This window comes from Bidens hawaiensis, unplaced genomic scaffold, assembly GCF_021521415.1.
Source record: "Bidens hawaiensis isolate Kalapana, Puna unplaced genomic scaffold, B.hawaiensis_p1.1 tig00048346_1, whole genome shotgun sequence".
NCBI classification, from domain to species: Eukaryota; Viridiplantae; Streptophyta; class Magnoliopsida; order Asterales; family Asteraceae; genus Bidens; species Bidens hawaiensis.
Window position 1 is genome coordinate 2,166 of NW_027498661.1, and position 72,089 is coordinate 74,254.

At 38.6% G+C, this 72,089-nt stretch overlaps 4 protein-coding genes and 1 pseudogene across 6 annotated transcripts; 3 read left to right on the plus strand and 2 right to left on the minus strand.

Annotated features, from left to right (window-relative positions):
- Window positions 1-2,535: 2,535 nt before the first annotated feature.
- LOC143597474 (alcohol-forming fatty acyl-CoA reductase-like) lies at window positions 2,536-6,032 on the minus strand (annotated as a pseudogene). The gene is made up of 10 exons (XR_013146916.1): window positions 5,900-6,032; window positions 5,717-5,820; window positions 4,695-4,897; window positions 4,403-4,500; window positions 4,077-4,272; window positions 3,583-3,744; window positions 3,411-3,492; window positions 3,051-3,320; window positions 2,804-2,931; window positions 2,536-2,688 (listed from the first exon to the last, which is right to left on the minus strand). The product of XR_013146916.1 is annotated as an alcohol-forming fatty acyl-CoA reductase-like (transcript).
- A 19,376-nt stretch (window positions 6,033-25,408) lies between these two features.
- Window positions 25,409-26,600, plus strand: LOC143597477 (fatty acyl-CoA reductase 3-like; the record flags this gene model as incomplete). Its single annotated transcript, XM_077075973.1, has 4 exons — window positions 25,409-25,498; window positions 25,587-25,856; window positions 26,140-26,267; window positions 26,352-26,600. Coding segments are annotated over 4 exons (642 nt in total), but the record flags the coding sequence as incomplete, so codon positions are not given.
- Window positions 26,601-34,724: 8,124 nt separating this feature from the next.
- LOC143597476 (fatty acyl-CoA reductase 3-like) lies at window positions 34,725-38,341 on the plus strand. The gene is made up of 10 exons (XM_077075972.1): window positions 34,725-34,857; window positions 34,937-35,040; window positions 35,862-36,064; window positions 36,259-36,356; window positions 36,487-36,682; window positions 37,016-37,177; window positions 37,268-37,349; window positions 37,440-37,709; window positions 37,829-37,956; window positions 38,072-38,341. The coding sequence occupies exons 1-10, from the start codon at window positions 34,779-34,781 to the stop codon at window positions 38,223-38,225; spliced, it is 1,476 nt and encodes a 491-aa protein (XP_076932087.1). The 5' UTR covers window positions 34,725-34,778; the 3' UTR covers window positions 38,226-38,341.
- Window positions 38,342-39,832: 1,491 nt separating this feature from the next.
- On the plus strand, window positions 39,833-42,030 carry LOC143597471 (alcohol-forming fatty acyl-CoA reductase-like). Its single transcript, XM_077075968.1, has 8 exons — window positions 39,833-39,940; window positions 40,017-40,054; window positions 40,167-40,267; window positions 40,751-40,937; window positions 41,045-41,126; window positions 41,223-41,492; window positions 41,604-41,731; window positions 41,858-42,030. Exons 1-8 carry the CDS (start codon window positions 39,833-39,835, stop codon window positions 42,012-42,014), a joined length of 1,071 nt encoding a protein of 356 aa, XP_076932083.1. The 3' UTR covers window positions 42,015-42,030.
- A 2,926-nt stretch (window positions 42,031-44,956) lies between these two features.
- Window positions 44,957-59,682, minus strand: LOC143597475 (5-formyltetrahydrofolate cyclo-ligase, mitochondrial-like). 2 transcript variants are annotated; one of them, XM_077075971.1, is made up of 7 exons: window positions 59,505-59,682; window positions 47,070-47,210; window positions 46,811-46,963; window positions 46,671-46,712; window positions 46,549-46,594; window positions 45,234-45,304; window positions 44,957-45,126 (listed from the first exon to the last, which is right to left on the minus strand). In XM_077075971.1, exons 1-7 carry the CDS (start codon window positions 59,617-59,619, stop codon window positions 44,990-44,992), a joined length of 705 nt encoding a protein of 234 aa, XP_076932086.1. In that variant the 5' UTR covers window positions 59,620-59,682; the 3' UTR covers window positions 44,957-44,989. The 2 variants fall into 2 exon arrangements, with proteins under 2 accessions (XP_076932086.1, XP_076932085.1); XM_077075970.1 differs by having other exon boundaries at window positions 46,811-46,975.
- Window positions 59,683-72,089: the final 12,407 nt, after the last annotated feature.

Here is a 72,089-nt window from a genome sequence, read left to right on the forward strand (position 1 = left end):
ACATTAGCCTTTCACGGATGATATATGATTTCACAATCATATTCCTTATCAATACCAACAATGTCTTTTTCTCATATTTAGGTTCTTTTATTCAAGAAAATACTTCAAACTAATTTGTGATATGTGTTTATTGTGCACTTAGTTACGCAGAGATAATGTCTCTAAATATTTAATGTGAACACAATTACTGCCTGTTCGAAACCATGAGTTAGAGAATTCACTTTATAAACTTTAACTATCATGAAACATAGGCTCACATTTCCCTGTTACAATGAGTACACAACCCAATCCTTGGTATGAGGCATCCGAACAAATCACCAAGTCTTTTCGGTATCAGGATGACCAATACAGGTGTTTGGGTAAGCCTATTCTTAACTTTTTGAACGCTTCGCGCAGCGGCGCACACACACACATATATATATATATGCACAGTCCACCCCCCCCCCCCCATCGAACTTAATTTACTTCTTTCCAAAGTAAATTAGTCAAAGGAAAAGCTATATTCGATAAGTCCTAAATGAACCTTTGATAATAACCCACCGGTCCTAAGAAACTATATATCTCTATTGGCATCCTTGGAGCTTTTCAATCCCTCACTACTTCAGCTTCGGTGGGAGCCACCATGTTTTTGTTTTGGTTGTTAACCCGTCCAATAAACATAACTTCAAGTAGACAAAAGGCATACTTGGAGAACTTAGCATACAAGATATCCTTTGATAACGTTTCCAACACTTCCCTAAGCTGAAACACATGATTTTTCTATCCTTGAGTAAATCGGTATGTCGTCGATGAACACAATGATCGATATATTTAGCACCGGTCTAGTTTCCCAATTTATCAATCTATAAACGTTTGTAGAGGCATTAACAAGTCCAAATGGTATCACAAGAGACATGTAATGTCCGTTATAGCGTGCGAAACGTCATCTTCGATACATATATGCTTCTCTAACCTTTAACTATCGGTAACTGGACATTAAGTCTATTATGAAAAACCATCTTACTTCATGCAACTGGTCAATCAGATCATTGATCCATGAAAACGGATGCTTGTTCTTTGTTCAACTATCTAGGCAATGCACATTAACATATTGTCATCCTTTTCTTAACAAACAACACTAGACGACCACATGGAGAACTGCTCAGACCAATGAAACCCTTATCTAGGAGGTCCTGTAGTTAGGTTATTAACTCTTTCATTTCTAATAGAATTAGGCGATATGATGCTTTCATGATGGCTGAGCTCCAAATAAAGTATCAATATAAAATTTAATCTCCTGATTTGACGGACTCCAGTAAGATCCTTAAGAAATACCTTTGATAAGTCTATTGCCACGAGAATAGCATGTATCCCTTGCATCTCTACTTTCGTGTGGGAAAACATATGCCAGATAGCACCGCACCCTCATTTACTTTCTTGCCTTGATCATGGAGATGATCACATACCCACCATAAATGGTTACCGAATTACCATCACGTGTCTTAAGATGACATCATCTTCTTTCAACATACTATTTGAGCCTCAAACTCGGCTAACCAATCGATACCCAAGATCCTCCTAACGTTAAAACATTCAACGTAACAGGAAACATAAGTCCTTCTAATTCCATTAGACATTCTCTTATCGTTTCTACTACTTTCATAGACTTACCACTTTTGTACATCTTTCAATTAATGACCAAATAGCCCTCCTGGTTTTATTCACTTTATTTTCAACTAAATCAAAGTTTTGATTACTTACACTTCATGCACACAACTTTATAATGTTTACAAAATAACTTAAAACTTACGCTTCAATAATTTTTATATAATTTACATAAAATTTAACAACTAGTATAAATACATGCATGTGTTTATACTACTATTTGAAAAGTTAAAGATTTTTATATTTTTTTTCTTGGTATTTTTATTAAATCAAATTTATGAATTTTTTATGTTGCATTTACGATCTCAGTCCTTCTCTTTTATACATTTAACATTTTGGACCACCTAAACCTTGAAATGTTTGATTGGTGATAGATATAAATGTTTTTCTACTTTAAACTTGCTAAAGTTTTTCACTGTCACACGATAACACAATATAATTATGTACTAAATTAATAAGTGCAGAAAACACTATTTTATCTTGGTCTTCAAACCATCTGAGTTGTTTCAAAATCATTTTCTTTATAACAAATCGCTTGTAAATGATGTGTAGCTTTTATATAATACTCCGCTTGTGTATACTATTTTATCTTGGTCTTCAAACCATCTGAATTGTATTCATTAGTTTTTAGTTGATCATGTTAATAGATTTAATAATTAACTGACATTTTCTAGTTAACATTTGTTCACGTTTAATTAAAAGGATAACATATAATACACTATTTGTTATACACGGTAGAAATTGCATACAATAGCATGTTCTTCACGATATCTTAATGTTACAGTTCACCCGCGGTTACAACAATAAAGAAAAGCATAATTTATGACATTCATTCAAAATAAAAAATATGGTGACAAAATACGACATCCCTTGTTTTCGTGAGGTCTGCAATCATTTAAATACATGTTTAACAACACCAGGAAAGTGTGTATGCTCGAAATAAACGTCCCATTTAATTGTCTTAGGATCAAAATAGAACATATCGGCTTCAATTTCGTTTCTCTTACTAGTTGACGAAGTTTTTCCGTATTCATATCATCGTACCTAACAAAAGAAAGAAAGAAATGCTCAAAACTTATCAGGGAAATTAATTAAGTAAACATTATTCATTAATTATTGTAAAAAATAAAAGTGATTGTATGATTAAGAATTAACTTACAAGCTTTTTGAGAACAAATAAGGTTTGTATAACTCCACCAGCCGCAACACAAAATTGGTCTTTCTTTTAAGATTTGTATAAGTTCCATTGAGAGCATGACATAATGTTGCATTCACAGCTTGCAAACCCTGAAAACATGCAGTCCATACATTTATATATAAAAATTCATCAATACATGATGAACAACAGCACTTAGTTGTAAAATTACTGATGGTCCTAAAGTCAATGTATGAGCATGTGGATTAACCTGTAATGGAATCAGATAACGAAGAGAAAAGTATCTTTGAAAGCTAGCCATGGAGTTCAACACCTTAACATTGCTAACTATAACTGCTTTGCCTTCTTTGTTGATCATGGGATGCTTTGAAAAATAATTATACCCACTTTGTTGAATTGATTTGTATTTTAGTGGATTAGACACAGACGATCCAACATGATATATTATTTCACATGATGCTTGATTTGCATGCGCTGCCATTGTCGCGATCATAGCATTCGCCACCATGTCCGCTGGTATCTGTCAAATTATTTTTTACACATTCATAGTTAGTAATTTCAATCACGAAAATAAGTTAAGTAGCTAAGATGATGTATAAATTGAACCCACCGTGTCAATTACGGATTCAGGATCCCCGAGGAAGCATGATAATTGGCCCTTGCCATAACCAAGTGCTAAGCTATCAATTGTTCTGTATTTTTCGAATACATATGAAAATATTACTTTAATCAAATAAATTAACCTTTTTATTTAAAAGGAAATAGAATGAGGAATTATTTACCTTATGCCTTCGATCCAACCGGGGAAGGGTTCTTTGTAGGTGCTGGTGATGATCGTTGGTCGAAGAATGACTAACGGCATGTTTCCTTTCAAGTGTCCGAGCATCATTTCTCCTAATGCCTTTGTAAAAACATATGTATTTGGCCAACCAAATTTATTTGCTCTATACAAAGGGATGAAATCAAGTTGTAATTAAAAAAACTGATACCTTTAATAAAGACTATTAATTAGTTATAGGATACCTATAGACACAAAAAATATATACTTAGTTTGATATTAAAAAAGTTACTCAATAGATTTCAAGATAATCGGTCTAAGTTACCACTAACATGGTGGAAAATATCGATCCATATGTATAGGGTGATTTAGAGAGAAAAATAAAGTTTATCAGCTTATAAGTTTAAAGTGTAAGTGGTGAGTCAAACCTGAAAAGAATTTCTTGCTATGTTTTTTGAGGGGATAGATGGGAAAAAAAAAAAGCAAAACTCTATTTACCTTTCAATACCAAGATCTTTCATGGCCAATGTAATCGATTTATCAGTAGCGGTTTCATCATAACTAAGTTCTTTTAATCTTTCTTCAATGATCCTCTTCTCTGTATTAATATCAAGCCCGTGCACACCATTAAGCGCCTCTCCCAAATGATATGGAGTTTCTAGTATTAGCCCAGGTTTCTCACCGGATACATAAGCTGAACAAACACAATTTTAAATTCGATCATCATGGTTATATGTGTGTAAAATTCATATAGTTAATGCATGTATACGATAGAACCATATTTTAAATAACTCAAAATAACGAGTCTATATATGCATACTAACCAGTGGATACGTGAAGAAGCAACTTTATTTTACATTTGGCAGCAAAATTTAAAACATTTTTGGCTCCAAACGTATTCAAAGCTAATGCAACGTCGTATCTACAATAAATCAAATGAAAAGAATCAAAATCATTCTAGTTAACTCTTCTCAAATCTATATAAATGGTTCTTAAAATAATAAAATTTGGTTAGCACACAACACAAATAAAGTTCTCAAAATAAGTATTTATTGTAAGTTAACTATTAATTAATCAGTAATTTATATTTAACTTGAAAATATATAGTAGTTGTACCTTTCATCAAAGTTGGTGGTGGCAGCTACATTGACAACAACATCAATATCTGCCCACATCTCTTTAATCAAGCCAGGGTCTTTTATTCCCAAATTTTCATAGGTGATGTCTCCGGCGACCGGAGTTACCTTTTCCGACAAGAAAGACTGCAGGTTTGTACCATACTTCTCTTTCAAGATATTGAATAAATCCTTTGCCACGGCCTATAAACAATTTGAAACATTATATTTAGTTGTTTCTCTTAGGATTTTAGTGAAATTTATTATTATTTTTTTGAACATCTAAATTTTGCATTCTAAAAGAAATAGTGAACCTTTCACCTCCTATTTTACATCCTCACCACCTTACCAACCAAGGTAAAAAAATACTTTTAAGTTTTGTTTCTATTTTCATTAATATATCTATCTATACATAAGTTGAAGTGCCAATTCTTAGAACTGTTGCTATGAAAAAGTAGGCCGGTGAGATGCGGCTTGGCAGGTGGCTAAGCCCCACGGTGACGAAAACCACCCCTGAGATGCTCGGAGTGGGACGACACCTTCTCTCAAGTTGTTTGACTACGACTAAACCATGCCCTAAAACTCTTTAAGATCGAGGTAGGTGTGTGCATGCATGCGTACGACTTTAAAAGTAGATTGAAATATAGAAATGATTTCATGATCCCGACGTAAGTGAGACATTACAATGAAGCCATTCGATCATCTTGTATTCAGTGGCAGACTGAGAATTTATTTTCATGGGGGCTAGTAAACCAAAATTTTATGGAAGACGATCAAGACTTTTGGGTATGTTACACTAAAAAGGAAAAATTAAGGAGGGCAACTGTCCCAATGTGGTACACCTTGTACTTGTATTGAATGTGCAACAATATTCTTAGCCATAAGAAAAAATCGTGACACAAATCTCAACACAACGAAGTCTGGTTCGCGCTAAAAAAATGAAAACACAACTTACCTCCTTACGTATTAAAATAACAAATATATACTTAACACCAATCGATATATATGGATATAAATATATACCTCCTTATTAAAACGTTGCAAAGCGGATTTGGCATCAGTAGCCCTCACAAGAAGATATAACTTATTCACATTGGGTTGAACTCTTAGTATCTTCTCCACAAATACTACACAAACAACATGACGTTTGTGAAAAACGTTATACATACATATATAGTTATTTAGAGAGCGAAAGAGAAGAAATACTTTTAGCAAGAAAACCAGTGGCACCGGTGATTAAAATGGTTTTGTTATCAAGAAAACCAAGAATGCTATCCATCTCCATTGGTTGCAAATATAGCAAGAACAAGAACACAAAGACTTTGTAGATATCGAGAGGGAGTTGTAGGGAAATTGGTGAGGAAGAAGATAGGACGCAAGTGATATATAAGGATAGGTTAAGGTGTGAAAGGAAGCTAGAGGGAGTACACGTTGGCAAGTGGCCGGTGGTGAGTTATGAAGGAGTACACCCAATTAATGTTTTGCCACTTGGTTTGGTAAAAACAGTCAGGATTTTCGGTGTTACGTAAACTTATAAGACAAAAAAGAAAATTGTATCAATGGTGAAACCACATCATTATAAGTTAAGTAAATCTGTTTATGTGTTAATTACCTAACGTTTCTTAATCATGCTATGTGATCATTTGAATTTAGAATTTTGGATTAATAATATATACTTTAGACAAAAATATAGAAAAGTCATTGTACGTGACATATACTATATAAAAGTTGATATGTTAATTGCTATAGAAAAAATAAAACCATATAATTGAAAAGAGTTTGATCGATTTGGCATATAATTTATGTATGAAAAATTCAGGACATTAAAGTGCGTACGTAGGGTTTTCAATTTTTTATCCCTCTAGATGTTATATATACATAGATCACATGAAATAAGCAACACATGGGTCTTGATTTGGCTATAATTGGTTGGCAAAATCAGGCACATGAAGCCGATTGTGTTTGTTGAAGAAAACAATAATTGGTTGGTTTGTTGAAGAAAAGTGATTAAAGTACATTAGTGGCATGTGTTGACAACGAATCGGGTTCAATAAATACTAATGAGGTTGCTTTTTTTATTGAAAAATTTTTAAATATAGGAAAAATGAAAGGGAAGAAATGATTTATAGGAGAGAGAATTTTTTTTTGTGATTTTAGGTGTTCCGCCATTTGAAATGGCGGAACCCACACTAGTTGTAGAGCGTGCCAGAAATTGTCTGGTGATCTCGAGGTTTTTCTGGTGTTCCGCCATTTTAAATGTGGAAAATAAGTGACTTCCGCCATTTGAAATGGCGGAACACCACTTTTACCCCTTTATAGTCTGCCCATACATTTATTGCACTTTCTCCATTTTAAATGGCGGAAGTGAATAGTAATATTCTGACACATATCTGACAAGGTGTTTGACCACACTGTTCACTTATGTCATTTCAAATGGCATAAGTGAACAGTACTTTATATTATTATTTTCTTTTATAGTTATTTAAAAAAAATTATTTGAAAAATATATTTTAAACTTTAATATATTTTAAATTAGTATTAAAATTTATAAATATATTTTTCAAAAAAAAAATTGAAGAAAAAAATACTGTAGAAGAAAATAATAATATAAAGTAATGTTCACTTCCGCCATTTGAAATGGCATGAGTGATTAATATTGGTCAAAAAGAAGAGAAAGTCTTGTAAATTGTCATAATTGTCAGTATTATTCACTTCCATCATTTGAAATGACATAAGTGAATAGTGTGGTCAAACGCCACGTCAGACGCGTGTCATAATATTACTATTCACTTCCGCCATTTGAAATGGCGGAAGTGCATAAATGGGTAAAATTGGTGTTCCGCCATTTCAAATGACGGAACACGTGGAAAATAAGTGACTTCCGCCATTTGAAATGGCGGAACACCAGAAAAACCTCTAGCTCACCAGACAAATCCTGACACGCTCTGCAACCAGTGTGGGTTCGGCCATTTCAAATGGCGGAACACCTAAAACACAAAAAAAAAATCTCTCTCCTATAAACCATTTCATCTCTTTCATTTTTCCCATTTCTAAAAATTTTTCCTTTTTTATTGGCTGTCAAATCTGGGTTGATCGGATAGGGCAAGTTACGCCCCGGCCTGGTACCCTAACAATATACAAATTTTACTTGTATGCTAGATTTTATTTCCTTTATGGTGATGTAGATTAGTTAATATGGATTCATATATACGAAATGTCTAGATATCGGCTTGGGATATTTTACTTGACGAACCACACCCGGGTTCCATAGATGGCATTGATGTTGAATCTAGTACCCAAATTAGCGAATTGTGAGTCTTAGAATCTAGCAGGACGCTTATCCAGACAAGTAACAATGAATATCAGATAAGAAACTTCAGACCTAGACTAGGTGGGACGAAGCAAATAACTAATAGTAAACATGATTGGTGAATGGTAGTTGAATAGCATTCAATGTCCCTTCTAAATTAAGGACTATTCCTTTTATATGAGAGTAGGGAAAGGAGCACTAAATACATTACATGATGGTGTAGGGACGAACATGTTAATTTCGTCAATAATGACAAGCGACGCCCCTCTAGATCTTGCCCATTAAAAGTTTGTGATCTAGCATTCGATGGCTGGGCGGTTGACTTCTTGGCCTGGCTGTGCTGGTCTTGTGTCTCCTCTCCGGATTAACTCCAAAATCTATAAGTGTACCTTAGTAGCTAAGTTGATTTATCCAACTTTCCAATCAGTGACACATACATGATTTTTTTCCCAACTGGGTCCTCTTTTTTTCGATGTAGATTTCTCAAACACCAATGTTAGAATTTTTGGAGCGGTCATTGTTCAGATCAGGCTAGGGCTAGTATTGTTTAAAGAATACGAGGACTCAAACTTTCTTTCAAACTATGCCTGAGATTTACTTAAGTTGTGTGTTACTTGGATACCAGATTTCTATGACTGTCTTTAAAACAAATACTTTTAAACCAAATAAAGCCTTAAGTTTAATTAGAATTTAACAAATCACAAAAATAAATTGCTTTTAAACCAATAAAACACTAAGTTTTAACAAAAATTTAAATAACACAAAAATAATATGAAAACAACTTTTAGAAAGACTCCAACATGTGATCATTGGATTTGAAAGCAAAGCATTCACCACTATATTAGAGATAAGTTAATTACAATGAGTTTTACCTAAAAATTTTATGGGGTTCTTGAATAAATTATACTAGCATTTCTAATATATTTGTAAAAAAGATTGGGGTTCCGAAACTCCAATACAAGTTAGGTGGGTCCGCCCTTGCTTCCGGTGTGATGGCCAGACTTGTACGTAAATATAATAAGAAATAATTAACACCTGATTTGTTTTAACGATCAACTAACAGAGAATTGTCTAGGTACTCCGTATAGGGTGACTAAATGGCAAAAGACACCAACAGTTGGCTCGACCCAGCCGTACAGAGCCTTAATCGCCTCCAAGTTATTTCCAGTTATGGGGAAAAACCCACCTTTAGCTAAGCAAACTCAAATGAACTTTGAATTTATGATCACTATTACTTGTTTTCCGTTTCAATATTAGCGATCGAAATTGTAAAGGGCTTTGGGATCGAGATGCCCAAATTGTGACCTGAATTATTTGTTACCAAAGTCGTTTTCCTGGGTAATAGCCAGGTCTAGCTTAATAATAACAAGGAATTAATTTGACAGCAATATATAATAACTATAACCGATTTATTTTGCATGTGACATAAATTTTACCAGGATACCAGATATTTCGAAAAGAAATAAAAACTTGATGATATGATCCCAACAATAAATAACTACACCATGCCGTTTTGGACACCTGGGGGTCCTTTTTCCGGTTCTTCGGAATTGCATTGATGACATTCAACGTGTTCTAACTACACCATGCTAAATTTTTGCAGTCATTTGCACACCCCTTCCGAAACATTCTTCCACAGCGCGTATTCCATTTAACAAATACATGCACTTCGGGTTCCATGTCGTTGTTACGAATATTTCAGATTCGACCACCTTTCGTTATGATAATAAACAAGAAGTTATGGTTATGAATGACATGACAGATCAGCATACCTTAAATCCTTAATAAAGATCCAATGTTTGGCAACTTGCAGATGGCCCCTAGCTTCTTCATCACATGCATGATCATTTACTTAAGTCGATACATATGCTTGGTAGGCCATCTTTCATTATCCACACACTTTAATTTTTATAGTCTATTTATCTTTTTTTTTTAGATAAAACATAAATATATATGCCTATTGAAGAAACACTAATCGACCCCGGGCATGCGGAACCATGCGGAACCAGCTGGCGTACTGCGCGTAAGGTCTTCATCTCTGAGCATGGTGGGTCCTGCGGAACCAGTTGGTCCTTGCGCAGACGTCCCTCTTCAAGGTGAGTCATGCGGGTCCAACTGTGCTCTGCTGGGACCTACCTCTTCAAGTCCCCCCAGTCCAATGTTCTTCTCATGAATTGTTAATAAGTGAGGTGAACTTTGGACTTAAGCAAGGGGTTTTGAAAAGGATTTAGTTTTAAGGTTGTCCGTGGGGATTCTTCCCGCGGTTTCCCTAATGTCACGTGCAGAAATTCCCGACTTTTCTGCTTGATCTTTGGGTATGATGCGGGTAGGTGTGTAACATCCTCGCAAGTCAGTAGCGTTGAGTTTCACTTGTAGATTCTCCACGAGGTTTTGGTAGTTTTAAACATAGTGATCAATTATGTTAAAGAACCAATTCCATCCTGGAGCTTCAAACAATCTAGTTCTCAACGTTCCCGCTATGCGGGGATGTTATTTCCTTTTCCGCAAGCATGGCCCAAAAGATCCTTCTTGGTTTCAATTCCCTGCGAGTGCTAAGTATGTGAAGGGTTTCGCCTTGACACTGTACCCGCACTCGTCTTATAGTTATCTTACTTCCAAGGTATTCTTGGCGTCCATTCCCTGCGGGTGCTAAGTATGTGAAGGGTTTTGCCTTGACACTGTACTCGCACTTGTCTTATAGTTACTTGGTTGCCAAGGTAAGGGGTATTTTCCCGCTTACTTTTGAATCTTTTTGAAATTCGAAGAGTTGGTGAAAAGATAAGAACAGTCCAAACTGTTGAAACGTCGTCCGACGGTTTCTTCTGACAGCGTAAGGACGTGAAGGAAGTTATGGCGACGTGACAGTATATGGTCATTCCAGGCGCTTTTTCAGGCGCGTGGGCGCGATTTTTTGGGCGCGTGGCCGCGAAATTAATGGCACGCGTCCTTTCAACAGCTGTTGCCAGCTTGCTCTTTGCCACGTGTCATAGTTTCATTGCACCTGCGATTTCTCTCTCTTCCGCATTAAATTCATCGCGTTAATTGCGATGAGTATATAAAGGGCGAGAGGGTGCACCTTAGTCCACACTTTCACTTCTCTCTTCATCTTCTTAAAACGATTTCCGGCGAATACTCACTATTCCGTCGAGCATTCTTCTGAAATCGTTGGTTCTGTACATCCAAAACATGTCTTCTACCCGTGATTTTGAGGCTACTGCCGAAGAGGCTGAGTTGTTCGTCGAGAACCCGACGTCGACGTCCGAAAAGGACGACAAGAGCACTGCCGGCGAGTTCCAGTGCGCTCTTCCTACTGACCTCTACCAGTACATCGTCCGGAAGTTCATACTCGAGCCTTTCGAGCCTGAGTTTCCGGAGCCTCATCAGACGGTGTACGATGCCCCCAAGGGCAAGATAGGGGTGTACGCTGCATTCTTCGTCTATGGGAATCTGAGGTTCCCATTGACGAAGTTTGTGTACCGTGTTCTAGAGAGACACGGTGTACACTTGACGGAGGTACACCCAATGGCGATCGCGAAGATCCGCCATTTCGAGTGGGTGTGCCTCGGTGTGGGTGTAGAGCCCCATGTGGACCGCCTGATGACCTTCTACTCTTGGAGGTGCATCCAAGGGTGGTACACCCTGGTCAACCGGATCAAGGGTCTGAAGATTTGCGCCACCGAGCGCAGTCTTCGGTCTTGGAAGCGGGAGTTCTTCTACATCTCTACCCGTGTCATCCCTATTGCGATGACATTCAAAAACGGGAGAGCACTCCCCAACCTTCACGCCTCCAACTACCAGGAGGCGGAATGGTTCTCCAAGATTTCCCGGATCCAGACTCCGGTTTACCGGTTTGCGGAGTCCGGGATGGTGATGCTCGGGATGAGCCGGGTATGGAAGGATGCCGGCTCTGAGACTCCGCAAGTGCCGATCGTCCTCGAATACGGTTTGAACTCTGTCCCTTACAGTATGCTTTATTTTATTTGCTAGGTTAGGGTTTTTGTTCTAACCATCTCTTTATTTTCAGAGGGAAACGACTTGCAGTCTCTCCTGCAGCCGCGGGAGGCTGGTGGTCCCGCTCGGATGGGTACTCGCGCTCTTGACGAGAACGAGTTGCCCATCCTTGAGCAAACGGCGGATCGGTTCGTGGAGGTCTACTCGCCAGGCCACGAGATCCTGAGCGCCAGGCGGCCAGGTAAAGAACTTTTTAACCCTCGCCCTGTCAATGCTGAAACCTCTGCGGGAATTCCTCTAATTTTATCGTCTTCTGAGGAATCCGCAGATGGTCCTTTCTTGGCGAGGAAGAAGAAGGCCGCCGGCGGGAAGGGTAAGGCGAAGGTTGCCTCCACTGCCGATCCGGTGCATCGGTCTGACTCAGAGACCGAAAGTGAAGAGGTGGCGGGGAACCCTGGTGGTGAGACCACTGTTCCGGAGGTTAAGACGGCTGTCACCTCCGAGCAGCCCCGGTCGACGACGGTGACCGGCGTGAAGAGGCCGGCTCCATCGGGTTCGTCCCCGCCCGTTCGCACCTTCAGGCTCAAAAAGACCCGTAAGTGTTCATTACTTTAACTTCTTATCTTTCCGCTATTATACTTATTTATCTTGTCTTCGTGCAGGCGTGGATGCTACGACATTCCAAAGTGAAGCGGGAGGGATCAGCTCTTGACCCATAAAGGTAGGTTTGGTCAACCTACCCGAGGCGATGACCCAGGCGGCTATGCCTGCTTGCAGTACTGGTTCAGTTGCTCATCCCGTTGAGCCAACTGTCCCATCTGTAACCTTATCCCCGCCGGCTGTCAGTGCCATTTTCACCGAATCCATCACTGAGCCGGCGGTGATATCTCTTGCGGGTTCTTCCGCAGCCGCGGCGACAGTTGTGAGTTCACCTTGCGGTGAGTTCACCTCCGTTGGTTTCCGCCGCGGCAGCCTCCACCACGTCTCCGGCGCCTGCGACTACGGCCGGTCCTTCAGGTACGTTTGGGACTGGGGCGTCTAGCCAATCCTTGCCTCCTTCCCGTCTCCTTGACCTTTTGGATGGATATCCCTTAGGTTCAGGTGACGGGTTTGGTGGCTATCGGCCTGTTGTCGACCCTACAGGTGCGTAGGGTTATTTTGGCCTATATCCCTTTCATCCTTTCTTTCTCTAACCGTTTTTTGTTTTATTGCAGTTCGTGATTCCAACGAGGTGTACGCTCCTCGGTGGAAGATCCGCCGGGGAACGACCCTCCGTACTGCTGAGGACTGCGTGGAATGGGCGCGTCACGCCGCCCCAAGCGGTGCGCTGGGGGAGGCCATGGCCAGCTACCAGGAAGGTAGGCTGTCCAATGAGCTCAGAATCCTTCTCGCCCGGATGCAGCCGCGCGTCGAGCTACTTTGTCGTGAAAACGACAAGTTAAAGACGGCGCGTAGCCTTGCAGTGGCTCAGGCGCGGGCCATCCGGGAGGAGAATGTGAAGCTTGCAGCCGTTGCTGCGGAAAGGAGAAGGCCTTCAAGGCCCTTGAGGTTGACGTTCAGGCTCGTCTGGAGGCCCGTTCCAAGGCTGCCCAAGCTGTTAACGAACAGCTTCGGCTGGCCAAGAAAACTGCCAGGAACGCAACCGAGAGGGCCACCAAGGCTGAAGCTGCTGCTGAGCCTCTACGCATCGAAAATGAGGAACTTAAAGCCAAATTAGAGAGGCTCCAGCAGGCTCATGATGCCTTGGCCATGGAAGATGCCAAGAAGCTCCAAGAGATCTTGGACCAGAGGGGGGTGCTTGACCACACAGTGCGTAAGCTAAAGGGCGTCGAAGAGGCTGCAGCCAAAGATGTGTTGCTTGCCAACCTCACAAAGAACGAAGCCGAACGCGCCCGTAATGAAGCTCAAGCTGCCCTCCAGGAGGCTCTGGTTGCCAAGGAATGGCTTCTTCGAGAAGCGTTGTCGCAGGTATGCGCAGCTTCCTAATTCTAACTTTACGCCTTTCCTTACTCTTGAGTTTGACAAACTTTTGTTTTGTAGGTTGTGCATCGGGTGTTCATGAACACATCATATGACGATGCGATGAGCGCAGCTCTCAACGCTTCTCATGAGGAGGGGGAAAAGGCTGGCTTCCTGCTTGGTCTAGGGTTTGTTGAACAAGGCATCCCGCCTTCCAACTTCCCTCTTTACAATGTGGATACTGAAGCTGCGTATGACCAAGCAGTGAATCAGTATGCTGCCTTCCCGCATCCGGTGGTGGAGAAGGTGAACGAGATTGCTGCTGCTGATGATGGGCTAGCTATCCTTAAAGCTTTCCTTGAACCGCCACACTCTACTGAGGGTGCGGGTCCAAGTGGAAGTGGTCCTGAAGCTTGATCCTTAAGATCCTTTTCCACCATTAGAGTAGATTTTTATTTTTGTATAGCTTCTTTTGTATGCGGGTATGTACCCAGCAATCTTTGTAATATTTGAATTTCGATGGAATAAAGATTATTTGCTAATGCCTTGCCTTGTTTATTTCACGCATATTTTGATTTAACTTAGCAATTTCTTTAGTACTTAGATAAGTTAACTTTTCAACGTGGCAGATAATAAGTTAAAGTTTTGCGTCCTCTTTCGTGATTGTGCGGATAAGACCGTCAATTGCACTTAGTAGGATGGCTAAACTTTACCTATATCTGACCTGCGTGGAAGTTTTCCTCATCTTTTCCTTTGAAATTTTCTAAGTGTTTTAAATAAGTTAACCTTTCGACGCGCGGTTGCCAATAGGTCAATGTTCAGTTTCCTTTATCATGATTGTGCGGGTAAGACCGTCACTTTCATTTATTGGGATGACCAAACTTCACCTATGGCTGACCTGCGTGAAGGTTTTCCTTAGAAATTTTTACCGTTTTGTGTTTATGCGGGTTTTGCCGCCTTCCACACGCAACGACTTACTTCTTCCCATATTTATGCGGTGAATACCGGCATATCAGCGTGGGAAGTTCATAAGTATAAAGGTAAGGCTATCAACACAATGTGAAAGGAGAATCATTTCCATTAGAAGTGGCTCTAGGCCTTTTCTTTACAAATTTGGAATTGATCTACATGTAACATTTGCGTAATTGAGCTCCGTTCCATGTTCTTGGGATAGGAGTGCCATCGAGCCTTTCAAGCCGATATGCGCCTTTTCCCAAAACTTCTTTGATAATGTATGGTCCTTCCCAGACCGGTGCCAGTTTTCCTGGGCGCTCTTGGTTTGAAGCCTCGTTGTTACGCAATATGTAGTCTCCTACGTTGAAGTTGCAGAGTTTTACCCGCGTGTTGTAGTACTTTTGCATTTGTCGCTTGTAGTTTTCTTCACGCGCTGCGGCTAAGTCTCTGCGTTCCTCGGTTAGCATAAGGTCTAACCGTCTTTCCGCATCATTGTCATCTGGCTGAATCAAGACCCTTGGTGAGGACAAACCAATTTCGACTGGGACCATGGCTTCAGTGCCATAAGTGAGGCTGAACGGGGTTTCTCCCATACTGGCATTTTTCAGCGTTCTGTTTGCCCAAAGGACGTGTGGAACTTCGTCTACCCAACCGGATCTGTGTTCCAGGAGTCTTTTCTTTATGCCTTCGACGATGCTTTTGTTCGCTCTTTCCACCTCACCGTTACCTTGCGGGTGTGCCACTGAGGTAAAGGTGTGGGTGATTTGAAGTTCTTTCAGCCACTGTTGTAGCTTCTTGTCAGCAAAGTTGGTGCCGTTATCGCTCACCAGATTCTGTGGAAGTCCAAAACGACAAATAATAAATTCCCAAATAAATTTTTTGATATGTTTTGCGGTTGTTTGGGCTAAGGGTTTAGCTTCTATCCACTTGGTGAAGTAGTCGATGGCGACCACTAGATACTGAACGTTCCCTGCTGCTGTGGGAAATGGGCCTCACATCGATGGCCCACTTCTGAAATGGCCATGAAGAGGTGACTGGAACAAGTTCATTCTTCGGGCGATGTGGGTTGGGTGCGTAGAGTTGGCAAGACCTACACTTTCTGATGTATGCCAGTGCATCCGTATGCATCCCCGGCCAAAAGTATCCCGCGTTGTTTAGCTTAGCTACAACTGCGCGTGGACCTGCGTGTATCCCACAGATGCCTTCGTGTACTTCCCTTAGGAGGTAGTCGGCATCTTGGTCATCGACGCATCTGAGGAGTGGACCAAGAAAGTTACGTCTGTAAAGGATGTCATCGATGAGTTGATAGTTCAGTGCTTTACAGCGTAGTTTTCTTGCCTGCGTTTTCGACTCTGGTAGTATACCCGCTGCAAGGTAATTTATTATTGGTGTCATCCACGGTCTGTACCGGTTTGGATGACACAAATTTCCTTGTGCGGGACTGATGGTGCTTCAAGGAGTTCAATGCGGATGTCCTTTCCCAAATGGGTGAAGGCTAATGACGCAAGCTTGCTTAACGCATCCGCAAATTTGTTTTCGCTACGCTTGACGTGTATGACTTTACAATCATTAAAATCGCGCATAAGGGTTTTTGCTTGTGCGAGGTATAGGGCCATTGTGTCGTTCACGGCCGTGTACGTTCCGTTTATCTGATTGGCCACTAACATGGAATCTACGTGGGCTTCCAAGTTTTTCACTCCCATTTTACGCGCAATTCTCAGCCCTGCCAAGAATGCTTCGTACTCGGCTTCGTTATTCGTACTTGGAAAGTCCAGTCGAATAGCGTAAGTGTATTCTTGGCCTGCTGGGTTGGTTAACTTCAACCCTGCGCCTAAACCCTCGTTGCTGGCTGCTCCATCAGTGTAGAGTCGCCAGACATCATTGATGTCCTGTGCTGGGGAGGGTTGAGCCTCCTCCTGGCACTCTTTCTCCCGTGAAGCGGGGACTTCTGCAATAAAGTCGGCTAGGACCTGGCCTTTCATAGCTGGTATTGGCTTGTACTTTATCGCATATTCCCCCAACTCAATTGCCCATTTGGCTAGACGTCCCGATAATTCGGGTTTGCCTAGAACGTTTGCGAGTTTGAAGTTGGTGAGAATGGTGATTGGGTGACCCTGGAAATATCGTCTCAGCCTGCGTGAAGCTTGTACAAGTGCTAAGACTAATTTTTCCAGGGTGGAGTACCGGGTTTCTACGTCTGTCAGGACACGGCTAACATAGTAGATTGGCATCTGGATGCCTTTCCGCTCTGCTAGCAGGACTGCTCCGGTTGCTCTATCTGTGGCGGAAAGGTATAGGATTAATTCCTCCCCTACTTCTGGTGCTGTGAGCGTTGGGAGTTCAATCAAGCGTGACCGAATCTCCTGAAAAGCTGCTTCCGCTTCTGGTGTCCAGCGGAAGTGCGTTTTTCTTCAAACAGTTCCTTAATGTTGACACGAAAGGAAACGACTTGTCCGCATGGTTTGCCAAAAAGCGGTTAAGTGCAACTAGTCGTCCATTCAGTGTCTGAGCTTGCTTGATGGTAGTAGGTGATTCCATTTTGATAATGGCCTCAACCTTTTCAGGGTCCGCTCTGAAGCCATCTTTAGTGACGATGACCCCTAAGAACTTCCCTTCTTCCATCCCAAAGGAACACTTGCTCGGGTTGAGCTTCATGTTTATCTTCCTGAGCGTGTCGAAAGTTTCTTCGATGTCTTTCAACATTGCTTTTGCGTCAGGGCTTTTGATGACCAAGTCATCCATGTAGACTTCCAAGTTCCTCCCAATTTAGGCAATGAACTCTTTGTCCATCAGTCGTTGATATGTGGACCCGGCATTCTTAAGTCCGAATGGCATCATTTGATAACAAAATGTGCCATCGAGCGTCCGAAAAGCGGTTTTGTCCTGATCATCAACGGCCATGTGGATTTGATGATACCCCTTATACGCATCCAGGAAGCATTTAAGGCGAAACGGTGCTAACGAATCTACCTTAAGATCAATTTCGGGTAACGGATAACAATCTTTGGGGCATGCTTTGTTTAAGTCTTTGAAATCTATGCACATACGCCATTGTTTGTTATTCTTCGGTACCATAACGGGATTTGCAACCCATGTTTGATATCTGCTAACGCGTACGATGCCCGCGTCAAGGAGTTCCTTGACTTGGGTTCTACACGCGTTAGCTTGTTCCGCCCCCATTACTCTGCGCTTTTGTATGACTGGCGTAAAAGCCGGGTCACACTTCAGCTTATGCTCTGCCTTACTTCGAGGTACACCAGTCATGTCAGCTGGTGTCCATGCAAAGATGTCAGCGTTTTTCAGTAGTAAGCGTTTGAGTAAGGTGCGCGTGGGATCAATGACTGTTGGGCCAATGGTAACGGCCTGGTCAGGGTATTTGCCATTGAAGGCCCATTCTTCCGGTTCGGTGATGGTTGGTTTAGCCATCTTTAGTTTAGGTTTAGATGAGACAGATGCGATGCATACCTGGGGAATGCCGGTGATCATCGCTACACCCTCAGCTGTTGGCCATCCTGTAACACCCCGACCGATGGCGGATTATACATCGGGGCGCCACGTATTGTTTCATTACTCGTGACACTATTTGGGTGTCAATATTTAATAAATACATTTTCATTGCGCACGCGCAGAACACAAATCGTAAAGTAACATAATTCATATCATAACTCAAAATATTCAAATAACATAATTTGTCTTGTTACATTTTAATCTAGGTCCAAAGAAAAAGAAAACATCCTACATGTCCTTGAGATTCCCAAAAGCAGCTACAGTAAACCTGAACATGTGTTAAAATAAAACGTCAACACTTGCGTGTCGGTGAGAAATCAAGTTTAATAGATATAAATAGATAATAACAAACACTGCGCGCAACATGTGCTTAACTGGGGTTTAACATAGGGTGTAATCAGATTGTGATCAAGCCTAAATAGATCATAGCTCATAGTTCAATCCGTGCTCCCAATCGAGCATAAAAACGAATAATCATACGTGCATGTGTAAACAAAACAAGAAAACCGTAAACGATAGGTCTCCCGTGTTCATCTAATGGATCCATGAAAACTTCGGAATAGGCCGAACAAAGCGGTTAATGATTCACACATACAGATAAACAGCCAAGTAAACGTCCATAACACATGGGGTTTTGCGCATAAATTTCATAAACAAGTTTAAGACTCAAGTTGTACGAACACATGAACATCCCAAAACGTTAAAAATAAAAAGGGGATTAGGTACGAGATTACTCACCTGAAAAAGGTATGTTGAAAGATAATGCAAGAACCAACTTTTAACAAGCGAAAGTTAACCTATAAATAAGAGGTTATTGGTTTAACGATTGGTTTTTATGTCTTGAATATATGCAGTAAGTATCGATTTTTGTTAGTTAAACAAATTAAAACTAAATATATATTTATAATTACCGAGATCTGGGTAGAACAGAAGAGAAGACGGAGGCAAGAGAGTGGTGGCGCTGCAGAGAAACTAGGGCAGAGAGCAAAGGGAGAGAGATTTTGGGGAGTGCTGTAGTGTAGTGGGTGTAGTGTTAATAAACAAGAAAATAGCTTAATTTATAGGAAAACCCAAGGGAACACAATCCCTTAAAAAGGGGAAAAGATCTTATCAAATCAAGCAAAAGATATTAAAAAGCATAAGAAACCAAAAGCAAAAGATATCAAAAGATATGCCGGCAGCTGCAGGGGATGGGGAAAAGCTGACAGGTTACTGTTCAAAGCATGGGAGGTGTCAGATAAAGCACTGTTCAAGACATGCCAAAGAAGATTTCAAAAGATTATGTCAGTCACTTTTTCTGCCAACCAATAGGATTGGTGCGCATGCGCCGAAAGTAGCTTTTCGGACAGATGTCGGAACTGACCTACAGTGCTCATACAAAAGATAAGATATTTCAAAAGCATACAGGCTGACCTAAACTGAAGAAAAGACTTAAGGTCTAGGGCGAGAAGACTCGAGCGCGCGCGAGGGCAAAGGCAGACAGAACAATCCTTAGCGCGCCGCGGGAAGAACTACAATTCCTTAGCGCGTCGCGTGTAGAACTACAATCCTTAGCGCGTCGCGGGAAGAACTACAATTCTTAGCGCGCCGCGGGAAGAACTATAATCCTTAGCGCGCCGCGGGAAGAACTACCATTCTTAGCGCGCTGCGGGAACAGTTCGCCTCGCGTATCGCAGGAACAGTTGGTCTTCGCGCAGGCTTCCTTGTAAGAAGTCTGGCGCGTGGAGCTACGCAGACATCCTTAGGCGGGAAGAACCAAAGGACAAGCAAAGAGTTAAGAGAAAAAGGGGGTTCAAGGCTCAAGGGTTAAGCAAAGGGGCGGGACGGCGACAAGAAAGAGAAAGAGGCGGGACGGCGACAAGAAAGAGAAAGAGGCGGGACGGCGACAAGAAAGAGAAAGGGCGAGACGGCGGAAAGAAATTATTATTATTAGTAAGTAATATAAAAATATATATATATATATATATATATATATATATATAATTTATTTAATGTTAAATTTACAAAGATTAATAATCAAATTTTAAATCATAAAAAGAATCGGATTCGAAAACGGGTACCTGGGTCGGGTCGGATTTGGGCAGATGTCACAGTCTCCCCTACTTTAAGAAATTTCGTTCCGAAATTTATCTCGAAGTAGGTTGCGCAGAGAAAAGGTGCGGGTACTTGATCTTCATTTGATCTTCCCTTTCCCAAGTGAACTCGGCTCCGCGCTTGGACTGCCAACGAACTTTGACAATAGGGATGCGACTACGCTTGGTTTGCTTTACCTCGCGATCCATAATCTCGACAGGCTTCTCAACGAAATGCATAGACTCATCAACTTGAACTTCATCAAGTGGTATGTGGAGGTTCTCGTCAGCTAAACATTTCTTGAGATTGGATACATGGAAAGTTGGATGCACATTGCTGAGCGCGGGCGGCAGGTCCAGTTTGTAGGCAACTTTTCCCACCCTCGCAAGAATCTTGAACGGACCAACATAACGAGGTGCAAGCTTACCTTTCTTCCCAAAGCGGACAACACCCTTCCAGGGCGACACTTTGAGGAGAACAAGATCACCCACTAGAAATTCGAGAGGCTTTCGCCTGCGATCTGCGTAACTCTTCTGTCGGCTTCTGGCAGTCAGCAGATGATCACGGATCTTGGCGATTTTATCGGTTGTCTCTTGAACTAGTTCGGGTCCTGTGATTTGAACTTCACCCACTTCATTCCAACAGATCGGTGAGCGGCACTTTCGACCGTAAAGTGCTTCAAATGGGGCCATACCGATGCTGGAATGATAGCTGTTATTATAAGAGAACTCGATCAGAGGTAGGTGTGAATCCCAATTACCTCCAAAATCAAGAACACAAGATCGAAGCATATCCTCAAGGGTTTGGATGGTTCGCTCAGACTGTCCGTCAGTCTGAGGATGATATGCAGTACTCATGTCCAAACGAGTTCCTAACGCAGATTGGAGAGATTTCCAAAGCGAGATATAAAACGGCCATCGCGATCGGATATGATGCTCAAGGAGTACCATGACGGCAAACAATTTCAGTATATTTCCTCTGTTGACTGAAGTGTTGGCTGAACTTGTGCTGAAAGTCCGCCCAATCATAGATGTGGTGGACCGGTAAACGATCGAACCACGCCCTGGCTGCTCCAACCAGCGTCATCTAGAACATATAACACCACGTGGGTTCCGTCCAGCTGCTGACGGTTGCCCCCGCTATGAATCTGTTCAAGTGATCATCAGGGTCGGACATACCATCATAGGTGCCGATGTTGGACATCTGTTTGGCACTTTTTGGGGCGATTGCTTCCGCAATGTCCCTTGCAAACTTGGACTTTCCCGCATTTGCGGCAGTTGGTCTAAAGGTTTTGGAGAAGTCACGTGGGTTTCCTCCCGCGTTCCTTGGTTTGAAGGTTTCTCCAAAATTCCTTCTTGGTTGGAAGTCCGTTTCCTTACGCCTCCCTTTCGCCCTGTGGCGAGGGTTTGCGTCGGTGTCGGATTCCTCCCGATCATCATCCGAGTACTCGCACTCACTGTTCATGTTGAGCTGTTGTCGAGTACTTCCGAATTCGTCAGCCTGTTGGAGTGAACGCAAACGTTCATCCAACTCAGCTTGGAACTCTTTCTGACGTGCTTCTGCCCACGCCTTAACTTGATCGAGTGTTTGGCGAGGGAGCGTCGTCTGTTTATCCAACTGGGCATCAGTGAACCCCAGTGAAATATTGTTTACTGCACTTGTCCCGGCTTGGGTAACCGGGGTAGTGTTCGTAAAATTTGTATAACCGCCGGTGTTCCTCCCGGTGGCTGGGGTTGTGGTTACCGGGGTTTCCTGGTTACTTACTGGCCTTGGGACCGGAGTAACGTTAACCATTTCTTCAGAAATTTTGAAAAAATTGAGAATTAGTTCTAGCTTTTATGCACGGATGGCGCCAATGAAGAAACACTAATCGACCCCGGGCAGATTACGGATAATCTGGGGGTTAAATAGATGTTTCCCACGAGGGTCAGGTCTGGTAAAGAAGGATGTTCTTCAGATGACCTGCAAAACAAACACCGTGAGCTCGTCACTGAGAAGGGGGGGTTCCTCCTTGTGACCACCCTCCGGCGTGAGAATCAGACTAGATTGCTCTGAATATAAGTGTATATTGAGAGAAATAGCTAGTGAAAGTAAAATACCAGATGATGATATCGTTCCAAGGTGTTGGAGTATTTATAGCCGAAGGTAGGTTTCCAAGCAGGTACAGCCAGCTGTATAATATTCCTGTTCTACCAACTATCGGCCACGCACGTGCCATGCTGGTTGGTGGGTAGGCAGCGGCTGATAGTGACAAGGCCGGCTGTGTACTGTTCCCTTTCCACCAACCGCAGGCTATGTGCGTGCCACGACAAGGGTTGGTGAGTAGGCAGCGGCTAATAATGACAAACAGTACTAGAGCATGCTCCTCCTCGTACTGTTGTCGGTGAGCTGTCACCCTGTGATTGGTTCATTGGCTGCTTTGGTCAGATCTTGTCTATTTTGTCCATACCTTGGCAGGTATAGTACAAAAGATCTTCCAGAAGCATACGGACTGGCTCATTTGGGCGGGAATATTCTCGCCTTGCTCATTCCTTCAGGTGACACTGAATTATTGAGAGTTAGTGCCTTGTGCGTGTAGCCTTGCTATTAGCGCGGGTAGCCTTCCCTGATAGCTTGTATCCGCAGCTGCGGGGACAGGCGGGGTACTTCACCATTGGGAGGCTTTCCCTGCGGGAACAGCTGGCGTACTGCGCGTAAGGTCTTCATCTCTGAGCATGGTGGGTCCTGCGGAACCAGTTGGTCCTTGCGCAGACGTCCCTCTTCAAGGTGAGTCATGCGGGTCCAACTGTGCTCTGCTGGGACCTACCTCTTCACCTATGTACAAATGAAACTATAACTAATAATTTATTTCGAGTTTCCTTAAATAAAAACCTAGTAACAAGTTAATTAAGACTATAAAATTGAAGATAGTTCAAATTAGATATAGTTGATAATGAAGAACGAGTTTTATAAATAAACTTAAACGAGGCTATTAAAATGCTTAAATTCCTGAATATGCTATCGTAATTTCTAAAAAGAACACAACCGATCGAACACCACCTCCAAACATGGCCATCTCTGAGAACCCATTAAAATTTCGGCGAGTCAAAACATAGGTGTCAAACTTGGAGAACTAAGGAAATGTAGTGAAATACTGAAATTCTCACTTGAAATATTGAGATAGGGCATTGATGATCATAACTCTAATTACCTTTCTAACCTATTTCACAATGAGTTAAATCCAAGTGCTTTTCCTAAACAGTCATGGGAGGAGTATTAATGGCTAGAACTCTAGTTTAACCTTCTAACCAATTTCATAATGATGGTAGTTCAAATAAAATGGTCATTTTGAAGCTTAAATTAAACAAGCGTACAAGTTCTAGGGTTGGCGTTAGACACGTCGAAATCAACTATAACATAATTTAGTCAGATGAACTTTATAATGGTCGGTTTGCATGCATGGGTGCGTCATAACAGTGAGAAAGACCAAACGACGGTTGCATGTGAATTATGACGATCATTTAAACTTTATAGGTAGTGTGAGATTAGACTAAGAATGTATAGCAACACCCTTTTTCTAGCCGGTGTCTCAAGACTAGCAATGGACCCATGTGTAAAAAATAGTAAGTTAGTAACCCCTTAAATTCTAATTTTGACTTGTAAGTGGGCCCTTTGTAGAAAACAACCCTTCTCAATTATCTAATACAAGCTAAAATTTTTAAAAATCAATAAACTTTTTTAACATGTATTAACGGGCTGTCCGGAGGCCTTTCCCCTATATATATTCAGGTTCACGGTTGTGCACACTTCATTTTTATGACAATGAAGGTGATTTTACTTAGGCTTAGTGTAGTGGAGCGACGATTTGGGCGAAAATGGGCGATTTTTGTGGTGCACACCGCTCTCCTGGGCGAATTTGGGGCGAAAAGGGGCGAGGACGAGGTGAACTTGTCGCCTGGCATCACATTGATTTTATTATTATTATATTAATACGTGTGTTATATATATATTATTATTATTATATTATTATTGTAGCCCCTACACCATTACACCCTAAAAATAAAAACTCACCATTTGCTGACTGGGCGCCACATGACGCAAAATGCTCCAATTTATAGCCCCTCCACTGTACATAGCCTTATGGTAGATGATTAATTCGACATTTGGTACAAATTGTTGGCCCCTATACTTTGTTAGCATATACTTTGGCCTCATTTGAACTTTTGCTATTAGAGTTTTAACTTTGGTAATAAAAAAATTGCATTTTTATGATAAAACTTTTAAATTTTCAACTTTGACACAAAACTTTTAGATTTTCAACTTTGATCATGAAACTTTAAGGTAATGAACCGAACTGATACCGACAGAGTTCGCGTCACGTCCCCATTGCAACGTACGACATCTTTCAAACATGCCATACATTTAATGCGCTTTACCGTCACATGCAGGTTGAAATGGTGTGCTTTACTAAAAACATTATTAAATAATTTCGAATCTTCCTTAGCAATGTGCGTGGTTGACTTGGTCTATGAAACCAAGCAACCATGTTATTAGGCCATGTGTTGCCGGTGAATGCCCGGGGCGCTACCACACTCAAATCGGAGCCACATCAGCGAAATCTCCGACTTCCCTCTAACGCTCCACCCTTCAACCCCTTCTGGCATTAATCGGCTACCACTCATCCATTTTGGCACCCTTTCTCCATCCCCCACCGGCATGTTTTAACACCCCGAAATGCCCTTAGCCTGCAAAAATGTTGCCACGTCAGAGATAAAGTGGTCTTCACACCCGATGAGTTTAACGTCCCCAACATTCTAACCTTATATTAATGATTCGAATGGCCCATTTATTATGTCAGCAACGACTAATGGATGATTTGTAGTTTATAATTTAACTAAAGGTTTACCTGGCGCGTTGCGCCGGGGTCGACTGGTAAATTAAAGGCCGAGTTAAAATTAATAATATCCTTGCACACATTTTAAAATTACAGGACAATCGATAGTTTGGCAGTTGGTTATGGCAAGGGCCAATTATCATGTTTTCTTGGTGATCCCGAATCAATTATTGACGCGGTGGGTTTAGTTTATGCATAATCTTAGCTAATTAATTTCTCTTCATGATCGAAATCGCTAACTGTAATGGGTAAATATGATCTGGCAGATACCTGCTGACATGGTGGTGAATGCTATGATCGCGACAATGGTGGCACACGCAAATCAAGCATCATGTGAAATAATATATCATGTTGGATCTTCGGTGTCAAACCCATTAAAGTACAAATCAATTCAACAAAGTGGGTATAATTATTTTTCAAAACATCCATGGATTAACAAAGAAGGCAAACCGGTGATAGTTGCCAACGTTAAGGTGTTGAACTCCATGTCTAGCTTTCAAAGATATTTTTCTCTTCGTTATATGCTTCCACTACAGGTTAGCCCAAATTCTTTTGAAATTCACAAAGCATATTGTTCCAAACTATTGCAACGAGCCAACGACATCTTTGTGATGGTTTTTACATTGCAATAAGTGAAAGACGGTTTTGATGCCTAAATTGCGACATAAATTTTGCCACTAGTCACTACAAAGTGTATTTGACACTAATTTTCATCGATTATTATGTCACAAAAATGTTGCTAACACACAGTAGGTGTACAATTTTATTCATGTATTAATGAATGCTTAATATATTAATGTATGGACCATGTGTTTTCAGGGTCTACAAGCTGTGAATTCCGCATTGTGTCATGCTTTCAATGGAACTTGTACAAATCTTAAAAGAAAGATTAATTTTGTTTTGCGGATGGTGGAGTTATATAAACCTTATTTGTTCTCAAAAAGCTTGTGAGTTTATTCGTAATTATATAGCCACTTTAATTCATTTCCAGATGTGAATTCAATATCGATCTCTCTTATTTCTTTTGACAGCTACGATGATAGGAATACTGAAAAACTTCGTCAATTAGTTAGAGAAAACGAAGTTGAAACCGATATGTTCTATTTTGATCCTAAGACAATCAAATGGGATGCTTATTTTGAACATACACACCTTCCCGGGGCTGTCAAACATGTATTTAAGTGATCGTAATCTTCGCACAACAAGTTATTATGGCGTATTTGTTATCGTATATTTTTTTGTTTAGATGTCAGAAATTATGTTTTGCTTTATTAGTGTAACGTCCACATGGGAACTATTAAATTAAGATATCGTGAAAATACGTTGTTGTTTGTAAGTGTTATTTTTCTTGGTGTATAATTAATGTATAATATTACATGTCATCCTTTTACTTAAACGAATAAAACATGTTAAGTCGAACACAAAAATTTTATTTAGTGTATTTATTACAATGTTAAACTCTAATTAGATCCATTGGTTTTGATAATGACTAAATAAATGTGACTAGTTCATCAATATTGATGATTGTTACATATTCTTAAACATCTTATTGGGTGAACAATAATTAAACCATATTTAATAACTTGTTTTGATAATGATTGTATAGATTAAAATGACTTATAATGTTACTTGTTCATTTTGATGACTATGTGTCAGGTACACGTCCTACACATTTAATGATCATCTCAAGTCATAACATAAACATGCATCAAAAGATTAAAGATCAAGCTAATGCATTCACATGAAGATGAGTAAGATAATACATCAAATGCTCATATGACTATTAAAGGACTTCACAAAAATGTGAAAACAACATTAGATAATGTTGTCAACATTAGATAATGTTGTAATATTAAAGATGTAATATTAAAGAGATTATTAACTAAATACTTAGACAAAGTTTAAATAAAATAAAGTAAATCAAAACGGAAAATGATTTTGAATTTTATATGATCTAAGGATAAGGTTTCTAGATCACAAATTAACTGACGAATTAAACATAAAATGACGAAAACGACTTTGGTCACAAATTAACTGAATGAAACGCCTAATTTGGTCACAAACTATTCTCAAAGCACTTCGGTCACAATTTCGATCACTAATTTTGAGATGGAAAACAGGCATGCCTCAACCTTTTTATGTCGCAAAACAACCTCGTAGCAGCATATTGTATGTGATCTTTTTAGTTCAAATGATCGATATATAATTGATCAGCTTCAACGTGTTGTTAGTTGATACGTACGATTTTGATCTTTGTAGTTCGATAAAATGTTATATTCATTAAAGTTAATCATTATTGTGAGTCACAATAATGACGCTATATCACCAATAATTAACCAGAATTCAAATTCGATCATGATACAACTCAAAAAATAAAATAATTTATTTTGTTGTCACAAATATATGGTTAACATACCTATCTATGGAAAGTTTGCTATAAAAGGCAGGTATTGATGAGTTGAGAGTTGGGGTCTTGGGGACCAATGTAGTTATAACTTGCAACTTGGCCATATTGAGATATTATTATTATTATTATTATTATTATTATTATTATTATTATAAAGTTTGGTATCGTTAAGTGGTGATTGGACCACTTGGCGGCACCTTAATAGTCACTAACATATTTTTTTTTGTTTTTTTTATTTCTGGTACCGTAACAAAAATAACGAAAGCCGGACGGAATCAACAACGCTCAGATTTTACCAACACCCGAGTTTACTTACCAACACCATCCCGTTGGTCCATCTCAATTTTTTTCTATATTTTTCCCGTTTTTAACTCTTGTACCACAACGAAAGTAACCGAACAAACTGAGCTCGTGTTGAGTTACCGCCTCAATGCCCAGAACTGACAACACTTGGGTTTTACCACCGGCCGAGTTGACCGACCAAATAAATGTCAAATATTTTAATTTTATATGTTAATTCAACGACAGTACCGTAACAAACGAGATGGAAACTGCCTGAATTTGTGTAGGCACACCCCCTCAACACTCGGGATCGACAACGCTCGGGTATTCTAACTACGAGTTTTACCGACTGACACCACCTCATTGGTCCATCTCAATTTTTATATATGTTTTTTGTTTTAGTTTTGGTTTTTAGTTTCAGTATCATAATGCATATAACTAAAACTGATTGAATTCGCGTCGACTTATCGTCTCAACGCCCAGGACTGACAACGCTTGCATTCATCACCATCCGGGTTTTACTGACTTGCCCGACGCAACGCATCAGGTAAAAAACACTAGTGCATAACATTTGAGGACTTCGGCGTCGTAAAGCACCCCATTGGGCCATTTTGCGGCACCTTAGGGGTGCAAGTCTTTTTTTTCTTTTTTTTTTGTTTTGGTTTCGGTGCGCAATGAACATGACGAAACCGACTGAATGTCAATTTTGTTTATTTTTGTTTTAGTGATGATACCATAATGAATGTAACGATAACCGACCAACTTCGTGTAGACTCGCCGCATTTTGTTTTAGTTCCAGTGTGCCTGACGAACGTAGCAAAAACGATTGAATGCTGTTTTTTTTAGTTTTATTTATTTTTTTAGTTCTGATACCGTAACAAGTGTGAGTGAAGCTGACCCAGTTTGCGTAGACTGACCGCCTCTACGAATGGGATTGACAACGGTCGACTTATACCAATGATCGAGTTTTACTAACCGACGTCACTACATTGGTCCACCTCAATTTTAATACTCCTTTTGTTTTATTTTTGGTTGTTGTTCCGATACAATAATGCGCGTAACTGAAACTGACCGAATTTGAATTAATTTAACGCCTCAACACTAGGAACCGACAAGGCTTGGGTTTTACCACAGTCTGGATTTTACCAGTCGACCCCGGCGCAACGCGCCAGGTAAACCTTTAGTTAAATTATAAACTACAAATCATCCATTAGTCGTTGCTGACATAATAAATGGGCCATTCGAATCATTAATATAAGGTTAGAATGTTGGGGACGTTAAACTCATCGGGTGTGAAGACCACTTTATCTCTGACGTGGCAACATTTTTGCAGGCTAAGGGCATTTCGGGGTGTTAAAACATGCCGGTGGGGGATGGAGAAAGGGTGCCAAAATGGATGAGTGGTAGCCGATTAATGCCAGAAGGGGTTGAAGGGTGGAGCGTTAGAGGGAAGTCGGAGATTTCGCTGATGTGGCTCCGATTTGAGTGTGGTAGCGCCCCGGGCATTCACCGGCAACACATGGCCTAATAACATGGTTGCTTGGTTTCATAGACCAAGTCAACCACGCACATTGCTAAGGAAGATTCGAAATTATTTAATAATGTTTTTAGTAAAGCACACCATTTCAACCTGCATGTGACGGTAAAGCGCATTAAATGTATTGCATGTTTGAAAGATGTCGTACGTTGCAATGGGGACGTGACGCGAACTCTGTCAGTATCAGTTCGGTTCATTACCTTAAAGTTTCATGATCAAAGTTGAAAATCTAAAAGTTTTGTGTCAAAGTTGAAAATTTAAAAGTTTTATCATAAAAATGCAATTTTTTTATTACCAAAGTTAAAACTCTAATAGCAAAAGTTCAAATGAGGCCAAAGTATATGCTAACAAAGTATAGGGGCCAACAATTTGTACCAAATGTCGAATTAATCATCTACCATAAGGCTATGTGTAGTGGAGGGGCTATAAATTGGAGCATTTTGCGTCATGTGGCGCCCAGTCAGCAAATTGTGAGTTTTTGTTTTTGGGGTGTAATGGAGTAGGGGCTACAATAATAATATAATAATAATATATATATAACACACATATTAATATAATAATAATAAAATCAATGTGATGCCAGGCGACAAATTCACCTCGTCCTCGCCCCTTTTCGCCCCAAATTCGCCCAGGAGAGCGGTGTGCACCACAAAAATCGCCCATTTTCGCCCAAATCATCGCCCCACTACACTAAGCCTAAGTAAAATCACCTTCATTGTCATAAAAATGAAGTGTGCACAACCGTGAACCTGAATATATATAGGGGAAAGGCCTCCGGACAGCCCGTTAATACATGTTAAAAAAGTTTATTGATTTTTAAAAATTTTAGCTTGTATTAGATAATTGAGAAGGGTTGTTTTCTACAAAGGGCCCACTTACAAGTCAAAATTAGAATTTAAGGGGTTACTAACTTACTAATTTTTACACATGGGTCACCTGAAGGAATGAGCAAGGCGGGAATATTCCCGCCCAAATGAGCCAGTCCGTATGCTTCTGGAAGATCTTTTGTACTATACCTGCCAAGGTATGGACAAAATAGACAAGATCTGACCAAAGCAGCCCATAAACCAATCACAGGGTGACAGCTCACCGACAACAGTACGAGGAGGAGCATGCTCTAGTACTGTTTGTCATTATTAGCCGCTGCCTACTCACCAACCCTTGTCGTGGCACGCACATAGCCTACAAGTGGTGGAAAGGGAACAGTACACAGCCGGCCTTGTCACTATCAGCCGCTGCCTACCCACCAACCAGCATGGCACGTGCGTGGCCCATAGTTGGTAGAACAGGAATATTATACAGCTGGCTGTACCTGCTTGGAAACCTACCTTCGGCTATAAATACTCCAACACCTTGGAACGGTATCATCATCTGGTATTTTACCTTCACTAGCTATTTCTCTCAATATACACTTATATTCAGAGCAATCTAGTCTGATTCTCACGCCGAAGGGTGGTCACAAGGAGGAACCCCCCCTTCTCAGTGACGAGCTCACGGTGTTTGTTTTGCAGGTCATCTGAAGAACATCCTTCTTTACCAGACATGACCCTCGTGGGAAACATCTATTTAACCCCCAGATTATCCGTAATCTGCCCGGGGTCGATTAGTGTTTCTTCAATAGGCATATATATTTATGTTTTATCTAAAAAAAAAGATAAATAGACTATAAAAATTAAAGTGTGTGGATAATGAAAGATGGCCTACCAAGCATATGTATCGACTTAAGTAAATGATCATGCATGTGATGAAGAAGCTAGGGGCCATCTGCAAGTTGCCAAACATTGGATCTTTATTAAGGATTTAAGGTATGCTGATCTGTCATGTCATTCACAACCATAACTTCTTGTTTATTATCATAACGAAAGGTGGTCGAATCTGAAATATTCGTAACAACGACATGGAACCCGAAGTGCATGTATTTGTTAAATGGAATACGCGCTGTGGAAGAATGTTTCGGAAGGGGTGTGCAAATGACTGCAAAAATTTAGCATGGTGTAGTTAGAACACGTTGAATGTCATCAATGCAATTCCGAAGAACCGGAAAAAGGACCCCCAGGTGTCCAAAACGGCATGGTGTAGTTATTTATTGATGGGATCATATCATCAAGTTTTTATTTCTTTTCGAAATATCTGGTATCCTGGTAAAATTTATGTCACATGCAAAATAAATCGGTTATAGTTATTATATATTGCTGTCAAATTAATTCCTTGTTATTATTAAGCTAGACCTGGCTATTACCCAGGAAAACGACTTTGGTAACAAATAATTCAGGTCACAATTTGGGCATCTCGATCCCAAAGCCCTTTACAATTTCGATCGCTAATATTGAAACGGAAAACAAGTAATAGTGATCATAAATTCAAAGTTCATTTGAGTTTGCTTAGCTAAAGGTGGGTTTTTCCCCATATCTGGAAATAACTTGGAGGCGATTAAGGCTCTGTACGGCTGGGTCGAGCCAACTGTTGGTGTCTTTTGCCATTTAGTCACCCTATACGGAGTACCTAGACAATTCTCTGTTAGTTGATCGTTAAAACAAATCAGGTGTTAATTATTTCTTATTATATTTACGTACAAGTCTGGCCATCACACCGGAAGCAAGGGCGGACCCACCTAACTTGTATTGGAGTTTCGGAACCCCAATCTTTTTTACAAATATATTAGAAATGCTAGTATAATTTATTCAAGAACCCCATAAAATTTTTAGGTAAAACTCATTATAATTAACTTATCTCTAATATAGTGGTGAATGCTTTGCTTTCAAATCCAATGGTCACATGTTGGAGTCTTTCTAAAAGTTGTTTTCATATTATTTTTGTGTTATTTAAATTTTTGTTAAAACTTAGTGTTTTATTGGTTTAAAAGCAATTTATTTTTGTGATTTGTTAAATTCTAATTAAACTTAAGGCTTTATTTGGTTTAAAAATATTTGTTTTAAAGACAGTCATAGAAATCTGGTATCCAAGTAACACACAACTTAAGTAAATCTCAGGCATAGTTTGAAAGAAAGTTTGAGTCCTCGTATTCTTTAAACAATACTAGCCCTAGCCTGATCTGAACAATGACCGCTCCAAAAATCCTAACATTGGTGTTTGAGAAATCTACATCGAAAAAAAGAGGACCCAGTTGGGAAAAAAATCATGTATCTGTCACTGATTGGAAAGTTGGATAAATCAACTTAGCTACTAAGGTACACTTATAGATTTTGGAGTTAATCCGGAGAGGAGACACAAGACCAGCACAGCCAGGCCAAGAAGTCAACCGCCAATCATTCGATCACAAACTTTTAATGGGCAAGATCTAGAGGGGCGTCGCCTGTCATTATTGTACGAAATTAACATGTTCGTCCCTACACCATCATGTAATGTATTTAGTGCTCCTTTCCCTACTCTCATATAAAAGGAATAGTCCTTAATTTAGAAGGGACATTGAATGCTATTCAACTACCATTCACCAATCATGTTTACTATTAGTTATTTGCTTCGTCCCACCTAGTCTAGGTCTGAAGTTTCTTATCTGTTATTCATTGTTACTTGTCTGGATAAGCGTCCTGCTAGATTCTAAGACTCACAATTCGCTAATTTGGGTACTAGATTCAACATCAATGCCATCTATGGAACCCGGGTGTGGTTCGTCAAGTAAAATATCCCAAGCCGATATCTAGACATTTCGTATATATGAATCCATATTAACTAATCTACATCACCATAAAGGAAATAAAATCTAGCATACAAGTAAAATTTGTATATTGTTAGGGTACCAGGCCGGGGCGTAACTTGCCCTATCCGATCAACCCAGATTTGACAGCCAATAAAAAAGGAAAAATTTTTAGAAATGGGAAAAATGAAAGAGATGAAATGGTTTATAGGAGAGAGAATTTTTTTTTTTGTGTTTTAGGTGTTCCACCATTTGAAATGGCGGAACCCACACTGGTTGCAGAGCGTGTCAGGATTTGTCTGGTGAGCTAGAGGTTTTTCTGGTGTTCCGCCATTTCAAATGGCGGAAGTCACTTATTTTCCACGTGTTCCGTCATTTGAAATGGCGGAACACCAATTTTACCCATTTATGCACTTCCGCCATTTCAAATGGCGGAAGTGAATAGTAATATTATGACACGCGTCTGACGTGGCGTTTGACCACACTATTCACTTATGTCATTTCAAATGGTGGAAGTGAATAATACTGACAATTATGACAATTTACAAGACTTTCTCTTCTTTTTGACCAATATTAATCACTCAAGCCATTTCAAATGGCGGAAGTGAACATTACTTTATATTATTATTTTCTTTTACAGTATTTTTTCTTCAATTTTTTTTGAAAAATATATTTATAAATTTTAATACTAATTTAAAATATATTAAAGTTTAAAATATATTTTTCAAATAATTTTTTTTAAATAACTATAAAAGAAAATAATAATATAAAGTACTGTTCACTTATGCCATTTGAAATGACATAAGTGAACAGTGTGGTCAAACACCTTGTCAGACATGTGTCAGAATATTACTATTCACTTCCGCCATTTAAAATGGAGAAAGTGCAATAAATGTATGGGCAGACTATAAAGGGGTAAAAGTGGTGTTCCGCCATTTCAAATGGCGGAAGTCACTTATTTTCCACATTTAAAATGGCGGAACACCAGAAAAACCTCCAGATCACCAGACAATTTCTGGCACGCTCTACAACTAGTGTGGGTTCCGCCATTTCAAATGGCGGAACACCTAAAATCACAAAAAAAAAATTCTCTCTCCTATAAATCATTTCTTCCCTTTCATTTTTCCTATATTTAAAAATTTTTCAATAAAAAAAGCAACCTCATTAGTATTTATTGAACCCGATTCGTTGTCAACACATGCCACTAATGTACTTTAATCACTTTTCTTCAACAAACCAACCAATTATTGTTTTCTTCAACAAACACAATCGGCTTCATGTGCCTGATTTTGCCAACCAATTATAGCCTAATTTTCTTTTTTGTCTTATAAGTTTACGTAACACCGAAAATCCTGACTGTTTTTACCAAACCAAGTGGCAAAACATTAATTGGGTGTACTCCTTCATAACTCACCACCGGCCACTTGCCAACGTGTACTCCCTCTAGCTTCCTTTCACACCTTAACCTATCCTTATATATCACTTGCGTCCTATCTTCTTCCTCACCAATTTCCCTACAACTCCCTCTCGATATCTACAAAGTCTTTGTGTTCTTGTTCTTGCTATATTTGCAACCAATGGAGATGGATAGCATTCTTGGTTTTCTTGATAACAAAACCATTTTAATCACCGGTGCCACTGGTTTTCTTGCTAAAAGTATTTCTTCTCTTTCGCTCTCTAAATAACTATATATGTATGTATAACGTTTTTCACAAACGTCATGTTGTTTGTGTAGTATTTGTGGAGAAGATACTAAGAGTTCAACCCAATGTGAATAAGTTATATCTTCTTGTGAGGGCTACTGATGCCAAATCCGCTTTGCAACGTTTTAATAAGGAGGTATATATTTATATCCATATATATCGATTGGTGTTAAGTATATATTTGTTATTTTAATACGTAAGGAGGTAAGTTGTGTTTTCATTTTTTTAGCGCGAACCAGACTTCGTTGTGTTGAGATTTGTGTCACGATTTTTTCTTATGGCTAAGAATAGTGTTGCACATTCAATACAAGTACAAGGTGTACCACATTGGGACAGTTGCCCTCCTTAATTTTTCCTTTTTAGTGTAACATACCCAAAAGTCTTGATCGTCTTCCATAAAATTTTGGTTTACTAGCCCCCATGAAAATAAATTCTCAGTCTGCCACTGAATACAAGATGATCGAATGGCTTCATTGTAATGTCTCACTTACGTCGGGATCATGAAATCATTTCTATATTTCAATCTACTTTTAAAGTCGTACGCATGCATGCACACACCTACCTCGATCTTAAAGAGTTTTAGGGCATGGTTTAGTCGTAGTCAAACAACTTGAGAGAAGGTGTCGTCCCACTCCGAGCATCTCAGGGGTGGTTTTCGTCACCGTGGGGCTTAGCCACCTGCCAAGCCGCACCTCACCGGCCTACTTTTTCATAGCAACAGTTCTAAGAATTGGCACTTCAACTTATGTATAGATAGATATATTAATGAAAATAGAAACAAAACTTAAAAGTATTTTTTTTACCTTGGTTGGTAAGGTGGTGAGGATGTAAAATAGGAGGTGAAAGGTTCAATATTTCTTTTAGAATGCAAAATTTAGATGTTCAAAAAAATAATAATAAATTTCACTAAAATCCTAAGAGAAACAACTAAATATAATGTTTCAAATTGTTTATAAGGCCGTGGCAAAGGATTTATTCAATATCTTGAAAGAGAAGTATGGTACAAACCTGCAGTCTTTCTTGTCGGAAAAGGTAACTCCGGTCGCCGGAGACATCACCTATGAAAATTTGGGAATAAAAGACCCTGGCTTGATTAAAGAGATGTGGGGAGATATTGATGTTGTTGTCAATGTAGCTGCCACCACCAACTTTGATGAAAGGTACAACTACTATATATTTTCAAGTTAAATATAAATTACTGATTAATTAATAGTTAACTTACAATAAATACTTATTTTGAGAACTTTATTTGTGTTGTGTGCTAACCAAATTTTATTATTTTAAGAACCATTTATATAGATTTGAGAAGAGTTAACTAGAATGATTTTGATTCTTTTCATTTGATTTATTGTAGATACGACGTTGCATTAGCTTTGAATACGTTTGGAGCCAAAAATGTTTTAAATTTTGCTGCCAAATGTAAAATAAAGTTGCTTCTTCACGTATCCACTGGTTAGTATGCATATATAGACTCGTTATTTTGAGTTATTTAAAATATGGTTCTATCGTATACATGCATTAACTATATGAATTTTACACACATATAACCATGATGATCGAATTTAAAATTGTGTTTGTTCAGCTTATGTATCCGGTGAGAAACCTGGGCTAATACTAGAAACTCCATATCATTTGGGAGAGGCGCTTAATGGTGCGCACGGGCTTGATATTAATACAGAGAAGAGGATCATTGAAGAAAGATTAAAAGAACTTAGTTATGATGAAACCGCTACTGATAAATCGATTACATTGGCCATGAAAGATCTTGGTATTGAAAGGTAAATAGAGTTTTTGCTTTTTTTTTTTCCCATCTATCCCCTCAAAAAACATAGCAAGAAATTCTTTTCAGGTTTGACTCACCACTTACACTTTAAACTTATAAGCTGATAAACTTTATTTTTCTCTCTAAATCACCCTATACATATGGATCGATATTTTCCACCATGTTAGTGGTAACTTAGACCGATTATCTTGAAATCTATTGAGTAACTTTTTTAATATCAAACTAAGTATATATTTTTTGTGTCTATAGGTATCCTATAACTAATTAATAGTCTTTATTAAAGGTATCAGTTTTTTTAATTACAACTTGATTTCATCCCTTTGTATAGAGCAAATAAATTTGGTTGGCCAAATACATATGTTTTTACAAAGGCATTAGGAGAAATGATGCTCGGACACTTGAAAGGAAACATGCCGTTAGTCATTCTTCGACCAACGATCATCACCAGCACCTACAAAGAACCCTTCCCCGGTTGGATCGGAGGCATAAGGTAAATAATTCCTCATTCTATTTCCTTTTAAATAAAAAGGTTAATTTATTTGATTAAAGTAATAATTTCATATGTATTCGAAAAACACAGAACAATTGATAGCTTAGCACTTGGTTATGGCAAGGGCCAATTATCATGCTTCCTCGGGGATCCTGAATCCGTATTTGACACGGTGGGTTCAATTTATACATCATCTTAGCTACTTAACTTATTTTCGTGATTGAAATTACTAACTATGAATGTGTAAAAAATAATTTGACAGATACCAGCGGACATGGTGGCGAATGCTATGATCGCGACAATGGCAGCGCATGCAAATCAAGCATCATGTGAAATAATATATCATGTTGGATCGTCTGTGTCTAACCCACTAAAATACAAATCAATTCAACAAAGTGGGTATAATTATTTTTCAAAGCATCCCATGATCAACAAAGAAGGCAAAGCAGTTATAGTTAGCAATGTTAAGGTGTTGAACTCCATGGCTAGCTTTCAAAGATACTTTTCTCTTCGTTATCTGATTCCATTACAGGTTAATCCACATGCTCATACATTGACTTTAGGACCATCAGTAATTTTACAACTAAGTGCTGTTGTTCATCATGTATTGATGAATTTTTATATATAAATGTATGGACTGCATGTTTTCAGGGTTTGCAAGCTGTGAATGCAACATTATGTCATGCTCTCAATGGAACTTATACAAATCTTAAAAGAAAGACCAATTTTGTGTTGCGGCTGGTGGAGTTATACAAACCTTATTTGTTCTCAAAAAGCTTGTAAGTTAATTCTTAATCATACAATCACTTTTATTTTTTACAATAATTAATGAATAATGTTTACTTAATTAATTTCCCTGATAAGTTTTGAGCATTTCTTTCTTTCTTTTGTTAGGTACGATGATATGAATACGGAAAAACTTCGTCAACCAGTAAGAGAAAACGAAATTGAAGCCGATATGTTCTATTTTGATCCTAAGACAATTAAATGGGACGATTATTTCGAGCATACACACCTTCCTGGTGTTGTTAAACATGTATTTAAATGATTGCAGACCTCACGAAAACAAGGGATGTCGTATTTGTCACCATATTTTTTATTTTGTATGAATGTCATAAATTATGCTTTTCTTTATTGTTGTAACCGCGGGTGAACTGTAACATTAAGATACCGTGAAGAACATGCTATTGTATGCAATTTCTACCGTGTATAACAAATAGTGTATTATATGTTATCCTTTTAATTAAACGTGAACAAATGTTAACTAGAAAATGTCAGTTAATTATTAAATCTATTAACATGATCAACTAAAAACTAATGAATACAATTCAGATGGTTTGAAGACCAAGATAAAATAGTATACACAAGCGGAGTATTATATAAAAGCTACACATCATTTACAAGCGATTTGTTATAAAGAAAATGATTTTGAAACAACTCAGATGGTTTGAAGACCAAGATAAAATAGTGTTTTCTGCACTTATTAATTTTAGTACATAATTATATTGTGTTATCGTGTGACAGTGAAAAACTTTAGCAAGTTTAAAGTAGAAAAACATTTATATCTATCACCAATCAAACATTTCAAGGTTTAGGTGGTCCAAAATGTTAAATGTATAAAAGAGAAGGACTGAGATCGTAAATGCAACATAAAAAATTCATAAATTTTATTTAATAAAAATACCAAGAAAAAAAATATAAAAATCTTTAACTTTTCAAATAGTAGTATAAACACATGCATGTATTTATACTAGTTGTTAAATTTTATGTAAATTATATAAAAATTATTGAAGCGTAAGTTTTAAGTTATTTTGTAAACATTATAAAGTTGTGTGCATGAAGTGTAAGTAATCAAAACTTTGATTTAGTTGAAAATAAAGTGAATAAAACCAGGAGGGCTATTTGGTCATTAATTGAAAGATGTACAAAAGTGGTAAGTCTATGAAAGTAGTAGAAACGATAAGAGAATGCCTAATGGAACTAGAAGGACTTATGTTTCCTGTTACGTTGAATGTTTTAACGTTAGGAGGATCTTGGGTATCGATTGGTTAGCCGAGTTTGAGGCTCAAATAGTATGTTGAAAGAAGATGATTCATCTTAAGACACGTGATGGTAATTCGGTAACCATTTATGGTGGGTATGTGATCATCTCCATGATCAAGGCAAGAAAGTAAATGAGGGTGCGGTGTTATCTGGCATATGTTTTCCACACGAAAGTAGAGATGCAAGGGATACATGCTATTCTCGTGGCAATAGACTTATCAAAGGTATTTCTTAAGGATCTTACAGGAGTCCGTCAAATCAGGAGATTAAATTTTATATTGATACTTTATTTGGAGCTCAGCCATCATGAAAGCATCATATCGCCTAATTCTATTAGAAATGAAAGAGTTAATAACCTAACTACAGGACCTCCTAGATAAGGGTTTCATTGGTCTGAGCAGTTCTCCATGTGGTCGTCTAGTGTTGTTTGTTAAGAAAAGGATGACAATATGTTAATGTGCATTGCCTAGATAGTTGAACAAAGAACAAGCATCCGTTTTCATGGATCAATGATCTGATTGACCAGTTGCATGAAGTAAGATGGTTTTTCATAATAGACTTAATGTCCAGTTACCGATAGTTAAAGGTTAGAGAAGCATATATGTATCGAAGATGACGTTTCGCACGCTATACGGACATTACATGTCTCTTGTGATACCATTTGGACTTGCTAATGCCTCTGCAACGTTTATAGATTTGATAAATTGGGAAACTAGACCGGTGCTAAATATATCGATCATTGTGTTCATCGACGACATACTGATTTACTCAAGGATAGAAAAATCATGTGTTTCAGCTTAGGGAAGTGTTGGAAACGTTATCAAAGGATATCTTGTATGCTAAAAATCATGTGTTTCAGCTTAGGGAAGTGTTGAAAAATCATGTGTTTCAGCTTAGGGAAGTGTTGGAAAAATCATGTGTTTCAGCTTTGATTTGTATATTACAGGTATGACGTTGCATTAGCTTTGAATACCTTTGGAGCTAAAAATGTTTTAGATTTCGCTGCCAAATGCGCTAATATAAAGCTGCTTCTCCATGTATCTACCGGTTAGTATATACACACTCTTTCTTTCCCTTTTGTTGGTTTCATATAAGAATCCTAGTCTTGAATCAATTTCCTAGTGTAACTGTGACAATAAATATGTATACTAACTATATAGGTTTTACATGTATATAACCATGATGAATTTTAAACAATGTTTGTTTTGACAGCGTATGTATCTGGTGAGAAGCCCGGGCTCATACTAGAAACTCAATATCATTAAGGAGAGGCACTTAATGGTGCGCAAGGACTTGACATCAACACAGAGAAGAAGATCGCTGAACAAAGACTAAAAGAACTTAGTTACGAAGAAACAGCTACTGATAAATCAATTACATCGGCCATGAAAGATTTAGGAATTGAAAGGTAATAACGGTTTTAGTGTGACATTCAAAGCAAGTATTGTAAATTCATTCCCTCAGATATATCTCCGTTATCTTGAATATAAATTTTTTCATATGAAAGTATTAATGTTGTATTTGTAACAGTTTCCCTTCTATTCTTTATATATATGTACAGGGCAAATCGGATGGCCAAATACTTATGTTTTTACCAAGGCATTAGAGAAATGATTCTCGGACACTTGAAAGGAAACATGCCGTTAGTTATTCTTCGACCAACTATCATTACCAGCACCTACAAGGAACCGTTCCGTGGTTGGATCGAAGGCATAAGGTAACGAATTTATCGTAACTTTAAACTTCATAGTTAGCAATATTCAAAAATTTCATTTTAGAAACTCTTAACTAAAATAAAATCCTCATACATATTTGAAACTACAGGACAATCGATAGCTTGGCGGTTGGTTATGGCAAAGGCCGGTTATCATGTTTCCTTGGTGATCCTGAATCGGTTATTGATGTGGTGAGTTCAGTTTATACATCTTAACTATAAATAACTAATTAGTTTGTTTTCATAATCGAAATCGCTAATTATGAATGTGTTAAAATGATTTAACAGATACCTGCAGACATGGTGGTGAGTGCTATGATTGCGACAATGGTGGCACACGCAAATCAAGCATCATGTGGAATAATATACCATATTGGATCTTCGGTATCCAACCCATTAAAGTACAAATCAATTCAACAAAGTGGGTATAATTATTTTTCAAAGCACCCATGGATTAACAAAGATGGCAAACCGGTTATAGTTAGTGAGGTCAAGGTGTTGAACTCGATGGCTACCTTTCAAAGATACTTTTCTCTTCGATATTTGCTTCCATTACAGGTTAATCCAAATTCTCGTGCATTGACTATATGCGACGACAAGTATCGTTTTGCTACGGTATTCATGTATTGATGAATGTTTAATATATAAATGATTGACTGTGTGTTTCAGGGTTTGCAAGTTGTGAACTCAGCATTATGCCATGCTCTCAATGGAACTTATTCAAATCTTAAAAGAAAGACATGTTTTGTGTTGCGTCTAGTGGAGTTATACAAACCTTATTTGTTCTCAAAAAGCTTGTAAGCTAATTCTTAATTATACGACCATCCACTTTTAACTTTTTACAAAAATTATAAATAATGTTTACTTAATTAATGTACAGATGTGATTTGAGCGTTAATTTCTATTTTTTTTCCTATTAACAGCTATGACGATATGAATACTGAAAAACTTCGTCAACTAGTAAGAGAAAAATATGAAGGGGAAATCGATATGTTCTATTTTGATCCCAAGACAATCGTATGGGACATTTATTTTGAGCATACACACCTTCCCGGTACTGTCAAACACGTGCTCAAATAATCGTAAGCTGCACGATAAACAAAGTTATCTCTAGTTTGTTACCATTTTTAATTTTTTGTATATGTGTCATAAATTATGTTTTGCTTTATTAATGTAACCACAGTGAACTATAGATTAAGATAGAAAAGTGAATTACAGGTTATTGTATGTAATTGTTTCTCCAATGTATAATTAATATATAATATATTGTATTTCATCTTTTTACTCGATAATTTAAAATGTTAATTTGAACATGACTAGTTTTTTAATAATCTTTTACACGTGCATGCATGCATCATGCGCGCATACGTACGCGTGCGCGCCCACATACACACATAGTGAGTTACTGTACAACATGCTTTAAACATGCGAAGTGTACAAAGCTATTAGAACACGACACATGTGACTTTGATGGGTATATCTAACTATCTATATAAATGCCTACCATGAAATCCTACGTGTCGCTCTCATGTTGCTCCCCATATTCTCTAGAGCCACCAGATTGCTTGATTTTTAAATGAAGGTTTCTCATACATTTGACCCAAATTCGCGGGTATAGGTCTTACCAAACCCGGATAGTTTTTAAACGGGTTATAACATCTCATTTATTTGTGAAACTCTTTCATAATCTAACAATAATTTTTGTGGGTCATGAGTCTCACCAAACCCGGATAACCCTTAAACGGGTTATAACATCTCATTTATTTGTGAAATAACCCCTTAATCATCAAAGAATAATTTTCACGGGTTATAGGTCTTACCAAACCCTAATAGCCCTTAAATGGGTTATAAGATCTCATTTATTGGTAAACACTTTCATCGTTAAACCCTAATTAATCTATCTCTTTTACATGTTCCCCGTTGTTGGTCTATCATCTATTTCGTCGGTTAGCTTCCGATACTACCCACCGTCGTCAACTACATCAACGTCCCATTTTTTATTAGACAAATATTTGTGTTCATGTTTGTTCATTTAAAAAAATCAACATGCCCGTGTTCGTTTATGTTTGTTCGTTAAAAAACTAAAAAACATACACATCTCAGTTGAAAAAAACGACACTGCTAAAAAATATAATAACAAACTAATGTATACGTATTAAATTAAAACAAAACTACGTTAAAAAATAAAATAAATCATCATAAAATATCAAAACGATTAAAAACAAAAACTTAAATAAACTTCCGTAACACGGAAGAATCAAACTAGTACATCCATATAAGTTATAACTATACATCATAATAACACACCTATAGTCATATCAAATAATTAATTACGCATCATATATGCATAATAACGCACAACTACACATTAATTATTTAACATTATTTATATTATGACACACAATTGTCTTTCGTAATCTTTGGTATATCATAGGTTTTTAAGTAGAAATAAATGGCTACTCAACTTAAATGTAAAATATATTCCATCATATGCATATTAGTAATCACTTATATGCGTCTATATAATTAACAGATAATTTAGGTGACGACGCCAATTAAAGCAGTGGAAACCTTCATTTTGAAGGATAGGAAGAGTAGAGGCAAACCCAGACTAACTTGGGATGGACGAGTTAGGCAAGATTTGATAGAGTTACACATCTATGAGGATGTGGTCTAGGATAGTGATTTGTGGAAACGTAGGATTAGAATTAAGGACTTTTAGAGGAGTGTACGCCTTAGGCTGACTTTGCTTTTGATATGAACTTTGTTGGTGACACTATGATACAATTAGGGGTACTGTGTTCTAAATTTAGTACATTGATTGGATATAGGAAAAAATGTAAACTGGAATAATAATAATAATAATAACAACAACAACGATAATAATAATAATAATAATTTCTTCATAGAAAAACTGTACAGTTTTTGCTGTAGCCAGTTGTATCTTATTCATCAACTAGTATTAAGCCCCACCACGTTGCGGTGGGCGAAAACCTTAAAAAAGTAACTTTGAAACATTTATCGAACCCGTGTGTTGATGGGCCGGGGGCGTTGGACTCGTGCTTTGTGGCGGAATTGTTAAACCGAACGAAAAGTAGACCTAAAAACGTTCAATCACGACCATTTGTTGTGGCTTGTTACCACGTGAAAAATAGACCGAAATATAAAACACAAAAATAATAATTAAGTCGTCTTAGGACTGAAAAATTGAATGGGGAAGATAGACGTAAGAGTATTAAATAACACATGCATGTTGCCGCATGTAAATTTGCAAAATTTAGATTAAAACGTTTAATGAAAATTTAGTAAAAGATGAAAAGTATTAGAAAAAAAGTTGAAAGTAGAAAATGTTAATACTAAATATGAAACATACTTTGTGACAAATTTATAAGTAAATAAAAAATTTAGAGACTAAAGAAATAATGAAACTATAGGATGAAAAGTAAAAGAGAAAAAAAAAAACTAATGCATAGTATACAACTCATGATGCACACAAAACTTTACAATTGTTATATATATAATTGTTATATTTCATTCAATGGATTATAGCATATTTTCACATTACTTGTCTATTCCACAATTAGTGCCAAAAATTCATTTTCCAGGGTCAAATTTGGTATTTAACATGATTTAATTCAGTCATAAGTTTGTATAAGAAATACCATTTTGTTCAACCAAATTAGATAAACCAAACAAATTAGATAAACAACATTGGGAACAACCTCATTATCTTCAACCTTAAGAATTAAAAGAAGCAAAACAACCTTATAATGTGCTAGAACATATGTTGACTTTTAAGACACTTAAAATTAACAGGATTTGGTAAAATTTCATGCAGCCATAAACTTCTCATCCTTTCAATTCTTCCTATGACAACAAAACTTAAAATTATACCATGTTGGTGAACAAAACAAAATAAACATTAAGAACCAAAGTTTACAGTTAAAAAAGTCCATCCAGAAGTCGCAGACTAAAAGCAAACGACCTTATAATGTACAACATGTGTTGACTTTTACGGTCGAAACATATACCATATAGGATATGCAAATATGGGATCAAGAAATAATTTGTTGGGCCTCTAAAGTGATAGGGATGAAACCAGATGGAGATACTAGAGCATCTATGTTAACATCAGTTTGAGTGAGAGGTATGACACCATCTTCTACTATTTGAACCGAATAAGATAGTGCAACTGCAGAAAGAATACAAAAATATTAGACATACATTTTAGAAAATGTACTTTCGAATCAACATTTACGCAGCCTCTTACACATCCAGTATTCCTATTCCGTTACTTACCTAGAAGAGGTTGCTTCCAGTTTCTTTGTTTTGCAAGTTCTCGGTATTTTGACAGGAAGGTGTCATAGTATCTAGTCCATGCAAGTCAAAGTGATTAAAATGGAAGAAAGTCAGTAAATCGAATATGAATATGTAAGCCATGGACATTTCTAAGAGTCCTTTTTTATTATCAGATGCATTAAAGATGAAGATGGGCTGATGGGATGTTAAAAAAAAGACCAAAATGCCCTTATGGACTCATGTGCTAAGTTGGTATAAAAAGAAGACCTAAAGGCTAAAGCTATAATCCGAATAACAAATTTGAAATGTTTTGCCACTCTTCTGTAAATAGAGATATAATGTTAGGCCTAAATTACATGGTGAAGGGAGATTTTGGTATTTTAGTTTAATTAGTCTCTCTGAAGAACCGAAACGTGATGGAAGGAAGAGTCCCCATACCGGGGACGGCATGGGGACGGGAACGCCTTGGAGACGTTTGATGCAGTGTTTGAGAGATGTTTCGACAGTATTAGGGTTTAATATTATTTTATTAACTTCCAAACATAATTTGTTATACTGTAAAACAACTGATGGGCCATGGGCCTTTTTTACGTGACGGGCTGACGGCAGCAAATTGAAAGTATGAAACCTTTATTATTAATTTATTATGCGATCTTAATTCTTACGTCCTTACGAGTTACGACGGCAAAACTTTATGGTTATTTTGTAGTACGACCTATTCCCCTCTTGTCATTTACTAATATCAATCTTCTTCATCAAATGATAATTGATTATTGATGGCTTCCCAAGACACAACACAAGGAGCATCATCTACTACTGTTTCCGTAGATGAACCACCATTGTTTGAGTAATATTGATAAATGATAAGTAATATAAACCTATGTTTGAGATAGTTTTTTTTTTGGAGTTTGAACTTTATATCAATATAAATCTATTTTAGACTTTGTTTAATATATTTGTATTTTTTTAGATTTTTTTGCCGTACCCTTCCCGTACCCATATCTTGGATTTTTTATTTTTGCCGTTTCCCGTACCCTTAACGTCCCCGTTTCCTGGTCCCGTACCCGTTCCCATGCTACATAGAATTTAGTCCACAAAATACAAATACAGAGTTATAAGTGTAAGTGTGTAACTATATACATAACAAGACAAATTTAGAATGTATAAACTATTAAGTGAGACTAAAAGCAGAATAAAGGGTTATATTAACATTTGCTTAATGCCTTACTGTATGCTCGATTTTATACTTTTATAAAGGTGTACTCGAAAATATGCCATCCACATGTCTAAGCAAATATCACAAGATAGAACTTACCCTCCACCACGCCCCAATCGCCTTCCAGTTTTATCAAACGCGAGTCCTTAAAAAAAATCAATTATCAGATAACTTTGAACAATGAATCAATCAGATAATCTTTCTTAGTTGGGAAAAGCTACCAGGTAACAGAAGCAGGTCAACAGGTTCATCTGCCAGCATAACTGCAACAAACACATATATTAGTTACAACTAATTAGAAGTAGATCAAGATATCCTATTTGTCACGGAAATAGTTAATGATTTAATATCAAGTACTAACCATCTTCTCGATCCTTCCCGTCAGCATCAACAGGAGCAGGTTTTAAAATTTTCGTGGAGTTTGCAATTAAATCATCCATATGAGATATATTCAGCATTCGCATGTGGCAATTATTGTCCTCCACTCGTGGAACATAAAGTATCTTTGCAGACTCTGTTTGTCCATCTTCAATAACATATCGTAGCGTTTTAGTTAAAGATGTTATAATTTTATTTGTACCAAACATAAACAATTTATAAATCTGCAATGACACGTGCACCTTTTGTTGGACTTTGTAGAACATGTTGCAGCAGCTTTGATGTATCAACTTCTCTCAATGCACTACAGCTTATATAAGCACATAATCTCTTACAAGACTTGAACCATGGAGCTTCCAATATCAAATTCTGAATTGCATCATCTGAAAACAAACAAAAACTATAATAACAATCACGGTTCCAGAAGTCGCTAGGCGCTCCCAAATCGGTCGACTGGGAAGTTGCGAGTAGTCGGTCTAGGCGGAGAGTAATTGGGGAGTGCTTGAACATGGTAAATTATAAAGAAAGTATTTTTCGGGAAATTATATATATGTCAAATTTCATAAGTTTACTAATATCTATAACAAAATATGTGAATATCAATATAAATAAAAAAATATGCGTCATTAAATATTAAAATAATAATCATTAATTAAAAAAAATGATATTCACTTTATAATAGTAGACACATAGGAATTATGTTTTATTTCTTAAATTCAAAATCGGCATGAGTTGTTGACTTGTGACAACCGGTAATTTCCCAAACCCATAAGCTAAGTAATCAACCTAATAATTAGGTGATTGTAAATATTAAGCGCGTGCATATGTTATGTGCGCCCTGCGCGAGCGCGCCATGTTAGTCAGCGCGTGCAGTTGTTATGTGCAACCTGCGCGAGCGCACCATGTTAAGAACCAGCGTGAGCATATGTTATATGCGCCATGCGTGAATGATTTGGCTTTATGTTTTCATGTAACTTAAACATTATGTTGACTATGGGTTGACCATCCCGCATGATGCTAAGGCGGGTGCATCCTACATCGTTTATGCGCGTGCGGAAGGGAACTAACCTACCCGCATGGCGGGAACGTTGAGAGCTAGTTTGTCTGAAGCTCCAAGATGGAATTGACTTCAACATGACTGATCACTATGTTGAAATACCAAGACCACCTGGAGAATCTACAAATGAAACTCAAATGTCCCTAACTGCGAGAAGGTTACGCACCTACCCGCAGCAAAGACATGTCCTATACGCAGAAAGCTATGCGCACCAAGTTATACGCGCAGAACACTTGGTCTATTCTCCAGTTAAGGAGATTACTCCCGCCCGAAAGGAAACAGTAGCGTGTTTCAGAGATTTTCCACTTTTTACTGTACACTGACAAAAGTACCTGAAAAAGCACACTGTAACATGAAAAGTCAACTGTCAGCCACCCTATTCTCACCAACCCCAGATCTGCATGTTCTGTCCAAATCAAATCAAAATCTTTTATCCACCACTCCACTCTTAAGTAAATAATAATAACTTCCATACTTTATCATCATTACATTTAAATATGAAAAGATTTCAATCCCCTAAAGCAAGGGATTGTGTTCCCTTGAGTTTGCCTATAAATTTGTAGCCTAAATTATCACCCAAAACACACTTCAAAGAACTACAAACTTGCACTAATCCTTTCCCAAGCATCCGTTGTTTCCAGCTCCGATCCTGTTACTAGGTAAGCCGAGAATATAACCTTGAGACCTACTATCCAACCCTTATATTCTCCTATTTCTTGATCTTAATATATATACTTGTTATTTAATCGTATTCTAGACCCTCGATTCCGAGGCCAACACCAAGAAAACCCGAATCTCGATTAATCCCTTAACAAGAACCACAGGTGAGTCTCACAGCCCCTTATTTTCACTGTTTTCACTGTTTTTAAACTGCTTTCGGGGCGAGGGACACGTACTTAAATAATGTTTTATCATGGTATACTTACAAGCTATGAAAGCGATTATGTGTTTAAGATATGTTTCATGATGAGCAATGCAAACGGTTATCTAAGGTTTTCAATGTATGTGCGCTAGAACTCGAGTAAGTGATCACTTTACCATTGGAACTCTAAGGGTAGGGACTGCTGGTTTGATCCGCCCACTCGTAGGGGTCGCACCTCTTTGCATGGACGAGTGCCTGGCATGGGGCAGTACTATGGGGTTGAGCCCGCTCGTAGGGGTCGCGCCTCTTTGCATGGACGAGCGCCTTGTTTTCCGGCACAACGTCTGCGCGTAACCCGCGGGACGGTATCCTTAGCTCGTAGGGGCAATGCCTCTTTGCATGGACGAGCACAGTTTCTCAGAATTGTTCGCGCGTAACCCGCGGGACAGTATCCTTAGCTCGTAGGGGCAATGCCTCTTTGCATAGACGAGCATAGTTTTCCAGAAACGTCTGCGCGTAACTCGCGGGACGGTTTTACGTTATTTTAGCTCGTAGTGGCTGCGCCACTTACATAGACGAGTACCGTATCCAGAATTTGTTCACGCGTAACCCGCGGAACGATTTTTATCAGAATATTGTCAGAATTGTGTTAATACGATTTTACCAAGCAGATGTTAATGATGTTGCAAGAAATGTTTCAGAATGATTTTATCAAGTTACAAAAAATTGTGAACTCACTCAGTTTATACTGATTCAAATGTTTTTACGTGTCTTTCAGGAGATAACTAGGTAGCGCATGGAGTCACACTTAGAGCACCACACGCTGAACATCTAAAACAAGCTTTTTGGAAGATTTTGGTTTTATCCCCTCGATGCGCACGGTTACCCGCCGCGCAAGGGGATATGGCGAGGAAATCTTCAGTTTTATACTTGGATGTTTCTTTTTGTAATCTTTGAACAATGTAATGTGTTTGTAATAAACTTCTCATGCGCAATAAAAATCTTTGAATGTTTTGCAATGGCCCGTGCTTAATTATCAATCCCCACTCGTGCGCGCCCGGCTGTTTCCGCCGCTCAGGGCCGGGTGTGACAGATTGGTATCAGAGCCTCGATGGACAGTATCCTTAGCTCGTAGGGGCAATGCCTCTTTGCATAGACGAGCATAGTTTTCCAGAAACGTCTGCGCGTAACTCGCGGGACGGTTTTACGTTATTTTAGCTCGTAGTGGCTGCGCCACTTACATAGACGAGTACCGTATCCAGAATTTGTTCACGCGTAACCCGCGGAACGATTTTTATCAGAATATTGTCAGAATTGTGTTAATACGATTTTACCAAGCAGATGTTAATGATGTTGCAAGAAATGTTTCAGAATGATTTTATCAAGTTACTAAAAATTGTGAACTCACTCAGTTTATACTGATTCAAATGTTTTTACGTGTCTTTCAGGAGATAACTAGGTAGCGCATGGAGTCACACTTAGAGCACCACACGCTGAACATCTAAAACAAGCTTTTTGGAAGATTTTGGTTTTATCCCCTCGATGCGCACGGTTACCCGCCGCGCAAGGGGATATGGCGAGGAAATCTTCAGTTTTATACTTGGATGTTTCTTTTTGTAATCTTTGAACAATGTAATGTGTTTGTAATAAACTTCTCATGCGCAATAAAAATCTTTGAATGTTTTGCAATGGCCCGTGCTTAATTATCAATCCCCACTCGTGCGCGCCCGGCTGTTTCCGCCGCTCAGGGCCGGGTGTGACAGATTGGTATCAGAGCACTGGTTATAGCGAACTAGGAAAAGAAGTTTTTAACCTAGACTATAACCTTTGGGGAATCGCATGAAATATTTTCAAAAGAATATGTTCAAAAGAAAAATCACACACGCACTTAGGAACACGGGTCACAGTGTCTAGAGATAAGAACATTATGTGCTCTGAGTACATGCGCTAAGTTTGTTATATTTTCTTTTTATGAAAAGAATGCCTCCAACCAGAGCCAAGGGAATTACCATGACACCCGAGGAGCTCGCAGAAATAATCGCGCAGGCGATTGCAACACATGAGGCCAGCAAGGCCGAATCTAGTCAGGGTCGCCAAGAGAACGAGACCCCAGAACCCGAATCAGGAGCCTTGGACAAAGGATGCTCCTATAAAACATTCATGGCCTATAGGCCTTGGCCGTTCAAAGGCACCGAAGGAGCCATTGGGCTCTACAATTGGATTGACAAGATGGAGACCGTTCTCTCCATCAGCGGATGTAGTGAAAACCAGAAGGTCCTTTACGCGACCTGCATGTTCCAAGAAGCAGCTTCGTCTTGGTGGAAGCTCCAAGTAAAGACTTTGGGGCGAGAAGTTGCTCTTCACAAGACCTGGGAAGAATTGAAAGAAATGATGATGAGAAAGTTCTGCTCTCGCGCAGAAATTCAGAGCTTGCAACAAGAATTCTGGAACCACACCATGGTAGGAACGGATATCGATGCCTACACCAATCGTTTCAACGAGCTTTGCCAGCTGGTGCCAGACATGGCAAACACAGAAGAAAAGAAAATCGAGAGGTACATCTTTGGGTTACCTCCTGTCGTTAGAGTCCCGCTCAACGCCGCCGCACCTCCGACCTTTGACGAGGCGGTTGCGCGAGCCATCACCCTGACAAGGGATACGGTTCGTGCGGGTATGTTGACCACCCGCTTGAACGAGCAGCGAACCTCCGACTCCAAGAGGAAATGGAACTCCCACCGAGGGTCAGACTTCAAGCAGCCACCGCCCAAGAAGCAGGAAAGCACAAGGGTTTACGCGATTCAAGCCGCGGAACCATCAAGAAAAGGATACAGCGGGCCTCGCCCATGGTGCAGCAAATGCAAGTATCACCACGAGGGTGAATGCGCAAAAATCGAATGCGCCAAATGTGGCAGACCAGGACACAAGGCGATGAATTGTCGCATCAGAGAAGCTGGATCGAGCGACAGCTGCTACGCATGCGGGAAGCCTGGACACTTCAGTCGGGATTGCCCACAGAAAGGAAACCAAGCTCGCGGGAGAGCTTTTGTGATCGGCGCGGGTGAAGCAAAGGAAGAGCCGAATGTGGTAACCGGTACGTTTTTGCTTAACGGTCATTATGCATCTGTCTTATTTGATACTGGCGCTGACCTAAGTTTTATATCCCATGAGTTTAAAAACTCCCTGGGCTTAGCGACCAGTAGGCTAGACAAACCTTATACTATAGAACTAGCCAATGGTAGGCAGTTATGCGCGAATGAAAGGACTGAGCAATGTGTAATAGTCATGGGAGGTCATGAGTTCAATATAAACTTGTTGCCAATAGATTTGGGAAGTTTCGATATTGTGGTAGGTATGGATTGGTTGGTCGAGAATCTCGCGGAGATTGTTTGTCATGAGAAGCAGGTTCGGATTCCACTGTTGAACGGAGAAACTTTGATGATCCAAGGGGAAAGAAAGGGAGTTGCGACGAAACTGATTTCGTGCCTAAAGGCGCGTAAGTGCCTAAGGAAAGGGTGCTACGCCTTCCTGGCTCATGTAGTAGAGAAGAAAGATGAGCGAAGAATTGAAGACTTACCGGTAGTGCGCGAATTTCCAGAAGTTTTTCCTGAAGATCTGCCCGGATTACCGCCGCCGCGACAAGTCGAGTTTCATATTGATTTGGTCCCAGGAGCTGCGCCAGTAGCTCGAGCGCCTTATCGCTTAGCTCCATCTGAGATGCAAGAGCTATCCAATCAGTTACAGGAACTATTGGATAAGGGTTTCATACGCCCAAGCTTTTCACCTTGGGGAGCTCCAGTACTGTTTGTAAAGAAGAAGGATGGTTCGTTCCGGATGTGTATTGACTACAGGGAGCTGAATAAGCTGACAGTCAAAAATCGGTACCCCTTACCGAGGATTGACGACTTATTTGACCAGTTGCAGGGATCCAGTTATTATTCGAAGATAGATCTACGGTCAGGATACCACCAACTTAGGGTCCATGAGGGAGACGCGCCAAAGACAGCCTTCCGAACTAGATATGGCCATTATGAGTTCTTAGTGATGCCATTCGGGCTAACTAATGCGCCGGCTATATTCATGGATCTGATGAACCGTGTGTGCAAACCATACTTGGACAAGTTTGTGATTGTGTTTATAGATGATATTCTGATTTACTCTCGGACCAAGGCCGAGCATGAGCAACACCTGAGATTGATTTTGGAATTGTTAAGGAAAGAAAAGTTGTATGCGAAGTTTTCCAAGTGCGAATTTTGGCTTAGAGAAGTTCACTTCCTCGGTCACGTTGTAAACGAGAAAGGAATTCATGTTGATCCTTCCAAAGTCAAGGCCATCGAAAACTGGGAAGCGCCAAAAACCCCAACTGAGGTGAGGCAATTCCTTGGACTAGCTGGCTACTATCGACGCTTCATTGAGAACTTCTCCAAGATAGCTCTACCTCTGACCGCGCTAACTCAGAAAGACAGGATGTTTGTTTGGGGCGAAAACCAGGAAGCAGCGTTTCAAATGTTGAAGCAGAAGTTATGTAGTGCGCCAATTCTATCTCTGCCCGAGGGGACAGATGACATCGTCGTTTACTGCGACGCTTCACATCAAGGACTCGGATGTGTCCTTATGCAGCGAAACAAAGTCATAGCGTATGCCTCGCGCCAACTTAAGACCAATGAAAAGAACTACACAACGCATGATCTGGAACTCGGAGCGGTTGTCTTCGCGCTAAAAATTTGGCGCCATTACCTCTATGGTACAAAGTGTATAATCTTTACGGATCACAAGAGCCTTCAACATATATTTGATCAAAAGGATTTAAACATGAGGCAACGAAGATGGGTTGAATTGTTGAACGATTATGATTGTGAAATAAAATACCACCCTGGAAAGGCGAATGTGGTGGCAGACGCGCTAAGTAGGAAGGAGCGAATAAAAACGCTACGAGTCAAGGCTCTAAGGTTGACCATTCACGCAGATCTCTCTACCCGCATCCGAGACGCTCAGCAAGAAGCCTTGAAACCAGAGTTTGTTAAAAACGAAGCCCTTGGGGGAATGATTAAGAGTTTGGAACTGAAAGAGAACGGCAATCTATATTTCGCTAACCGCATATGGGTCCCTCTCAAGGGAGGATTGCGCGAGCAAGTATTGAACGAAGCTCACAAGACGCGGTATTCCGTACATCCTGGCGCAGACAAGATGTACCAAGATGTTAAAACACTGTATTGGTGGCCCAATCTTAAAGGCGCCATCGCGACGTATGTCAGTAAGTGCCTAACGTGTTCGAAGGTAAAGGCTGAATATCAGAAACCATCAGGATTGCTTCAACAGCCAGAAATTCCCATGTGGAAGTGGGAACAAATCTCTATGGACTTCATCACCAAACTGCCAAGGACACCTGGGGGTTATGACACAATATGGGTTATTGTGGATCGGCTAACTAAGTCAGCGCACTTCCTGCCGATCAAGGAAACCGATAAGATGGAAAAGTTAGCCCGATTGTATATTCGAGAAGTAGTTTCAAAACATGGAGTCCCAGTGTCCATCATTTCTGATCGAGATAGTCGGTTTACATCAAGGTTTTGGAGATCGTTACAAGGAGCTCTAGGTACTCGCCTTGATATGAGTACAGCTTATCATCCTCAAACGGATGGGCAAAGCGAGCGAACAATCCAGACATTGGAAGATATGCTGCGCGCGTGCGCGATCGATTTTGGAGGTAGTTGGGATACCCACCTCCCGTTGGTTGAATTTTCTTACAACAATAGCTATCACACAAGTATCAAGGCTGCGCCGTTCGAAGCTTTGTATGGGCGCAAGTGTAGATCCCCACTGTGCTGGGCTGAAGTGGGTGACAAGCAAATGACTGGTCCTGAATTGATCCAAGAAACAACAGACAAGATTTTTCAGATAAGGGATCGCCTTAAGACAGCGCGCGACAGACAGAAGAGTTATGCTGATATGAGAAGGAAACCGTTGGAGTTTCAAGTAGGGGATAAAGTACTTTTGAAAGTCTCTCCATGGAAGGGAGTCCCCCGTTTCGGTAAGCGAGGAAAGCTAAATCCGCGCTTCATTGGACCATTCGAGATCCTGGAAAGGATCGGTCCGGTTGCTTATAAACTTCGTTTACCCGCCGAACTCGGTGGAGTTCATGATACGTTTCATGTATCCAACCTCAAGAAATGTTTATCTGACGAAACGTTGATTTTACCGTTGGAAGAGATTCACATCGACAAACAGCTGCACTTCGTAGAAGAACCTATAGCAGTAACCGATTGGAAAGAACAAAAGTTACGCAGGAGCAAAATCAAGTTAGTAAAGGTTCAATGGAACTCGAGGCGTGGGCCTGAATTCACTTGGGAAAGAGAAGATCAGATGCGCATGAAATACCCACACCTCTTTCAGAACATGGCTTCTGCCAGCAACGTCTCCTAAATTTCGGGACGAAATTCGTTTAACGAGGGGAGAATGTGACAACCGGTAATTTCCCAAACCCATAAGCTAAGTAATCAACCTAATAATTAGGTGATTGTAAATATTAAGCGCGTGCATATGTTATGTGCGCCCTGCGCGAGCGCGCCATGTTAGTCAGCGCGTGCAGTTGTTATGTGCAACCTGCGCGAGCGCACCATGTTAAGAACCAGCGTGAGCATATGTTATATGCGCCATGCGTGAATGATTTGGCTTTATGTTTTCATGTAACTTAAACATTATGTTGACTATGGGTTGACCATCCCGCATGATGCTAAGGCGGGTGCATCCTACATCGTTTATGCGCGTGCGGAAGGGAACTAACCTACCCGCATGGCGGGAACGTTGAGAGCTAGTTTGTCTGAAGCTCCAAGATGGAATTGACTTCAACATGACTGATCACTATGTTGAAATACCAAGACCACCTGGAGAATCTACAAATGAAACTCAAATGTCCCTAACTGCGAGAAGGTTACGCACCTACCCGCAGCAAAGACATGTCCTATACGCAGAAAGCTATGCGCACCAAGTTATACGCGCAGAACACTTGGTCTATTCTCCAGTTAAGGAGATTACTCCCGCCCGAAAGGAAACAGTAGCGTGTTTCAGAGATTTTCCACTTTTTACTGTACACTGACAAAAGTACCTGAAAAAGCACACTGTAACATGAAAAGTCAACTGTCAGCCACCCTATTCTCACCAACCCCAGATCTGCATGTTCTGTCCAAATCAAATCAAAATCTTTTATCCACCACTCCACTCTTAAGTAAATAATAATAACTTCCATACTTTATCATCATTACATTTAAATATGAAAAGATTTCAATCCCCTAAAGCAAGGGATTGTGTTCCCTTGAGTTTGCCTATAAATTTGTAGCCTAAATTATCACCCAAAACACACTTCAAAGAACTACAAACTTGCACTAATCCTTTCCCAAGCATCCGTTGTTTCCAGCTCCGATCCTGTTACTAGGTAAGCCGAGAATATAACCTTGAGACCTACTATCCAACCCTTATATTCTCCTATTTCTTGATCTTAATATATATACTTGTTATTTAATCGTATTCTAGACCCTCGATTCCGAGGCCAACACCAAGAAAACCCGAATCTCGATTAATCCCTTAACAAGAACCACAGGTGAGTCTCACAGCCCCTTATTTTCACTGTTTTCACTGTTTTTAAACTGCTTTCGGGGCGAGGGACACGTACTTAAATAATGTTTTATCATGGTATACTTACAAGCTATGAAAGCGATTATGTGTTTAAGATATGTTTCATGATGAGCAATGCAAACGGTTATCTAAGGTTTTCAATGTATGTGCGCTAGAACTCGAGTAAGTGATCACTTTACCATTGGAACTCTAAGGGTAGGGACTGCTGGTTTGATCCGCCCACTCGTAGGGGTCGCACCTCTTTGCATGGACGAGTGCCTGGCATGGGGCAGTACTATGGGGTTGAGCCCGCTCGTAGGGGTCGCGCCTCTTTGCATGGACGAGCGCCTTGTTTTCCGGCACAACGTCTGCGCGTAACCCGCGGGACGGTATCCTTAGCTCGTAGGGGCAATGCCTCTTTGCATGGACGAGCACAGTTTCTCAGAATTGTTCGCGCGTAACCCGCGGGACAGTATCCTTAGCTCGTAGGGGCAATGCCTCTTTGCATAGACGAGCATAGTTTTCCAGAAACGTCTGCGCGTAACTCGCGGGACGGTTTTACGTTATTTTAGCTCGTAGTGGCTGCGCCACTTACATAGACGAGTACCGTATCCAGAATTTGTTCACGCGTAACCCGCGGAACGATTTTTATCAGAATATTGTCAGAATTGTGTTAATACGATTTTACCAAGCAGATGTTAATGATGTTGCAAGAAATGTTTCAGAATGATTTTATCAAGTTACTAAAAATTGTGAACTCACTCAGTTTATACTGATTCAAATGTTTTTACGTGTCTTTCAGGAGATAACTAGGTAGCGCATGGAGTCACACTTAGAGCACCACACGCTGAACATCTAAAACAAGCTTTTTGGAAGATTTTGGTTTTATCCCCTCGATGCGCACGGTTACCCGCCGCGCAAGGGGATATGGCGAGGAAATCTTCAGTTTTATACTTGGATGTTTCTTTTTGTAATCTTTGAACAATGTAATGTGTTTGTAATAAACTTCTCATGCGCAATAAAAATCTTTGAATGTTTTGCAATGGCCCGTGCTTAATTATCAATCCCCACTCGTGCGCGCCCGGCTGTTTCCGCCGCTCAGGGCCGGGTGTGACATGACTAGATTCGATTCTGGCTGAGGCCTAAGCCCTGAGATTGACCACTTTCAGTGGCGAAGCTTGGACGAAAACACCAGGAGCCAGACTCAAAATGTATATAAATTTTCATAAACGGGCTCAAATTTTCGGATAAAAACGGGTAAATTTAAACCACTACGCAAAGAGAGGGCGTGGCATTGTTGCAAGGCCACCCCGGACCACAAGTATCCTCTGCCACTAGAGGTGGCAAATGGGTTAGGTTGGGTCGAAACGGGTCATGGGTCGGAACGATTTATGGTTGAAACGGGTCACTTAAAAAAAGGGTTGTTTAGGTTCGGTTCGGAACGGGTTAGGGTCAGCAGATTCGGGTTAGAACGGGTCAAGGTCGGAACGGGTCAAAACGGGTTTCGGGTCAGTTTTTTTGGTTTTTTTTGACCAATGAAGCAGCGCGTTTTCAACACGTTACAGCTCGTTTTAACAGTAAAAGCTCGTTTAAACAATTTTTTCAGTTCGTTTCAGCACTTTACAGCTCGTTTAAGTGATTTTTCAGTTCGTTTCAGCACCTAATAGCTCTTTTAAGCGATTTTTTAGTTCGTTTCACCACCTAACAGTTCGTTTAAGCGATTTTTCAGTTCGCTTCAGCACCTAACAGCTCATTTAAGCTATTTTTCAGTTCGTTTCAGCACTAAACAGCTCGTTTAAGCGATTTTTCAGTTCGTTACAGCACATAAACAGCTCGTTTAAGCGATTTTTCAGTTCGTTTAAGCACATAACAGCTCGTTTAAACGATTTTTCAGTTCCTTTCAGCACTTAACAGCTCGTTTAAACGATTTTTCAGTTCGTTTCAGCACTTAACAGCTTGTTTCAGCACGCTTTGGTCAATTTTGCAGCAATTCAGCAATAAAAAACAGCAATTGTGCTCGTTTTTTGCCCGTTTCAGCAAGTTACATAACCAATACTTCAAACAAGGTATACAATGATGACATTTCCTAACCAAAACATCATTTAAGTACCTTGTTTGAAGTATTAATCCATTGTAAAAAACGGGTTAAGGTCGGAATTGGTCAACTAAAAAATGAGTTGTTTTGGTTCGGGTCGGAACAGGTTAGAGTCAACAGGTTCTTTTTGGCGACGTTGAATCTTTTTGGCGACGCGTGTACTTGCTTTTTACATGTGGTGCTTTTCCTTGACTTACCACTTCATTTGGTGCTGCATAATCACCGTATTCTTCATTATCTATTTCTTACTTTTGTTTTACAGATGGCTCAGTAACCGTAGCATTAACAGCTAACTTTATATTTGTGGCGCGCGATTCTAAAACCGGTAAAGCAGCTGCTGTGAACCGACTAACACCTCAAACCGAGACAGAAACATTAGCTTATGAAGAAGCGGATGCGCGAAGCAAGTTAAGAAAGTTAAAGTTAGCAGAAAGACAACGGGTTGAAAGTATAGATAAAACTCGCGTTGATACATTATTAGCCGAAGCACGCATTTTCAGTGATACGCCTGCACTGGCAAATAGAGACAGCATTCTTCTTAAAGACACGCGTCTTGAAAACTCGTTAATTTGCCAGCCCCAACAACGTAATATACACGGGCGGATATTTGGAGGGTTTTTTATGCATCGGGCGTTTACATTGGCGTTTTCGACTGCTTACACTTTGAAATAGTTTGGGTCAACCCTGCCACCCCTATTTGCCACTAACCACTTTTGATCAATTCCGAGTAACCTGGCGGAATTAAAGAAAGTTGCCTAAGCACCACACCTAGTAGTGATTACTCGGTACTCGGCCTTCTAGACCTACTTCTACAACACTACTACTACTACTACTAATAATAATAATAATAATAATAATAATAATAATAGTTTGACTTTTGAGGTCAAACATATTGCTATTTGAAACAAACAGAACATATAAGAGATCAACAATAATTATAATTTCATAGGCCAAATATTAATCAATAAAATTACTAATTAAATCATTTAATCTATTGTAATCTGCCCTAATTATAGATGTAAACATAATATATTTTATATATATAAAGTAAATACTTTGTTGAGATCTATGGAGAGGATCCATTGATCTGAGATCTTTCTTGATTTTGGATCGGAGAAGCTTCTTCTGACTGAATATGTCTTCCAGCTGATGCTCGGGAGTGGTGGCCATGCTGACGTGTGAGGCGGTAGGGCGCAGGATAAGGGGGCGGCTGAAGGAGAAAGCGTGAGGTCGGGCTATCGTGCACTGGCGGGTTATCATCACTCCCACCAAAACCCTTTGTACCACCAACATGTCATTCCTTTGATTCTCTTTTTTTATTTAATAAAAAAGTTTTTGTATTTTATATGCAAAATATGTAAAAAGTAATTATCCGAAATCAAATTTTATTTTCTGAATATCAATCAGTTAATCAAATCTAGTAAAAATCAAATTGTATTTTCAAATTTAAATGGTGCATTATTCTTTTGTGTGGGAATTGATTTGATTCGGTTTAAACTGGTTTAAAACTCAAAATCGATTTGGGTTGAACCGATCTGTTTGGTCAACAAAAACAAAAACTGGTTTATGATTGTTTCAGTTCGTGTTAAAACCGGTTTCTTTACCTGGTTACCGTCGGTTTTGGTTAGGTTTTTGATTGGTTTCGGTTTGGGTTTTGTCGGTTTCGGTTCGGTTAACAGGTTTGAAACCAGTTTTGGTGGAGAAAATTACAAACTGGTTTCGAACTTACGGTTTCAAGCGGTTCCAAACTGAGTTATGCATAATCGTTTTCAAACCGGATCGGTTTCGATTCGACTTTCATGTCAGTTCGTTTAATCGGTTTATTTGTCCACCTCTACTGTATATAAGATATATTCACCATGTTTGATAACACCTACACTAATATTTAATATTAGTGAGGAAGAAAAAATCCTCATATTTTAAAAGTTAGAAAAACGTCAGCTCTTCTAGATATATGAGCGTCAAAAAGATGCAATTAAACTATCTTTTAAGTAAAAATAAGGGAAAATACCATAAAAAACCAATGTACGTTTTGTTTTTGCTCACAAAAGTCCCTCAACATTTTTTTTCACGTTAAAATCCCTCTGCATGTTAATTTTGAACAGAATTGTGAATTTTTTAAAAACTAATTACATTGATGGCTCTTGTGGTTTAATCATATGACAACTTTAGTCCATAAATTAAAAATATTACAAGTTTGAACCCGTTAAACATAACATCGTTGATCCCTGAAATATGTTAATTATTCTAATTAATTCCCTAACTATTCTAGTTAAATAAATATGTAGCAAAACAACCTTTATATTATTAATTAAATAAAACAAACTAAGATATGGCCACTTATATCAAACAGTTATATAAAATCTTATTGAAATACAAATAGACAACTACAATAATGAGTTAAAACGCATTACGACCCATCTTGTTCATCAATTGATTTCAAGCAAGACCGGAGGAAAATAACCACCAACAGGCCCCACCCAACAAAACCGGTATTCAAGTCAAGATATGTTGTCGCCAGCCCCGATCATGCCCACTGACTTGTTAAAGGGTTTAAGGTGCTCTCAGGTGGGTTTCCGACATTGGTAATGGTCGGGGTGGTCTCAGTAATCACCAATCGATGCAGATCTGGCGATGGTGATTTAAGTAACCACCGATGATGTTTGAGATAATGGTGTTCGTTTCGACCAAGAATCCCATATCTGTGGCGTTAATGTTTGGATGCGTCGGTGCGGTAGGAGGAGTGGGTGTCTTATGTGGTAGTGTTGGGTCGCCAGGACCTTGTAGTCGCCGGAGGTGTTGCCTGATTTGCAGAGAGACGGTAGAATGAACAAGCTGGGGCCTGCGGTGGGTTTACAATATGCTGGCCCAGTTTTTATACATATTACATGGAGCTATAGATTAAATATAGTTTGTTTGTATTATGATAAGGTATTTTGATACATATTTATGTAACTAGAAAAGTTAATCCCATCTATTTTAGGGAACAAGAATGTTATGTTCATGCAAATAACGTGTTTAAATTTGTAATGTTTTGATTTTGGGGACTAAAGTTGTCATATGATTAAACCACAAGAGCCATCAATGTAATTAGTTTTTAAAAAAATCACAATTTCGTTCAAAAATAACATGTAGAGGGATTTTAACGTGCAAAAAAATGTTAAGGGACTTTTATGAACAAAAACAGAAAGTACATTGATTTTTTATGACATTTTCCCTAAAAATAAACTAGTAGTTAACCCGGCGCGTTGCGCCAGGCTTGGTTATGCAGTTACATATTATCAGTTCTAAGTTGTTGGGCGGTTAGATATATCAGTTCTAACTTATGCGGTTACATATTATCAGTTCTAACTTGCAGACTTGAGCCACAGTTAACTGTCTTCTGCAGCAGGCAGACATCTCTTCTGCAACATGCAGATATATGGAGTTGCACCGGCTTTAGTTTCTGCAAAGAATAAGGGGTGTCATAAGTTAAATCACATATTTCGATCAAGATTACACCAAAAGTCAAGGACCCGTCGATTCAACTTAAAAATAAAAATGTAGTATTGCTATTTTATGCTACAATTTGGAAACCACCCATTGTTAAGTCTTTGTAGTGGATATAGTTGAACATAGGGGTATTTTAGAAATTTAAAATGCATTTAAATATAAAAGTAACATGTGTATCTTATCAAGATAAGTGAATTGCTTACCTTTAATCTTTTATATGAAGCTTCCCATGCAGTAGCATATATCTAACTCAGAAGACACCTGATAGTGTCACAAACACATCCCAAAAATTAATACTAATCTGTAAGGCTAAATACCATTTAATTTATTATTATTATTACTATTATAATTAATATTATTATTATTTAAAACCTTCCGTGTCATTATTATTAATCCATTTTAAACGGTACTTAGTTCACCAAACTACTAATTCAAAGAAACATAAAGTGATATAATATTGTTTGTGTAATTAATTGATCCCAAAGCAGCGGAATCATTTGGAAAAATAACTCGTTTGTACACATCTAATGCACAGTAAAGTAGAACCCAAAAGTAGTAGGGCTACATTCCAACTAAGTAGAACACTAAAGAGTAAAGACCATATTATGCAGTTCTAAGTTTTGGAACAATAGGACATGAAATGCATACCTTAGCATCCGTATGTGATCTGAATTGCCTCTATATTCCTGCTGACATAAAATTTAAAACTTAAATAAGCGAAATTGATGTACAAATGTTGCAGTTAACTTGCATCAACTTGGTTAAACAACTGTGTTTTCCTAGATATTTAGTTAGGCTCAAATACATTACCATCATATCCCGTTAGCAACCAAACCAACCCCAAGCCATGTAGACTAAATGCGAGCTTAAATTGTTCAACAATAGATACGTTAAAATCATAGTCATTAGTAAACAAACAGATCAAAGGATGATTGTAAACCCACCAGTAAACGATATACACCACATAACAACCAAGTCTATCTAAGGATCGTAAAACCTTAAAGTTGTGACCCAGATAATGATAGATCACATGCACCAAAAACAAACAACTTACTACCACCACCACTCCACCGCTGCCAAGAGTTCCGAATCGGAACCCCACAACGATAGATCATCATAATTGTTTTCAAGAAAGCCGATATACAACAATCGACAAACACAAACGCAATTGGTGCCACGACACCATAACCACCAAGGGTTCTGAAGCGGAACCTGACAACGATAGACTACGGCTTACCTACAAAATGCGTCTCCGACCTTGTTTCTTAATTCAATTTCTGTTGCCAAACTTAGGTGTCAAATGTTTCGCACAATCAAACTTAAAACCTCATTATAACTATAACTACTGAATACACACTGCAATAGAACTATTGGTTCGAATTCTTTGATTTCTATCTTCATTAGCATGTCAAACGAAAAAGAAACCCAGCCCGACAAAAACCATTAAGGTAGGGTTCAGACCATCCCTATAATTCACCAACCTATTCACAGATTCAATTTATTTAGTATTTACCGGCCTTATTACTTAACATAACCATAATCACAATCAAGTGGAAATCCCACAGTTACCTTAATGGCAAAAAGAACTTTTGTCTTGGCAGTGGCTCACGTAATCTGAGATCCACACACGACCGTTTTCCGGCGCAACCAAGGGTTCCAGATCGGAACCCGGCAACACCAAAACGATTTATGAACATCGGCGAGGTTAGACCGGGTGTAGTGGTCACGTTGTTGGCCACGTTATGTTGAAAATGCGGGGGGTACACCGCCCCCCCCCCCCCCCCCCCGCGTTATGTGAACTTGATTTTGGGCTGCGTTTTATACAAAACGCGCATGGTGGCACACATATCAAAAAAAATAGCCGTTGGGGTGGGTTGGAGCCGTTGGAAATTTAAAAAAAAAATTATATTAATTATATTTATACTATATAAACAAACCAAACTCATTTTTTTAACACACTCCTTCCACTTCTATACCAATTTATATCTTTTACACAAATATTTCTACCAAAATGTTTCCAACAACAACCAAAATATTCTCGGTTTCGGCCAATATGCCCGTCAAGGCAACCAAAATCCACAACCGAACCAATCTACCGCCCGGATGCCAACCGTACCCGTCCCGCAAATGTATGACCCGCAAATGGCCGCGTACATTGCACTTCTACAAAGCTCTATGCCAAATGCGGTGCCCGGTTTCCAAAACCCAATGACAAACATTTTTGCGGGTTCGGGTTTCCAACCCGCCCCGGAGACCCAATCCGATGACAAACATTTTTGCGGGTTCGGGTAGCCAATCGACGAGCGAAAATTTTAGAAAAATATAAATGAGTTTTAGTTTTATTAGTATTATTTATGTTTTTTTTATTTTAATTTGATGTATTTTTTTTAATTTAGTTTAATGTATTTTTTATTTGGAAGTTTAATGTAATTTTTAATTTTATGTTAATTTATTTAAATGATTTAGTATTTAAAAAAACACATAAAATTAATAATGACTGGGCGCCACGTGGCGCATAACCCCTGTTAGTGGAGAGTTATGACTACAACCTGTTTTTGTACAAGACCATAACTCTGACTGGGCGCCACGTGGCGCATAACCCCTGGTATTAGAGCTTTATGATTACACATGGTAATATAGGATAAGATAGAAAGAGAATGGGATAGCAACGGGGATGAAAGAAAAAGAGGGCAGTGGATTAAGGGGAGTCACGCAAACACGCGTCATAGCCTCGGACACGTGTATAAGACATGGCAAACCAAATAAAAAGCCAAAACTGTGCAGCATTAGAGGGTCGAACCGGTAAACGGGGTACAAACTAACTACATAACCATCAGGATACAGCGAAAGTTATTGTTGTAATACAAAACAATAATAACATATAATATACAAAAGTCAGTAAAACATATGTGGTGCCAAACTTTCTTTTTATACATATTAGATAATGACTAATAAAGATACTGTAAACTTTTATATCACTGTCATCTTATACACATTAGTAAGAGAAAATTTTTAAAATGGGACTACTTTGTAAATAGATTCTACTATATATTGTTCCTTAAATTTTAGAATTTTAAAAATGTCTTCATCTAACTCACTTTTGACGATGTGTTAAGAAATTTAACGCATCTATGACGACATGTTTGTAAAACACATATCGAAAGATGCGTTAAACTTTCTAACACATCGTCAAAGATGAGTTAGGTATCCATATACATGGTCAACGGCGTGCTAGCATCTAAAACACATAATTAAAGACATGTTAGCCTCTTGTTTGTTTTCCTTTTGATATTATATTAATATAACTAATTATAACAAATTCTACTTATATATGGTTTTCTTATAACTTTTAATATGTAAAGTGTTATATTATTTCGAATATACTGATGGGACATGCTTATTTTTATCTACGATCCGACATAAACTTACTTAAACCCGAGCCGTGTCAAATTAATATTGAAATGTTCATAAAATTTGACCCCGCACGGTTTTAAATAAAATTTATGCCAACATAAAGATAAAAATAAGCATGTTTTATCGGTATATTCGAAATAATATAAGACTTTATATTTTTTTTCGAACGGTATAAAACTTTATATATTAAAAGTTATTAAAAAACAAATAAATATAAGCAGAATTAGTTATGTTAAAAACACATCGATAAAGATGAATTAGAATGAGACATTTTTTGGTATTCTAAAATTTAAAGGAAAAAAGTAGAATCTCTTTTAAAAGTAGGTCCATTGTAAAAGTTTTCTCATTTAGTAGTCACTTCATGTCACAATTAATAGACAATTTAGGTCCTTGAATAAGCGAATGTTAATTCACTTCATTCGGTAGGATGATGATGAACAACATAAAGATGCCATTATGTCAACTACTATTGGAGGCACACATTCAAGAAAGGTAATGTCACCTATTACACTCAATAAGGGACCGTGTATTTATCTCTCATCGCTCCGAAAACACAATTCAATGAACAAGAAAGGTTAGACACGAAACATGATGTTAGATGGGGACGAGCCGGTCACTGAAAGTACATATTTAAAAGTTTTTAGGTTGTATTTTTTAAATAGTTATGATGTATAGCTTACTTTTTCCCATTATATAGACGCGTGAATTAAATTGATGTTACAATATTGAGTACACATAAATTGCAACATATGGGATTATGATGTGTGTGACGATTCTACCCGCGTGTTTTGAGCAACTTTTAGTCTTTAAGTTCCATAAGACACATCAAACATTGCTCGACTATCTCTTAAAAACCTATCCTACAAGTTGTGACTTTGATATGGTGAGTGTATTCTTTAAGTAAGTTCTGTATAAAACAAATAATACACATTATTTAATTCATTATACTTATACAGCTACTAATTTCGATATATGTCAATCGAAAACATTGACTCGTCTTTTTTCATAGCAAAAAGACATTAACTACAAGAAGATAACATTTTGGTGAGCCAAAAGTGTCAAACTTATAAGACCACGTGTAGTCAAAACTCTGCATATATGGGCGTTTTACGTCATGTAATGTCCAGTTAGTTTTTAAGAGTTTTGCAAAATAGTGGTGTAGTCAAAACTCTACCCAAACATATTTATTGTATAATTTAGTGCGGAAAATGATCTCAAACAAAAACTTGTGTGTGTGTGTGTATTTCGACACATTTTATGAATTACACTTACAACATTAACTATCTAAGTATAAACGATAAATCTCGAAAAACTTTATATGTCTGTACAATGTACTATAATAACTTAAAAGACATTCCATAATAATGTTGTTTAGACTTGAAAACTTTTGTGTTTGTTCGTCCGGAGAACTAGATTTTCTACCATGTGGTTCCTCATTTAGTAACTCACTAAGGTAATACAACATTAAGACTAATATTAGTATTATTAGTTTAACAACATAAAAGCAACTCAAATATCATAGTTGTGATATAAATGCTAGACTTATCATTTGGGTCGTTAACTACAACATTAACAATCTTTCTTGATTATGTACATTCAGAACTTGCAACGGATCATCCTTTACTGGGTCATTTGCCTATTAGCACACACATACAACACATTAGCTTAGGCTAAGTAAGTTACCCATTTACACTAAAATAATCAAAACCCGAAACAAATCCTGGAAACCCACCAACCGGCGTATTAGCTTGCGTAGGGCAACACGGGTCGGCGTAGAGTACGCCACAACAAGGGTACAACACGTTGACTTCAACGCAAATACGAAATACAACAAATTCCATTCACTTTAACTTGTCAACCCGCCCGTTCGATCTCGAGCCTTCCGTACTCTCATCTAATAAACATGATGGCAACACGTCAAGTAAAACCCATAACGTGAATCAAAATCTTAACTTGTTTCATAACCCAAAATCCTTACAGACACAACTCAATAATTCAAACTCGCCCAAACAGGTCAACATAGCTATAATGACACTACTTGTATTACTAATACTAATTAATGGGTAAAATCCCATTGAACCTCACAACTGCCCTTATACCCCAAAATCCACCTAGGGATGTCAAAAACACCCGAGCTCTAGGGATGGCAACGGGCCGGGTTGGGTCGGGTATTGTCGTATTGGTAATCTCATGCCCATAACCCGTTTGTAAAACCGCGTTCCATACCCGGCCCATTACCTGTTGTGTATTTGTTGGGTAATTACTCGTCGGGTATCGGGCATACCCGTGGGTATCAGGTATACCCGTTGGGACTTTCAAGTACATTTTCAATCTTTATAATTATTTTATACATTTTATTCATACAACAGTTATTACAAATTTATATATAAAGCACTCAATATATAAATAGCGTGACGATAAATAAATAATATCATTATAATTTTTATATATATGCTTCACAACTTATGAAATACAAAGAATTTCTCGGGTATATGATTCAGGTATATGGTTCGGGTAAACGGGTATGTATTTTCGGGTAATCGGGCCAGGTATCATCCAATCCCATACCCGACCCATACCCGTCGGGTTTCGGGTGTACTCGTCGAGCTCGGTAGGGGTGGCAATCTTGACCCAACCTCTTTCAAATGAGTCACTTTGAGTTGTTTTAAAAATTAAATGGGTTAGTTTGGGTAAAAGATTTTAACTAAATGGGTCAAAATGAGTAATTTGAAATTCTATCCTTTTTATTTTCGGGTCAAAATGAGTCGACAAGTTCAAAAAAATGGGTTGGGTTAGTGTCTTAAGGAAATGAGACATGTTTCGGATCGGAACGGGTTTTCGTACAACACAGGTTTCGATGCGAAACAGGTTTCAGATTGGAACGGGTTCGGTTCATGTATCAAGCCAACACGAGTTTTCACACGGGACGGGTTGAGTTTTGCTTTCTTTTGTTTCTTTTTGGTCGATTCCGGACTCGTTTTTGTCCGTTTTTACAGTTTCGTTTTTTTTGTTTGAATTCTTTTAGTTTCACTTTAATTGATTTTTTCGATTTCGATTGATGTGGTTCGGTTTTGGCTTTTTTGTTTCATTTTCGTCTATTTTTTCAGTTTAGCTTTGATTTTCGGTGGGTTTTTTTAATTATTTTTTATGGAACGAGGACAATGTAGGAAACATTTTAGTGTTTTTACTTTTTTTGTTTATGATTTATATTTTGAGTTTTTACTTTTTTTACTTATTTTTTTTGGTCGATTCCCTACCATAGCTTTGCTATTGGTGGGATATACTGAGTACGTTGATGATGATGATGATTTATATTTTGAGTTATAACTTTTCATTATTATTTTTGAATATTTATTTGAGGGTTTTTGATCTTAATAGAAAACCCCTAAAAAATCAAAGAAAAATAATAATAAATTTATAATTAAAATATAAATAAAAAACAAAAATGTTTTCGCCGTTATTCTCGTTCACAAAAAAAAATAAAACCTCAAAACCCGGTCCGATCCGAACCTATTCCGACCCAAACCAAAACATCTCTTTTTTTAATTGACATGTTCTGACCCAAACTCATTCTGACCTAAACTCGTTTTAACCCATGACTCGTTTCAACCCATGATTCATTCGACCCAACCCAACCCATTTGCCACCTGTAATATATATATATATATATATATATATATAAGACCACTGCACCCTTAAATCAAAAACCCATCGTTTGCTGATTGGACGTCAAATGACACAAATCGCTCCATTTTGTAGCCCCCCTACTACACGTAGCTTTAAGGGTTAAAATGATATGGCAATATAAGATTTGACGGTTCAGGAGTAGTACCCATAAGTGCCTATTCCACTCTAATATATTATTAGAATTACCAAACTAAAATTAATAATTTATCAAGAAACCGTTTAATGTATGCATATAGTGTGAGGTACACTTACCTTTGCCAATAAGAGCTATGTTTCTTTTGTAACCAATTTGATCCATTTACTTCAAAGCTTTAACATACCTACGTGTTTGAAAGTCAACATACCACATACTTTTTTTTAATATCCTTTCAATTCAAACATTGATATTCTTCCATAATAATTTCAAATACAAAATTCAACATGAGTCACTATGCACAATTCAACGTGTTGATAGTACAATAATTGCACACCCCTCTAATGCGAAAATTTTAAACACATTTACCACATTTTAATAACTGTTATTAACCCATTAAAAATCAATATTTATTGGCTCGATCAAATGGGTTCGAACACACATCTTCGTTTAGTTTATAACACTTCATACACACATTTTTTGACCCACATATTTATAGGCTCGATCAAATGGGTTCAACATATTCAAAGATGAGACGTAGTAGACTCGAAGAGTTTTCCAACCTAGAAAGAATCACCTTAATCGGGTCAACGGTTGATTTTATATGGATTTTATAAAAACATATCAGCAGCATATATATTTCCAATCAGCTTGCTGCACTTTCTGTGTTGCTGTAATGTAATAATCAACATTTTTGACCAACTTAAAATTCGAAGTAGTTTCAAATGTTCAAAGATAAAACGTACTAGACTCGAAGAGCTTTTCAATTGTATAAGATACACCTTAAACGGAGCTACGGTTGATTTTATACAACATTTATAAAACAAATTAGCAATACTTTTAGTGCCAATCAGCTCTTTTATTTTCTTTTTTGTTGAAGCATTTTCACAAACACGTTAGTTTTCAAGAACGAATTGATAACGGAAACACAAACGAGTACACAATATTTAGGGTAAACTCACGTATTATTATAATCAAGAAACTAGCACAAAACTCAATTACAATAATCCCTCTCACTTATATAATAGCTCTAACACGGCTATGTATTTATAGGGATACCCTAACTTGGTTAACAAGTAGTTACCAAATATAATGTTGGAAGTTTTAAGTAAAGTGTGTGAATGAAGTCTTAATAAGGAAGTGGTAAAATTCGTGCATGCCCCCGCGTCCCGCGGACACAAATGCAGCTCCAAAAACCCGAGCCCGCGTGAAACAATTTTGGAATTCGGTTTTGGAATTCGGTTTTGAAATTCAAAATATGTTGGCCTGGTCAAGATAATTAATAATCATTATGATAATGATTATTATTTTTGGTTTTCAATTATGCACTAATGACCATTATTTATTTGAATATTATTATTCTTTAATGGTCATCAATTATAATTGATTATGTTAATGGCCATTATTTGAATATTATTATTCTTTAATTGTCATCAATTGGAAATTGATGATGGTTATGATTCCTTGGTTATAAAACCATGATGAGTGCATCATTTTGAGAACACCGAAAATACACCAACATACACACTTCTTCTTCCTCTTTGCTACAACAACATTGTTACGGTTTTCGTTTTGGGCAAGTGATCAAATCCGGCAGTACTACGCTTCTGCTTCGAACCGGAGTAACCTGGGAACAGACAACGAATCTGTTTAAGGGAATTGTGTCAAACACAAGCCCGGTTCACCGTTTCTTGATTATTTCTTTTCTTATTTTCGGATTCTATTATACAAGATTTCCAACAAACTTAAACAGATTACTTATTATTATTCTTGTATTTCGTTTCAGAATGGAATCCCAACCCATGAGCGCTGCTGTTTCTGCCATCGTGACTACCGCTGTTGCTGTCACAACCGGTTTGGTTGCTCCGCTGCCGAGTGCAATCACGTCTCATGCTGAGAAACCGGAGAAGTTCACCGGTGTGAATTTCAAACAGTGGCAACAAAAGATGTTCTTTTATTTGACCACTTTGAACCTCGCGAGGTTCTTTACTGAAACTGTTCCTCATGTTGATGAAGGGGCAACGGATGCGCTGTCGGTGAGCGCGGTTCAGGCTTGGAATCATTCGGATTTCTTGTGCCAGAACTATGTCTTGAATGGCATGGTTGATGCACTTTATAATGTGTATTGTAAGGCCAAGACTGCCAAAGAATTATGGGAGTCATTGGACCGTAAATACAAAACCGAAGATGTTGGTACTAAGAAATTCGTGGTGGCTAAATTCTTGGACTTTAAAATGATAGACTCAAAAACTGTTATGAGTCAAGTCCAAGATTTGCAAGTTATTCTTCATGATATTCATGCGGAAGGGATATCACTTAGTGAGACATTCCAAGTTGCTTGTATCATCGAAAAGCTACCACCAAGTTGGGTCGATTTCAAGAACTATCTCAAGCATAAGCGAAAGGAGATAACCAATGAAGATCTTGTTGTTCGTCTTCGATTGAAGAAGACAATAAAATTGCTCTAAAAAGAATTGACGGTCCCGGAACAACAAAGGCCAATGTTGTTGAACATGGCCAATCTTCAAAGGGTAAAAATGGTGGAAAGAAAATCATGGGAAAGGCTTCAACCTTGGTCCGAAGGGGGGAGTTGGGAAGAAAAAGAAGTTCCAAGGAACTTGTTACAACTGTGGAAAGCAAGGCCATAGGGCCAATGAATGCAAGTTTCCAAAGAAAGAAAATGCTCGACAAGTTAACATGGTTCGTGAGGTTGAGAACCTTGTTGCGGTGATCACGGACCTTTCGATTATGGTCACCGAAGTTAACTTGGTTGGACAAAATAACAAAGATTGGTGGGTCGATACGGGGGCTACCCGTCATGTGTGCTTTGACAAAAGTCTCTTTAGCACTTTCAAAGAGGTGACTAATGGATAAAAAGTGTTTATGGGAAACTCCGCTACGGCCGAAGTCAAAG

Coding starts and splice junctions, on each gene's coding strand:
- LOC143597471 (XM_077075968.1), top strand. CDS start 39,833: ATGACGTTTCGCACGCTATACGGACATTACATGTCTCTTGTGATACCA. Junction 40,938..41,044: donor GGTTGGATCGAAGGCATAAG/GTAACGAATTTA, acceptor TTGAAACTACAG/GACAATCGATAGCTTGGCGG. Junction 41,493..41,603: donor GATATTTGCTTCCATTACAG/GTTAATCCAAAT, acceptor TGTGTGTTTCAG/GGTTTGCAAGTTGTGAACTC.
- LOC143597476 (XM_077075972.1), top strand. CDS start 34,779: ATGGAGATGGATAGCATTCTTGGTTTTCTTGATAACAAAACCATTTTA. Junction 35,041..35,861: donor TGCAACGTTTTAATAAGGAG/GTATATATTTAT, acceptor ATTGTTTATAAG/GCCGTGGCAAAGGATTTATT. Junction 36,683..37,015: donor AAAGATCTTGGTATTGAAAG/GTAAATAGAGTT, acceptor CCCTTTGTATAG/AGCAAATAAATTTGGTTGGC.
- LOC143597475 (XM_077075970.1), bottom strand. CDS start 59,619: ATGGCCACCACTCCCGAGCATCAGCTGGAAGACATATTCAGTCAGAAG. Junction 45,305..46,548: donor CGATTGGGGCGTGGTGGAGG/GTAAGTTCTATC, acceptor TGCATGGACTAG/ATACTATGACACCTTCCTGT. Junction 45,127..45,233: donor CTGGAAGCAACCTCTTCTAG/GTAAGTAACGGA, acceptor TTCTTTCTGCAG/TTGCACTATCTTATTCGGTT.